At 34.8% G+C, this 72,089-nt stretch overlaps 4 protein-coding genes across 6 annotated transcripts in view; all 4 read left to right on the top strand.

The window, feature by feature from the left end:
* Window positions 1–5,449, top strand: part of LOC149804868 (uncharacterized) — a 5,466-nt gene extending 17 nt beyond the window's left edge. The window contains exons 1-5 of one of the 3 annotated variants that reach the window (XM_089945434.1): window positions 1–133; window positions 1,555–1,743; window positions 1,936–2,411; window positions 2,633–2,740; window positions 3,209–5,449. The exon at window positions 1–133 is cut by the window's left edge and continues 17 nt beyond it. In XM_089945434.1, the coding sequence (XP_089801560.1) occupies window positions 1,560–1,743; window positions 1,936–2,411; window positions 2,633–2,740; window positions 3,209–3,352 (912 nt within the window). In that variant the 5' untranslated portion in view covers window positions 1–133; window positions 1,555–1,559 and the 3' untranslated portion in view covers window positions 3,353–5,449. Of the gene's footprint in view, window positions 301–1,554; window positions 1,744–1,935; window positions 2,412–2,632; window positions 2,741–3,208 lie in introns of all 3 variants that reach the window. The other 2 variants (XM_089945442.1, XM_089945449.1) reach the window with 2 other exon arrangements.
* A 21,694-nt stretch (window positions 5,450–27,143) lies between these two features.
* On the top strand, window positions 27,144–31,808 carry LOC149804867 (uncharacterized). Its single transcript, XM_089945424.1, has 3 exons — window positions 27,144–27,567; window positions 30,460–30,570; window positions 31,106–31,808. Exons 1-3 carry the CDS (start codon window positions 27,280–27,282, stop codon window positions 31,346–31,348), a joined length of 642 nt encoding a protein of 213 aa, XP_089801550.1. The 5' UTR covers window positions 27,144–27,279; the 3' UTR covers window positions 31,349–31,808.
* Window positions 31,809–46,503: 14,695 nt separating this feature from the next.
* Window positions 46,504–62,829, top strand: LOC149804866 (uncharacterized). Its single transcript, XM_089945403.1, has 4 exons — window positions 46,504–46,597; window positions 59,807–60,003; window positions 60,829–60,936; window positions 61,911–62,829. The coding sequence occupies exons 2-4, from the start codon at window positions 59,809–59,811 to the stop codon at window positions 62,388–62,390; spliced, it is 783 nt and encodes a 260-aa protein (XP_089801529.1). The 5' UTR covers window positions 46,504–46,597; window positions 59,807–59,808; the 3' UTR covers window positions 62,391–62,829.
* Window positions 62,830–70,479: 7,650 nt separating this feature from the next.
* Window positions 70,480–72,089, top strand: part of LOC149804865 (uncharacterized) — a 7,544-nt gene continuing 5,934 nt past the window's right edge. The window contains exons 1-2 of the mRNA XM_089945412.1: window positions 70,480–70,744; window positions 71,511–71,627. Of these exons, the coding sequence (XP_089801538.1) occupies window positions 70,556–70,744; window positions 71,511–71,627 (306 nt within the window). The 5' untranslated portion in view covers window positions 70,480–70,555. The remainder of the gene's footprint in view (window positions 70,745–71,510; window positions 71,628–72,089) is intronic.

Genomic DNA, 72,089 nt, shown 5'->3' with positions numbered 1-72,089 from the left:
GAGTCGTCGTTTCACCATCATCAAGATAGGATCAAAACAAAAACAAACGTGGTGCTTATTCACGATATTCCAGAATCTTACTGATTCAACCAAATTTTGGAATTATTCACGGGAGCCTGGCTTATCATACGAGGTAGGAGAAAATCATATATATGATATAGGGCTATGCTCCTTGGGAGGGATCGTCCACAAAGTCCTACATGAGGGACGGGCACGGTGGAGTTGTGTGTTGCCAAAGTCCGGTAGATGCGTGTGAATGTCTGTGGAACGAGGCAGTGTGAAATACAAGGGAAAGTGTGAGTTAGTAGTTTAGTTTAGTCTTTGACTTGGTTTCAAAATAAATAAACAAAAAAAAAATAAAATTTGACGGGTTGTATTGAATAGTTAGTATATGACAAAACAAATGAATTTACTTTTGTACCGAAGTTCAATTTAATTTCGATTATCTTGCAGTCTGGTGTTTTATGTTGTTGTTTTTGTGATTATAAGCATTTGTACTGACACACGTTTTTGTTTGTTGTTTTGTTACGTTTTATTCTACTTTACCGGCTTTTAACCGCCACAGTGCTGTCTTGTCCTCTCATTACCCTAAATAATCTATGTTCATAATCACATAATACATTAAAACAAAATAGTATAAATTAACATGTTTTGACTTTTTGATTGGTACATAGTTGTACATTTTAAAACAAGTGTTTCCTACGTTACTGAAGCTTCGAGATTAATGTGTAGTACAAGATAGAAGAATCAAGCGTTAAGGAATGTTTTCAACACGCATGGCTACAATTTTGGGGAATCCCCTGATCAACTCAGCGCATGCGTCTTAGCCATGGGTGTGTCTCGTCTTTAGCTTAGCGCGCATTGCGAGTATATAAAGGTAACACAAGTAAGTTAGTCTCAAATAGTTGTAAACTCGATAGGATATACAGACTGGTTGTGAAGTAGAAGAGAACGATTGCAAAATAATTGATTGATGTTTATCATGTGTCCGGAAACTCAACTTGTCAGTGGTACGTTAATAAAATAATAAAACCATTAAACGTTACTGCGCCCCCCCCCCCCAAAAAGCAGCACGTTAAGCCTTCTAATAGTATTCGATTTTACCGAGCATATAAGCAAAATTATTTAAAAAAGAGGCTGTTTTTAATTTTCTTTTTATGACCATTTTGTGTTTATTTGAAGTCTCGCTTTTCAGCTACTGGTATTCTGTTGCATTATCATTATTATTATTATTATTAGTAGTAGTAGTAGTAGTAGTAGTATCGCTCCTGTGGCCTAGTGGTTAGAGCGTCCGACTTATAAAAACGGTACTAACAGCTGCCTCGCTTGGCGCTCAGCATTAAGAGGTTAATGTTAGGACTGGTCGGCCTGGTGTCAGGATAATGTGACTGGGTGGGACATCATGCTACACGCCTCGGCATGATGTCCCAGTGCTAGACATCACTATAAACTGCCACACTGCAGGCATCGTAGCGATATGACTGAATTTTTTTTTAAAGCTGCGTTAAAATCCAAATCACACACACATTATTACTTTTATTATTTTTATTATAGGAACTATGATTATGCACGGAAAAAACGACTTCTTGGAAATGTTGCTACAAGGTGAGGGGATTTCCGATATGTTAACTCCAGACGGAGAAGTTCATCCCTTAGGTCAAGCAGACCGTGTTGTAGAAACGGAGCCGAACACCTTGGATTTTTTGGAGATTCCTACGGGATTACTGGAGAATATGTTTAGTGGTAAGTTATATTATTTTGTCCAGCTTTTTAACTCAGTCTTACCTATAGCTGTCTATATAACTATATATTTTATTTTTGTTCGTCATGGTAGTTTTCTTATTGTTGATCTAGATTTTAAAAGAAGAAAAAAATAACGTTTGAGTTTTTTCGTTTTAACAACCTACTAATGGTTTGATGTTATCCTTTTTGTAGGTGATCAAATGCTCGATGAATTAACATCTACCGCACCTGCCGATCTAAACTACACCAGTGAAGAAATGTACACAACCGGCAATGAATACTGTGTTCAGGAGGATTCGACCTCATCCTCCGTCCCTCTCAACCTCATCCCTACAACCGTGGACTTTCAGATACTTGATACTTCTGATACTACTTTCACAGAGCAAGAAGATTTCCTTGGTAACCATGATGACACAATGACAACAGTTGCTTGTGATGATGACCTGGAGACCTCCAATGAATTTGGCTCGATCTCCGAAGTTGCATCTGAAATTACGATTGAGTCAGACATTTCTGATCCGTTTTCTCCTGATCTGACTGACCATGAGGTGGAGACACGTATCAATACCAAAGTCAAAGAGGAGCTGAGGAGTTGCATCAGGATAAGGCGCCTGACTGAGGGAAAGGAATTGCCTAAAGTTGAGTTTAAGGAGCCAGAACCTGAGCAGGTAAGAAAACTAGAAGTTTAATTCTTTCTTTCTTTTTAAATCATATTTATTCCTCATTTTTTATCGATATCATTTCTCAGACTGCCCTTTTTCATTTTTATAAAGATTAAAAAATTAATTTCATATTTTTTATATCCTTGACAAATTAGTGATCTTGATTAAGATTAGTGCGCAATGTAACTAAATTTTCGAGGTTGGGTTAATATGTGTTCCTATTTCAGTTGACTGAAGAGGAAGAAGAGAGAAGACGTATGCGCCGCGAAAAGAACAAACTTGCAGCCCAAAAATGCAGAAATAGAAAAAGAGAAACGGCCGAATATCTCGAAGGGGTAAGTATCATTAAGTACCAACGATAGATACTGCTGTTTTAGTAAGACATATGTAACTGAATGAAAAGCAGTGAGAGCAAGAAGCGCTCTCTAGCAGATAGTGACAATAAAACATACCAATATTTTCCTATTTACCTACTTTCAAATGCTTTTTATATTGTAATTATTCTTTTCATTAACCAGAATACTATACAGATAGAAATTTAGGCTAAACAGGTGCTCTGAATGTGGCAAGTATTGTTCTTAGATCCCTGATACTATTTTGCTTTTTCCTTCTGAGATGTGTTCGCGTAAATCAGAAAAGGGGTAGGTGAGGTAAATATTTTATTCCCAAAATAGGAAATGTATCCGAAATGAGAATGTTAAATGAAACTTTATTGACTTCTGACATTATGTGCATGCTTCTTTGGTAATTTTCCAATTTACTGATGATTAAAACATGTTTTTGTGGGTTTATTTTAATTTCAGGAGATACGGAAAATGGAGATGAAGAACCAGGCGATCAGATTAGACCTGAAGAAGCTAATACAGGAAAGGGATGAATTGAGAGACACGGTTTCCGTTCACCGAGAGGTGTGTCCAAGACTGCAGACAACGTCCGCCAACGTTTGACAAATTAGCCGTGATCGGAAATGAAAACCGTGAACCTCCATATCGGTTTAACATGTTGCATTGCAAAGTGACAAAGTTCAGATCGAACTCTGTTATTTCAGGGGCGCTTTTTCAGCGCAAGGGCTTGATAGTCTGGTCTTCTATCTCATGTCCTTAAAGGGTCAATATTAGAATATGCACTGTTTTGACCGAGCTGTGGCAGGGTTGTTAAGAGTACACACCTATGTTAGCCACGTGACTTGTTTGTGAATGGATTTTTTTTACTGCCCTTGAATACTTGAATGAAATCCAGGTTGGTCACGTGGTTGCATTCCTCTCTCTCCTTGCAAGTTGAACTAAATGTTTACGTTGCTACCATGCAGTTAGGAATAAACGTAGATAAGCTGGGTATAGAATTTTGCTGATGAAGCATGTTATTGTCATACACTTGAACGTAGCATACACGATTGGTCGGTTGTGTAGGCGTGTAGTTGTATTCAGTTATTGGTCAGCCCCACTTACGAAATTGTTCAAAGTGAAATGTCGTAAGCCATTACATATCAACCGTTTGCGCAGTATTTTGCCAGTTTCAGCAAGTCTCGATTAATTTTATTTTTACTGACAACAAGATGATTTTCAGAATACAAAAATAACTGGTTTAGAGCAGAGTTGGACTGACCCATCTTGGTAATCTACCCAAAGCTGGTTTGTGGCGGTATATTGAGTAGTATTATAAGGAAAAGGCGGCCATTGTGATGGTTAACCAAAGTTTTGTGCCAGTCTGACAATAATTTAGAGTTATGTCGTGGAATCGTTTAATAATAAAGAGATCCAAAAACTGGTAGCTGTTTGAGTATCATGAATACAAACCAACAGCAATTATGGTTACAACTGTTTGCTTTTAAGTTGAACTTCCGTCTTTACTCGCTTATAAGATGAGTCCAACTGCAAACTACACAGACCCAGATCTTCCGACGCATTATGCGCCGTTAAATCTGGGTTAGTGCGGCTTGGTAATAGTAATCCGTTGAATAAACAAGATAGTAGTAATCAGTAGAATAAATAAGATAATAGTAATCAGTAGAATAAGCAAGATAGACCCTGATCAGCAGGCGCATGATGCCTCAACAGGGCATGATCTTTGTTGTTTGTAGTTTGACTCGACTTATAAGTGAGTACAGACGGTATGAGATATCTGTGCGCCCTTGATTAAATAATGAATCAGTTATTAAATTATAGATATAACCAGTTCAAAGGCCAGAACTTTGAATCGGTGTTTTTAATATTTATGACGTGCCACTGTTACATGGTTTTCAAGAATTCTAAGATTCACGACAACACTACACTTGCTCATCGTGATAAGAATTGTAAAACAAAATGAGTTTCCACAATAATATTAAATATATATAAAAGGTTCTTTTGAACACGTTTTGTTAGTAGTGCGTTTAATTTACTTGCATCAAATAACCAGTGGCTAAAACGAAGGCATGTTAAATTATCTTCGTCTCAAATTAACACGGACAGAAGAACAAATGGTCTTTAACATTTATCTTTTACAAAGGCCGTTTATTCTTGCTATTGTATTGTCAAGAACAGAAAAAATATCAATCATTTCTTGTTTTACAATCTATCTAGGAACTGGATCGCCGTTGCGATCCTTATATATTGTTTTATAGCAAATATCTAGCATTTTTTAAAATGCACGTTGTGTTTAAAGTTATTTGTCGTGATGCTGGATGCATCTTAAGGCTGTGTTGAAATTGCTGATAATCAGCTCTGAAATTCAGCATATACGGCTGAAGATGTAAACCGCTGAAAAACCTTAGTCTTTTGATACAATATATTTGTTTTATATTGATCTTTTCATGTCTATTTTTATGGCAGCGTTTTGTTTGTAATTTGACAAGATTATCAAAATCTAATACGGATTGTACATATGATATGTATTTAATAAATACATATTTTTGTTTTAGTAGCACCAGATTGTTTATATTTACGATTTACGATATAATGTGGAAAAAAAACAACATATTCTGATAAGTTCGTCAGATGTACATGTACCTTACGAATCTTTTGTTAGTTTGAAAGAAAAATAATAATAAAAAGTGGCAATGAAAACATGCTTTGTGTTTTATTGTATCTAGTAAATGCAGTTATTATTGCTTTAAACATATTTTATTTTTAGTGTTTTTTGACAAAAAGTTGGCTAATTCATTTACTTCTTTTATATTAGACAAGCAAAATGAGAGATGCAAGTAACTATTTACAAAAGATTTTTAAAAATGAATGAAAACTTCAGCTTAATTTCAATAGTAAAATGGTTTAGGTCCAACAGTTATTTCAATATATAAAAATATATGAAAAAGACGAGACAATTCGATCGATCGATAGATGCGGGAGGTCGCGGGTTCTTACCCCGGCCGAGTCATACCAAAGACTAACAGCTTGGACGCTAGGCGCCCATCATTAAGAGGTCAGTGTTAGGACTCGTTGGCCCGATGTCAGGATAATGTGACTGGGTGGGATATGATTGCTACATGTCTGCAGCATAATGCCCCATTGCTAGACATCACTATAAATTACCACACTGCATACATCGTAGCGATGAGACTGAAAAACTGTTAACGCAACATTAAAAATCCAAATCACACACACATACACACACACACTAAAAGAGTCTGTAAAATGTTGAAAATCTCAGCCACCTCATATGCGTGGAACTGTTTCATCGGATCATCCAAGTAATATATTTACAAAGTGTGATCACGATCAGATACACAATATTACTTAAAGAGTGGTAAGACGTTATCGAACTCATCCAAGTTTCTGATGATATAGAATGGTGTTCCAAATTTAATCAAAATCGGTTCACAAATATGGCCCTTACAGAGCGGTACCAAGTTCAGCCACTCGGATGCAAGATCGCCTCATTAGTATGCGTGGATTTCGCTAACATCTTTTTTGGCGCTTAGCATAAAGAGGTTAATTTTAAGATTGGTCGGTCTGGTGTCGGGATAATGAGACATTGGATGTAGGAGGTCGTGGGTTCTAACCCCGACAGAGTCAATCCAAAGTCATATAAAAATGGTACTAGCAAATGCCTCGCTTGGCGCTCAGCATTAAGAGGCTAGGGTTAGGACTAGTTGGCCTGGCGTCAAGAATAATGCGACTGGGTGGGACAAGATTGCTACATGTCTATGGCATGATACCCCAGCGCTAGACATCACTATAAACTGCCACAATACATACATCGTAGCAAAAGGACTGAAGGCTTGTTAAAATTATGTTAAAATCCAAATCTCTCTCTCTCTCTCTCTCTCTCTCTCTCTCTCTTCCGATAGAAAAATAATATACTCCCTGATTCCTTGTTTGAACGCTTGATCAAATTTGAATCAGATATACGACATCTAAATTGATAGTCAGCAATTGTTGACGGACGGACGGACGCACTTAGGTCAAAATAAGCTCACAAGGCCTTACAGCAAGGTGAGCGAAAATGTAATGCACTACACGTTTGTCCTAATCTACGACTATAATTTCTCTTCTTGCGGGTGGTACTCGTACGGAAAGGACGTTCCATGTGGTAAAGTACACGTAGCTCATTGCTTTATGTTTTCTTTACAAATGGAAGGATTTGTATTGAAAAGTAGTATTGTATGTCACCTGAAAATTAAGCTATTTTGCAATATTTAAGCTTTTACAATGAAATGGAACTAGCACCTCATCGTCACTATATATATATATATATATATATATATATATATATATATATATATATATATATATATATATATATATATATATATATATATATATATATCGTGGTCATGGCCTACATACACAAAAATCAAAAGTCCAGCCTGGAGGGAAAAATAATACAAAGAATGATATACGATATCTTAGTGGACATAGAGCTATGATTTAAAGTTAGAGTGAGTAAATTGTCATATTTTTCATTAAACAAAATGTCATAATCTCTCTCTCTCACACACACACACACACACACACACACACACACACACACACACCTTGTGCGATTTTACAGTCGTTTTGCCCATTGCGTATATTTTATCATCACGAATTACTAGAAAATGGCTGTTTGACAGTTAAATTTATAAAATAACATAATCGTCTGTGAAGTAAATGCAAACTTCGTTTGTAGCAATTCGACATGCTTTTGATCGGAATCTTTCTCACATTTAATATGCAGCATTCTTTGACATAACTATTATCGGTTAAATATTTCAGATTTCTCATGTCTCGTGCTTGTAAGTTCGACGTTTATAAACATAATGAAGAATACAAATGTTGATGTGCTTTTCAACTGTGAGATAAATTCATATATTCATCCGTACACTAAACAATATTAAGGAAAAAAAATTACTAAAAAGAGAATCGACACACGCTTGAAAATATACGAGTTATTTGCCCTAATTTCCTACGTCATTGGAAATTCCCAAATCGATCAAAAGATTGCTGGCGCATGCGCAAAGCCTGGTCACAAGACTGTGAATCACTCAAGCACACGCGAGCAAAGGCGTGCCGACTGAGAAAACCAATATTAGCTGACGTACACCTGACCGGAATAAAATTTTACAGTCTCCCTAGCAACAAGATGAATGCAGTCATGTTTTTGTCACATAAATATTTTGATGTATGCAGTTGGCATATGTAGTAATGTAGTGGACATAGTCATACGTTCTTGTCCACCTGTATCCCGCTTCATGGTCAGCTGAGATTTTGAAGTTGATAACCGGTATTGTAATTGTCATTTAAGAGCTCTAACTCACGTGTCTTGTTAATCGGTATCATCAATATCTGCAACTGCTGAATAATAATAATAATAATAATAATAATAATAATAATAATAATATATCTGCAACTGCTGAATAATAATAATAGTAAAATTAATAATAATCATGATAATAATAATAATAATAATAATAATAATAATAATAATAATAATAATAATATATCTGCAACTGCTGAATAATAATGATAATAACAATAATAATAGTAAAATTAATAATAATAATAATCATAATAATATAATAATAATAATAATAATATATCTGCAACTGCTGAATAATAATAATAATAATAATAATAATAGAAATAATAATAATAATAATAATAATAATAATATATCTGCAACTGCTGAATAATAATAATATATCTGCAACTGCTGAATAATAATAATAATAATAATAATAATAAAAATAATAATAATAATAATAGAAATAATAATAATAATAATAATAATAATAATAATAATAATAATAATAAAAACAAGAACAACAAAATATTAGTGGCAGTTTCTACACCGTACTTCTCTAGTTTACATATCGTTTAACAGTCAACAAGTAAAAGCATTTTTTTTAAATCAATTGGTCGCATTATTTTTTATTTATATATTTAAGATTTGTTGTCAATACAACACAATCACATGCCATGCAATCCAGCCTTACAACCAAAGTATCGTGATGAATTTCTTCTGTCATCAAACGTGGCATTTAAGCGAGAATTGGAGTGGATGTCTTTATGCATTTCAGTACTAATCTAACCATACAAATTTCACTACCTCATCGTTTTTTCTACAAGCACTTGCAATGAGCTTTTAGCAAATCACTATCAAATTTTTTCCATGCACATCGATATAAGAATTGCTCGGATTAATCCTTTAATATTTTTTTTGTTAAAAGCGCTAAGAAGTATTCTTATGTTACAGTTATTGTTATGCAGAACTGACATAATATTGATAAATCCAATTCCAGTTCGAGACAGACAGAGCTTACTTTTTTCTCTTTTATTTTTCTTCTCTGTTGGTGGTTGACACTCGGGATTCCGATTTTAAATAAAATTTTATCAAACTTGGTTAATTGGCATAAGTCCTTAATTTATCAGTCGAGTATCACTTGGGTGGGGTGGGTCATTGCATATTTAGATATACGCTTTATTCCAATAATGGTCTCTGTCTATGAAAGGCAAGGAAGAAATTTGATTTGAATACTGGACGTAACCTACACTTTACAAAGTAACAACTCCATGTCAATATTTGTGGTTTCGTCGACGAGTGACGTTTGGTCTCCCATGGGATATAATTAAGGAGAATATATGCAGGCCCGGCTCTAAGATGTGCAAGGCACAAGGCAGCAAGCGATGAGCGCTCCCCAACCCCTCAGCAAAAAAAGCCATTTGGTCATTGTTATCTAATTGCCACAACAGGGTCTGTGTGATTTGGATTTTAACGTAGCTTTAACAATATTTCAGTCATATTGATACGATGTCTGCAGTGTGAGTGTGACAGTTTACCAAAGACTTACAAAAGTGGCACTAACAGCTGCTCGCTAGGCGCTCAGCGTTAAAAGGTTAGTGTTAAGGACTGGTCGGCCTGGTGTCAGGATTATGTGACTGGGTGGGACATCATGCTACATGTCTGCGGCATGATGCCCCAGTGCTAGACATCACTATAAACTGCCACACTGCAGACATCGTAGCGATATGACTAAAAAATTGTTAAAAGCTACGTTAAAAATCCTAATCACACACACACACACACACACACACACACATTAAATCCAACGGGGGGGGGGCGGTCGGGTCTTTGTTTATCTTTCTTTTTCAGGTGATTGTGGTTAACACAACGGATTATGTATGTTTGCTTGGATTTTATCAAACTTTGTAAGTGGGCCTGTCGTCATTATTTCAACAGAGCATCACCGTGAACAAGGACCACGCATATTAATGACATGATGGTACATCTGATCGGCCGAGTTTTTCGACACCAGCCTCTATAGTCTTACCGTCATATAATCCTGTTATGTGTTTGGCTGAGCAGGTTAGCATTTAGGGAGATAGCTGTGGGAGTTGTGTGTGGTAATTGTATATTTAGTACCACCATTTTATTCCAACAACAGTATTGTGAAGTGTGGTGTCAGAGCGAGATATCATTGGGACTACGCGATCACTGAGACTACGCGACTCACAATAACAGACATACACGTGGTCCTTGTGTATCGAGAACGCCATCAACAAACGAGAAAATTTGTTGTGAGCACTTGCGAATACCACATCAAGTAGTGACGTTAAAGAGTGTCACGCAGTCACATTTTTAAAAATATTTGTGAGGAATAAAGTGTTATTCGAATTTGTTCTCCAAATCATATACATTCCTGCGAAACTCTTAATATTCGCAACTTTCATTCTTCCTAGTGTTTTAAAGATGACCGCTGATGCACATTTGTTTTGGTCAATAACCTTAAATCCGAGCGTAATGCTAATGGAATGTAATACTTTCCTTGTGAATTAGACGTTTTAATGCATGTCACTGAAACACTTTTGGTGTTTATTGTGCTTAGTTGCCACTTGATTGGTTTATTGGCTTTAAAGGCAAATGCGTTTTTGATATTTTCGAACTTTACTTGTAGTTGGCACCGCATAACCCATATAGTTGGCCTCGTACAGTCCCTACCCTGTTGGGGTGTTGAGGAAGGCTATCACATATACATATTAACATTTATTTTCGGGTCTCTGCATTGGGATTCATGAGTTCTGAAAATTCCGTTTTAATAGTAACATGCTACGTTAGATCCCTGTCTACTCGAAAAGACATTGTACTGTCTTATGTCAGAACTTATTTCAGGAGTGTCTAAATCAAATGTCAGAAATGGATTACATTAATTCAACGACTGACACACCGTTTAATTATTTTTTTGGGGGAGGGGGTATTACTAAGGTTTGGATTTAAAAGAAATATCTCCGATTCTCCAATAGTATGAAAAATTATTTTGCTCTAATATTGCAAAAAGAAACCCCTAGAATATCCATTGTATTTGTTGAAAGAAAATAATTATTTTGAACTAAAAGAAAAATAAAATATCCCGGCTCTAAAGAAAATTCTCAGTGTTTCTCTGACGTAACCCTTACCATTCTCGAAAATGAAATGCTGGGCTCCTAACAGCTTCCTAGTCTACTCAACTCATGCACGTATACATGGTAACATAGTTAGATATACATGCATTCTGGGTGTTTTCCTTTATATCAATAATCTCACACATATAATATGGTTCCTTTTAAATTACAACATTGATTGGATCATAAAATGCATTACGCGCTTTGTAAAAACGTTTGCGAAAACGATCACTAAATGATCACCGCGAGTAATTCTTATGCAAGTCTTCCGTTGGATAAATTCTGATTTGCACCGGTAAGACCTCGTGCTGTAGAACAACCAGCTAAAATGCGGAATTTGTACAGTACGGTGTAGGTGGTAATGTTGATTGTTGCGATAAAGTAAAATACATAATTTAAAAACTAATTGATCGACACCACAAAATCAAGCAAATGCGTTATTTAACTATGTTAAAATGACCACCTAGATTGTTATACCTATCTAACCAACCTTGACAGTTCGACTAATACCAATACGACACGTCAGGCTCTGTGAAGATTTTTCTGATGCAATAATCCTGGCGCTTGACCTCTACGCAGGTTGAATCGTCAAGTCAAGGTATAGAGCAATTGCCCTGAATAACACGTCAGATTAAACGTCAGCCCTTAGAGTGCCAGAAAAAAAAAACCTTTCTCGTGAATTCATGTGTATGATAGAGATTGGAAAGCTTCATTTATTATCAAAGTAAATTGGTAGGAATGAAGTCAGAGATATAAAACACTCAAAATATAAGCATGCGCTTGTTCGAGTCAAACGTTTGAGAAAAAGAAATGTCAAGTAGATACAGCACAGAGTCGTATCGAATTACTGAGATAGTTCACAATTAGCCTAAACTTACAAATAGAAATTTCTATTCTTCTTTGGCCAGAGTCCAAGAATAAAGTTGTTCACATTCAGTAATACATTGCGATGAAACAAAGTAAAATGTATTTATTGAATTATTTATTTCAAGAATGATGTTTGATATCATAAGGTTGCCATTTGTTTCTAAACTGCGAATGACGTTCTCTTGGACCGTTTTTGAAAGATATTTTTTTTCTCCCTAGTTTTTGTGTTCTAATTTTAGAAGCAGTGAAATTCCGCACATAAGGGGGCAGGGGACAAATTTTATGTACGAATTTAATGCCGCAATCAGCTTCCTAATATAAAAAAAATCATAAAAAATCAAATACACAAGTGAGGTTTAAAAAAATCCATATTTTTGGATACCTATATTAAAACAATGCATAAGAATATTATCCAGTTGACTAGAGTAGTCAATGGCAGTTCATAGCAGAAGAAGTTTATGCACCCCACCCCGAAATATATACCTGCAATTTTCATGTCCGAATGTCATTTTTGACACCATGTGATGCTCACATTGCAAACACAAGCCCTTTTCCTAGATGACAATTCTGCAAAACAGTGTGTACTAAACAGGCTGAAGCAACTGAAAATAGTTGTCATCCAAACCGTTTCTGAGATATTCTACTTGTCCTAAGCCCATGTGTTTACTGCTATGGGAGGCTAGCTCTTCTTTCTAGTCAACTATTGATGTTTCACTATCAACATGCTGCAGAGTAACTATGGAAGGTGTACATGCCCGAGATCAATTTCAAGAACAACACAAGCCCGAAACACCAATTCACAAATATATCCACATATCTTTAAATAGTGAACAATAATAGCTGAAAAAGTCACACCATAGCCCTAAGTTAAAAAGTTTGCCAGGGGCCGATTTACGAAATTGGCCCCTGCCACCTAACAAAAGTGGGAAAGAGAGATAACTCGTACAATGTGGGACGAAAAATCATGCACCATTATAATACCGAGATCCATCATTGAATGAACGACGTGAAATTAAAAGATTTGTACACTATATAAACAACGCATGCCTCAATCAAGCTAATAAATTATAACAAATAAGATATTTGTATGGTTTTTTTTTAAATATTCAACAATGTCACAGATCAAATATTCACAGGCATGATTTCTTCATCTTGAAAAATGAAATGTTGCAGTGGACGATTGTGTATGTCTTCCTTCTACATTGTGCATGCATGTGCTATAATTATAACTTTTGTACTGCTGGGAATTCACTGACTGTTGTAGACATATTTCGGTAGCCTTGTAAAATCTTACTTTCATTTTCCTTTCTATTTTCTTACTTTTATAACTCATTTACCGGCGTGTGTGTGTGTGTGTGTGTGTGTGTGTGATTGTGTAAGATGCAGGACATAAGGGGAACCAGTCGGGCGGCAAGGCCGTGGGCGCCATTTCGCGAAGTTTGCGACATATTTATTTCGGATTGGGAAGCGCTGAAGGCGACGCTCGCTCGATGTGCTGTTTCTACCCGTACGAACTTGTGACTGCCCTGTTAACAAGCTAGATTTCGATTCCAGATGATTTTCGCACCATATGCTTATTTAGACCTCCGGTACCACATTGGACGATTAAAAGAATGTTGCTTTCGAGGAAATGCAAAAATATTGCTTGTCATGTTTGATATCGTCTACATGTTATTCTCACAATGAAACTTGTAAAACATAATGTCATGTATTTTATTTATATTAATATGTTCATTTTTATATTCTCATTAAGCGTTTTATATTTAGTTTTGATATATGTGGTTTTATTGGATCGTAATGGCAGGATGTATATCGCAGGTGGTTATTATATTTCTAGGAGCGTCATACTTGCAGTTAATTTTATGATCATTATGTACCGTGAATGAATTCACTTATACACAGTAAAACCTTGTTGGCTGGAAAATTGTTAACATTAATAAACTTGATGGCTCAACTTTGTTTATTAAGACATGACAGTAGAACGACAAATCTCACACCCATTATCCAAGGTATTACTTCATCCAGTGTTGATGTTAAACAGTGATGCACATTTTCATCCTTCATAATCTCGAGAAACAAGGAGAACTCAACGTTTTCTCCAAATCTATGATTATTAATATTCGCCACTCTAACAGCTACTTTCTTTCACTCGTTCCTCAGAATGTTTTCAAGGAGAGTGTTGATGCACATTGGTTCTGTCAGTCACCATGGAAATACGATCCGAGCTTACCTAACACTGAGTCAATTAGACGCTTTTATCCGTCTCATTGAAAAGCATTTTTGTATTTTGTTGGATTTAGTCGCCATTTGATTGGCTTGTTGGTTGGGGCACTTTCATTATTGGCCGTGTAATACTGAATATGACCCCGCCCTTTGATAGGTCTTGAATGTTTAGTCAGTGCAGAGGCACAGTAAAACAATCCTCTGAAGACTGTACATTTTGCTTCCTTGAACATAATTTTTTGTAATTTGAATAGATGGAATGCAAAAATACCCCTCCCTAACCCCCAACCCCCTTTAGGTATTAAGTACGTTTGTGTACAGACAACCTTAAATTATACGAGTGTTAAAGTGATTTGACAAAAAATGGTGGTCTTCTGTATTGATAGACACATTCAGCTTTGGTCAATCATTTCTTTTTCTTCCACCTTAAATGTTTTCTTATTCTGAGCGTCTTACAAAAGAATCTAGTGACACGCATGTTCACATTTTCCGAACTTTAGCTGCAGTCGGGACCTTTTGTCCACTACTATGATGGGGTGTCGTCAAACACTATCTCATAAAAGCGCTATCATGCATTTTCATGTCTGTATATAGGGAGTCAAGAGTTCCGAAAATTTCGCTGAAAAAGTAGCATGCTATGATAGATCCATGTCTGTTCGAAATGACACCATTTTCTTAAAACTGAACTTTTTAAAGAGTGTCTAAATAATACTTCAGAAATGGATGCAACGACTTTTACGAGGGACAGATCATTTAATCAGGGGTGGGGGTGGTGGACTCCCCCTTTCAAATAGCTTGAAAAAATTATTGAAGCTAATTTATTGCCGTTATTCAAAATCATATCCATTATAATAGTTTATAAAATAAATTATCTTAAGTCAAAGATAACAAAGTTGCCTTATGGAAATAAAAATCCTAGTTTCCTCTAGTCCCACCACCTCCTTCCTTCAGATACTGAAATGGTCGATCCTTACAAAGTTTTTTATTTTTAACTCGGCGCATAGAAATGGTAAGAGAGCTAGATATAAATGGATTTTTAGTGTGTTTATCCATATCAGTAATATGACACTGATATTATCAGTTTTTATTTATAACATTGACCAGGTCACAAAAAGTACAAGAGCTTTGTAAAGCTCTTAAAAACGATAATGAACCGATCTCAGAGTACCTCTTAACATTTCTTCTGTTAGATAATGTATGATTTGCACAGTGGTAAGAGCACAACTGTAGTAGAAGAAAAGGCAATAATTTGCAATGTGTCCGATGTGGGGTGTGAGTTGTGGAAGTGGTAGTGGTGGTGCTTGTGGTAAAGTTACATGGATCATTTTCGTTATTTAATTTTTTCATCACCCAAATGTCAAGAAAAATCATTATTTAAGTCCTGCTAAAAGGTCCCCTCGATTTGTCCACGTATCCAACCAACGTTGACAGTTCGACTAATACCGATGAAACACGTCAGGCTCTTTTCTGATGCAATACTTCTAGAGCTTGCTTGACCTCTGCGCAGGTCGAATCGTCGAGGCGGTATATGGTGCAATTGCAGCGAATAACACGTCAGACTGAACGGCGACCTTTACAGTGCCATTAGGTTGTATTGCACATAAACACCTTTTTATGACAAAGAGAAACTGGAAAGCTGTACTAAAGTCAATGAATAAATTAAATAAGAGGAATACAAACAACACTCAAAATGTACGTATGCGCAAGTTCGGCCAAACGTTTGAGAAAAATATTCTCAAGTAGATATAGTATGACTTAAAAAAATAATTTACACTGAAGTACTCAGCGATTTCACAATAAAACGCAACTTACATATATAAACTCCTTTTGGCCAGAGTCCAAGAAAGAAAGACATTCATTCATTCAATGGTGCATTCAAACAGAATTAAGTGAAATGTGATTATTGAATTAAATATTTCAAAGAAGATATTTTATATTATCGAGTTTCCATCTGTTTCTAGATTGTTAAATATCTTGTACTGAACAGCGTTTGACAGACATTTATTTTCGGGTGTCCTTGATCGTGTTTGTATTCTAATTTTAGATCAGTGGGATTCCCCTCAGAATAGCAGTGGGAAAAAAAGAGAGATAACTCTTTCAGCCTGAGATAAAAATTATCGCACCAATATTTTCAGTACAAGTAATGTTCAGATATGTAAGTGAAAGGAAAGGACATTTACACGGAGAAAACCAAAGTTAATCTCAGAAATAAAAAAAAAATGGAATACTTACATTGGCTAATGTGGATATGTAAGTAAATCTACCAGTAGCTTACCGTGGGTCGTTGATTCTTATCGGGGTTTTCCCGGGTTCTTCCTCCGGTAGTTAAACTTGCGCTAAGAAAAGGCGTTAAACCCAAAACAACAAATTAAATAGTCCTTAATGTAAGAAATGCAAATGCGTGATTTCTTCATTTTGTTAAATAAACAGGTACAGTGCTAGAGCACATATGTTTTGATTCTACTGTGTGCAATCATATACTAGTATTATAACGTTTGTAATGTTGGGAATTCATTTGCCATTGTAGATGTTTCTTCCGTATCTTTGTTTTCGCATCTAACTCTTTATTTTCCCTTTTGTTTCCTTACTTACCTTTTCAATTTTGTCTCTGTCCATTCAGGTGCAATTATCTCTCGACATATTAATGTAAGAAAACCTTAATGCACCTCCAATTAATGCTGCTCGGAAAAAAAAAATAGAGCACGCTTATACAAAGTGTGCATACTAATTCCATTGTAAGCATGTGTATGTCTATGTGTGGCTGTGTGTGTGTGTGTGTGTGTGTGTGTGTGTGTGTGTGTGTGTGTGTGAGAGAGAGAGAGAGAGAGAGAGAGAGAGAGAGAGAGAGAGATAGAGAGAGAGAGAGAGAGGGAGAGAGAAACACACCTATATGCATACAAAAACTAATACACACGAAATAGTTGAGCACGTTGAGCACGAGAAAGGTTCGAATCCAACAATTGAAATAGCGAGGGTTGGTAGTTTGTTCCTGGGCAAAGATTGTACTTCAACTTCCTGGCACAAAATAACCTTTCATGTACTGACATACCCTAAAGCATCAAACCAACCCAAAATCTAATAAATGAAAATATGACCGCAAACACTGTCGAAAACTCGTCACGGACGATCAGCTTAAGGTCAAAGCACTACCACAATCGCTTAACTTCTCTCATTCTCGGGGGCCCTGAGTGGCCGAGTGGTCTAAAGCGCTCTCCGTTACGGATCACTGCCATCTCACCTCTGTCTGCGGCGGTTCGAGTCTAGGATTCAGCCAATGTGGGTATGTGAGAAAGCTTGCCAGTAGCTTCTCGTGGGTCGGTGGTTCTTTCCGGGGTTTTCCCGGGTTCTTCCTCTACCATTAATACTGGCCGCCATGTATAGCCTATCGTGTGCTGACAAATGGCGTTAAGCCCCAAAACAACAAAAAAAAACAACTCTCATTCTCGTACGGACCTAGGGTCAGTTTTATGCCCGCTATGTATATGTCTTGCATGTCCAAAGGGCTGGCCTTATAGTTTGCGAGGTCCAAGGCGTGATGCTGGAAGCGGGGCCTGGCCGGTGGAGTTACTGTAGTATGCCTGATTTTATGTCAATTAGAGCGCGAGGTCACGAAGGCGGGGAATCTAAGACAATCACCTTGCTCGCTTTGCCCTAAAGATGGTCTTGCGTGCGTGCTTATTTAATTTGTGAACGCACTATAGTTATCCCTGTGTTCAGTCGGATTAAAATCAGCTCTCCACTGCCCTACGTAAAGATCTGACAGCGACCGCGATCTCAGCAAAATGGCCAAAATCACCGAGAACCAGGGAATCAGAGATTGTTGTGTCGGTGGGTTTCATCAAACACTACATCGACGTTCATACAGAACTAAAAGTTAGGAAATTCAGCAAGAAATGAGCGCAGACCTTATTTGGAACGGAAATTGAAGCCGATGGATGCAGGAGCCCATTGACGATGATGGTGCTGCAACCAGACAATAAGTGGTTGTAAAGGTTGTGCTATTATCTCTACACACACGGATGCGAGTAGTATCTTTATTTACAGTAATACACAACTATGCGGGGCAGTGGAAGAGATACACAAATGACGACATGTCACGTTTGCTCAGCCCCAGTTAGTAAGTCGTTTATAAAAAATGTTATTATTACAAGCCATGGTTTGATGTCTGAACATAGCCGTTGGCTAGAGTTAATCTCTTACGCAAGGTTACCGTGATCAGAGAGAAGATCCGGCATCTTGAATCGGCACAGACGATACATCAAGCGACTTCCCTCCTATGTTTTACAGCTTTGTCCAAAGATCAGAGGAACCCGCGAGGAACGGGCCGTGTTCTAAATCCACCCCCACGTGGACAGACAGCGAGAAGGACACTGTCCGCTAAGTTTGATTGGATCGGGTCAAACCGACATCCAATCGAAATTGAAACAAAGGGCACGATAACAATTTCGAGCCGAATCATAATTTCTAACTAGCAAGCGAAAATTTAGTCTCGCATAGGAAGATTGATGAGCAATATAGGGTTACTCTGAGACATCTAATTTGTAATTTGGCGGTAACACTTACAGAGGAGATTATAAGGAAAGACAAGGCTTCGTAAAGGTCAGTAAGTTATTTGTTCGATTTTTGCAGAATATCACGGCATTGTAATTGTAATTATGTTAAGTACGTATACTTAATTACTAGGTTCGTTTAGTACGTAGAATTACCTTTGCAGTGTTTAATTTACATGCGTATTTGAGAAATGAGCATGGGTATTATGTAAAGAATTCTGTAGATTGTTGGCTTGTAGTCAGACTTAATTTTGTAATTCGTTATTATGTTACTTGGTAGTAAACTAGTGCATTTATTAGTGTGATATGTTAGATTTTACACATGCTTGAATTGTCAATTTGGAAAATAATTGAAGTGTGTAAGATTATTTAATATGGGCGTTTGAATATTTGTGTACTTTGTAATGTAAATAAATGTGTCTTATTGCTGTGATATTATTTAGTATTGTTACAAGCCAGGGGTCTTTACTTGACCAAGCGGTGTCAAAACCTGGAGCGATTCCCGCTAGAAGTCATAAGTTTACGCCAAATTTCCCAAGACTTCCATAAAACTTCATTTGTAAATTAGAAAGCCCGATGTGTCCGTTCTATACATAAATTTTACTCTAATTAATGCAAGACGACATATCTCACAACCTGCCAAATATCTATCAACGGCACATCTGCATGGTTTCTCTTCGTGAGGTTTTCGTACCGACAGCAGTTCACGCTGTGGAAACTATACAACTAACCCTTAACATAAGGAACTATTTTAACTACGCCACTTTTGGTGGGACTTCTATAATAATTTAAATAAAACATTGGAAGCACCCCACCCCTCACGTACCAAAGTGACGCCATAACAAACCGTCACGTCACACGGCATAATTAATGGTCAGCTTCTTTTCCCTGACGAGGTTGGCTTCGAAAAAAATGTAACTAACATCTCAAAGATGTGCGAGTCCCGATCGCATTTAATCATCGTATCCGATCATTTTGGTGTGACGGGTCAGTTGAAAACAATAGTGAACACTCGACCTGGTCATCCAATACTAATACTAATACTTTTAACCTCAACTAAAGACGATCTTCAAAAATGTTTCACATATACAATAGCGGGGTCGCCAGAAATGAAATTCATTTTGAAGGACCCGACATCTTTCGATTCGGGTACTTAATCTTCTTTGGCACTTGTGCTAAAGATTACATTTACAAGATGGATCATGAAAAGCCGCGCGATGTCTATATGACGGGATGATGGATCAGCTGGTAAAGCGCGCCAACATGAATGGTTCCAATCGACGATAAAAATCTGCGTGAGTTTTGTGTTAACCAACCCTCGCATACACTGAAATATAATCTTGCTAAGGGCCAAATAGAAACTGACCTTTGAGACCAGCCTGATGTACCAATACCAACTCGGGACCAGCTTGGAATCATTTCACATGCACACGAAAAATCCCCAGTCGCTGAGTACTTATCCATCGGACGCCTAACGATCCAGGGATTATTTCTACGACGAAATAGTGACAACTCCACGTCGGTTACATTCCCCATATATTCTATCGGACCAGCATTAACTGAACTAAGAAGAGAAAGATCTCGACTGTTAGCCAACAAAGACGCATGTGTTCGTGTGACAGTTCTTGGGCGAAAACGAGAACTATCATTGACGACACCGAGCAGTGGTGTAATCTGTGTATTGCTAGGTAAACCTCGAAGTGTGCAAATAGTCGTCGAAGATATAATATTTCATTTGGTAAATGTTTTTTATCCACTGCATGGCAGTTGTACCGTTTATATTTAACAGGCGCATGCGGCAAAAAACAGTTTCACTGTTGGGTTCTCCAGCTAGTTCTTTGAAAACATATTCGATGAATAATACGTTAGTACGCATGTCTATACCTTGTTGCTGTAATCGCATCCAGATCCATTCTCATTTCAGGCTCTATATGCAGCACATGCCATCCGATACGCAGACACAATATCATATCGCATGTTTTTTAACGCAAAAATGTCAATATATATCATTACTTCAAACTCCCAGATCCGGTTATAAATCGCTTAAATCACTTCTCTGTAACCGATGTAAGAACCTCCCAGGAACTTCAAATTTGAATCAACTACCTTTGATCATGGCAGCAGCAGTAAAGAAAGTAAAACAAAATGTCACTGTGCGGTTAATCGAGGATAAAGGAACTTCCGAAGAAGTGGTTCACAGTACTTTCAGATACTAACTTATTTCAATCTCCTACCACCACCACCACCGCCACCATCAAAAAAGATGTCTTTGTGAATTTAATAATGTTTATGAATTTTGATTAACATAGAGAACCAATACAATAATACTGAAATGAAATACTAGTATCTGTTTTGTTAAGGAAATTATATGTGGTCGAGTAAATATTGTTAGAAGTGACAAAAATTTTTGGTTGTTTTCATTATCGATGTAAATGAGTGGTTGCGTTGTCTATACAGTTTTATTTTCATGGAATGCGGTAAGTGACAGTCACGTAAGCATCATACTCTGATCTGCGTCATGGCGCGAAATATATTAAGTTCAGAAGTTATTTTCAGACATTTTGAAACACTAAGTTACCGTCAAGCCTTCATTTTTGTCAGAACTCACATTACTAATTACATGTACATGGAAAAGTGGGAACCAGTCTAGTAATGGATGAACATAAAATAGAGTATAAACTGGATTTGATGACAATGATTGGTTGGTAATGCGAAATAAAGTTTTAGTAAAAAGAATCTTTTGACAGTTTATCCTATTTTTAGGTGAAAAAATAGAAAAAGACAACGTTTTATTGATCAATTTAGGTCCTTTTACAGACTTGACTTTTTATATTATTCAGTACTGAAATTTGCACCTGATTCTTTATGTGCAATTGAAAACATGTTTCAAGCACGTAGATAAAAAGAAGGCGTAGCTCATGTGGTTTTTTCCACGCAAGAACTTGCATCAAGGATGTTTCGAACCTGACATATATAGGTTAGATCACGAGTGTCTAGAAGTTAATTTTCTTTAATATGACAGTGTTTACATAGATTTATTGTGGGAGTTGAATTAGTACAACGAGCACTACAATCAGTTGTGCAAAACGGTGAATAATTAAGTTGGTGCACGTGTATTTTTTATCCACATCAGTAAGGCTTATATACTGACATGTATATGTCCGAGTCCATACGACGTCAGCTTTAAAATTAGGATTCTTAATCGTATTAAACTGAGTGGCGTCAGAATAATTTTGGTAATAATTCTGGCATGCAAGATTTACTTCGAGCCCAACCCGAGTCGGCAGCCTCAGTGTATCCTTGGGGAAGGCACTTGGCTCTAATTTCATCGGCATTATATAAAAGTGCTCTTAACAACCAATCAACAGCTGTAGACGTATAAAGGAGGCAAATAGCGGAATTACTAACCTGTCCAGCGTGTGTATGAAAACGATTCTACAACGAATACAAGCGGTTACTATCTCCTTATTTTGACAGCAGTGGGTATTTTTTTAAAAAGCGAAAACCATTGCTACTCAATAAATAAGTATACAATTGCTTTCAACAGAATACCAAACGTACTTTTCCTGTCCCCTGCCACTTATTTACAAACTTTGTTTTAACAAAAATTCTCCTTCAAAACCAAACATTAAATTAAACATAGTGACGCCTTCAGGCTTATTAGAACATTCATGATTGTCGGTTTTAACTTAATACTAAACATAAATTTCCCGGTGCATATTTACTTATTTCTTTTAGTTCCATGCTTGCTCAGGTGTTTTGTACAAGCCCAGATTAAGGTGGTAGAAGGCCCTGAACAAATGTCAAAAAAAACAACAAAAAAACGCCCCACCCTCACCATTACACTTCGTTGCGACCCCAACCTGGGGGCGCCCGCACAATTATTTTTCGGTGGGGGTGGGCAAACATGTTGTGGTAAGCTATGAAGTTTTACGTATGTAATTCAAAACATGTTTAGAGGTGAAATCCGGGGTGGTTGTGGGGCAAGTTTCCTCCCCTTGCCCCTATGTGCAGGCGCCCATTCCCTCCCCAACCAACCCATATCGCCACCAGGTGGGGACCACGGAATATCTGTTCGAATTGCTCCGCAATTAATACGTCCTTAGTTTTATGTTACATAAGCTGGGCCATCATAATGGGTGGGCGATTGGGGGGGGGGGGGTTAGATCTCGGTATTTTTTCAGAGCTGGGACGCCTAAGGCAATGCTCGCTCGGGACATCGCTTCGTCCAGCGCAGGCATGCGACGACCCGGCATACAAGCGTAAGAATCAATCTGTTCAAGCATGTATAACTTAGGAAACTGACATAGATTTGTTGCATCTTTCTGACAGTCAGCAACATAATGTTCCCGTTTATAAAACAGCATGCATTCTATAACAGGGTTAGGGGTGACACGTTTTTATTCAAGAAGCGCTATAGCGGCGTACGAAATTTTTTATTGATATCCGTTAACTTCTTTTAAACTACCAGTTAGGCATTTAAAATATTTCGCTAAAAGGGGACCTGAGTGGTCTAATGTGCCCATGTTGATAGATCATTCACACTTTTGGTCTCCATTTGCGCAAGTACGATTCTCGGCTCGACTAAGATGGATATGTGAGAAAGCTTGCAAATAGCTCTCCGGAGGTCATTAGTTCTTCCCGGGGTCATCCGTGGTTCTTCCTCCACGAAATATACTTACCCCAATGTATAGCCTAACATGTGCTAAAAATGGCATTACAACCACAAAGCCAAACCAAAATCATTCGCTAACTAAAGTGAGTAAACCTACAGTAATATATTTTCAAGCAGTTACCCGATACATGTAATTTTAATATTGTTTTACACCCTGCTCTAGCGTGACAGAGTACCGAACTCAGAGCTTTAGCGTTGAGTAGCACCTGCTTTCTTCTCTCTTTCTCCAACCCAGTCCTTGCTTGGTCCTATTTACAGTCTGCAAAACGGTGATGAAAACTACGAAATAATTGCCTCATCTATACATGAGGATAGGAACTGGATTGCCGGTCTAATATCATACCATGTGTTTCCAGTGTTAGTCCTATTCTTACTTCTTTCTATATGTATGTTTCGTTGCTTGCTAATGACGTGGTATTAAAGAAAATCGTTCTATTAAGAAAGCAAGCAACACCATCCAATGTGTATTCTTATTTAGTCCCATGATATATTTAAAAAGTATAAAAGAGAAACTACCTTCTTGAGAAAACAATCGTCACAATTTAGAGGCAGATTTACAAAACCGAATTGCATCAGATTTCACATGTACATACTATCTCCGTGTGCACAACCCATCTGTAGCAATGACGGTAGGTGGCTGTCATTTAGGTTTCAAATGGTGTAAGACAGTAAGACCGCCATACGTAAGTATACTTTTCAATTTATCACGCTCATATATTGCATTCTCTCCTAATATATTCACAACTGGCATCCTCTATTATACGCGGGACGAAGAAGCTCTCCTTTTACTGATCACTGATATCTCACCTCCGATCAGCGCTGGTTCGAGTCTCGACTTTGACCAAGATGTGAGAAAGCCTGCCAGTGGCTTCCCATGTTTTCGGTGGTTGTTACCGGAGTCTTTCCGGGGTCTTCCTCCTCTATATATATTGGACGTACTATATAGTCTATCACGTGCTGAAATATGGCGATAAACCCACAAAACCACCGTTTTATACGACGTCATATGTCATGTAATAGTGATTGATGTGGTAATAATTCCAACACGCATCACACGAACTTTTCTCCAATTTAAACAAATTAAGCAACTTTTACGTCCGAGTCAGTTCCTTTGGAAATCATGGAAACCGCCAGGTTGAATTCCTAAAAGGTCACGAAACGAGTTCTCTAACTGGTTGATTGATTTCGCTTGGTATCAGTATGGTCTCTTATTCGCAAACGGGCACTTGTGCAAAACACCGTTTTAGCCATTTGGATGACGTCAGCTTTTTCTGAGAGACACAATTATGCCTAATGTACCTGTCGGCGCAATAATTTAGAGAAAATAAAAAAGCACATTTTGTGCGTCTGATATTTCTCAGTAAAAAATTAACAGAAATCTATTCTGACCACCTCAGCTATTTAAGCGATTTGATTGACTTAAACCGAAAACTAACGATTGAAAAGGGAAAAGAAAAATATCTCAACGCACACGCAGCTTCTCGGTCAAACATTACGTCGTAGATAGCCGAGGTCGTTCGAATGGTAGCTATCGGCATGCATTCGATTTGTGACCCGTAGGGTTTACCTAGAAAGCACAAATGCGTTTCGAGTGGCTAAACATGTCAAGGGTTGATGTGGACAGAAGTGGATCGACTACCCTTGACTATCGAAGACACACATGATCTAGTGGTTTTGTAGACATTGCCTTGAGTTGCGTCAACCATAATTCGCCACTAATTCCACGTGGTTACATCTAGTTTGGATTGGTTGTTGTTTGACGGCACATCAACACAAACAGGTTTTATTTAGTGCCAATGAAATTTAAGTAAAGTGCCTTGCTCATGGACAGTCGACCAGAGCTGATCCACTGATAGGTTTCGAATTCCCACCAATTTAGTCTGGAGTCTGGAACGCTAACCATTGAAACACAGCGGCTCCTGTCTCCTTGTTTCGCCTCTTATGACATGAAGGAATGCGAATCGGATCTATTCTACATCACAACCAGCAGGGAGTGGTTACATATGTCGACCTTTACTAATAAATTGTATGGCTAACAGTGTCAGACGAAGATACCCACGAGTAACTAAAGAAAATTTAAAAAGTATAAGCATTGGGGGTAGGGTGGTGTTGATACTCACAAAAGTCGCACTTTTAAACAGAAAAAGTAACCAGCTACATTTTATACCTGCGAAATTGATGGATGTAACTATTATTTTTTAATATATCCCACTTTTACCACAGGGAGCCATTATGACTCGAGGTTAGCACGCTGAACTCGTAAACAGTAGGTTGTGGATTCGATTTCTGCCCTGACCAGCCCTAGTCGGATGCCTTGGAGTGTCCATGCGCAAGGCACTTTTCTCATACAATCTTTCGTGTACTTATTTGTCATTTAGACAAATCGAAATAACCAATTTTTTCAAGTAGCGGATGACAGTACAAGTTAGTTCTTTTATGACAGTATGCTCTGTACGCTTTGATCCGAGATGAAAGTGGGCCTCAGCCTCTTAGTGTACATAGTGGTTGTAAGAATGATACTGCCAATGATGATTTAAAAAATATATGAAAGAGAGACAGACAGACAGAGATATGTAATAGACCGATAAAACAGGCAGTTAGATAATAGTTTGATAATTAATAACAGTGTATATATACATATATATATATATATATATATATATATATATATATATATATATATATATATATCCACTGAGAGAGAGAGAGAGAGAGAGAGAGAGAGAGAGAGTGAGTGAGAGTTCATAGTGCATCGGTCTTCATGTTCCATTGTCTAAGTGAAACTCCGGATCTAAATTACTTGCAGGTTTAAAGCAGTATTGACTTCTACACATTTAAAGGAAGGTTTGAATTTACACAAAACACACACACACACAAACGGTTATATCATTTCTCCTTATGCAATTATTTTCTATGACATTCCAAATGACACAATTGAAAGATTGAACCCATTTTCATTGTTATTCTCTTCCTGCTGTTTTTTTTCTTCTAATATTCTTTCAAAATTCATTTAGGGGGCCCCGGGTGGTCTAGTGGTTTAAACGCTCGCCTTTACCGATTACTGCCATCTCACATCTGTCCTCGTGGGCTCGAGTCTCGGGTTCCGTCAATTTGGGTAGGCGAGAAAGCTTGCCAGTAGTTTCGAATGTGTCGGTGGTTCTTATCGGGTTCCCTGGGTTCTTCCTCCACCTGTTATACTGTCCGCCATGTATAACCTATTGTGTGCTGAAATATGCGTTAAACCCACAACATAAACAACATATAAATTCAGTTGACAGCTTTTACAATTTGGGAATTCCTTTTCTTCTACGTTAAAGGTAACATAAAAAAAACAACTTATTTGCAATTCGAACTCAAGGTCATATGAAATGATTTGAAATAAATATGTTCTCTTTACATATACTTATATAAATTCATTGTCCTTTTTTTCCTTCACTTTCGTCATTCATCCAGAATCTGAGAAAAACCATTCGTAATGTATATTCTTGTAGTAGATATTGACCGATTGTTGCTATATTTAGCACGGTGACCTTGATTTTCGCTACAGTCTGATGCAAGGGCTATTGGCGCTTTCAAATCAGTGTATAAAATACACTCGGCTTGGAGCTGATCACGCACTCGTCACAAGAAAACAGCTGATCGAGAAACCGACACTGACATACTCAACTTCGCAGTATTCGAGATCGGAGTGTTGTATAGCCACAAAATCTGAAAATTTGAAAATGGTTCGCGTTATAAGTAATTCATTCACGACACCACGAAGCCGACACAGTTCGGGAGAGGTTTTAGTGGACCAAATGACTGCCGAGAAAGCGGTGACCGCATTAAACTACACAGGACACAGATCAAGGTTTTCTCCGTATCCTACGGATCGCGATGAAATGCATATGGAAGTGAACTGTGACACCGATTCCAGTACTAATGATTCGTTTAGTGGAGGAGAATCTGATTTGGAGAAGAGAGGAGATGCCAACTTGAGCGAAGAAGCTTTGGAAATGGTAATGACCGAGGTAGGCATACACTTGTTCAGATCTGCATTGAATACATTGACCGAATTTCAGTTGTTTTCTTGTGTTGGGTGTATATATACGTACCACATCTTCTTTAGATCAAATTTTTAGACATTTGGATGTCATTTTATGATTTTTTACCTTTGTTTCATTGAGCGTTAACTCAAAATTGTTCCATTATTGGTCTAAAATACAGGCGTAATGGCTTAGGTGATCAGCTGTGTATCAGCTGTTTTACCGGCGGTTCATCAAGTCGCGCCCTCTAGTGGGAAAACCCCTAGTAGAATAATCTGGAACCAATTAACCGACTTGTAAAGTTTCAGTGCGCTCAGTACCATAACTAATTCATAATAACAGTTACAACAACAATAACAACAGCAACAACAAAGCAAGGATAATTTCCTATTATATCTAATTGTTAGGTCAAATTGTACACAACTTTTAAATTTAGCCAAGAATCTACGTTCCACATTAGATTTTAGCTAGAAAACTTGGACCCAGCAAACTGCATTGGGTTGGTATTTGTTAGAAGAAGAAAAAAAATCACTTGGTAATGATTTCGAACATTTTCAAACAAAAAAAAATGTGTATCATATTTAGAATTTGTAGCAGAGCTTAGAAACGCACGAAAAAAAATAAATGCGCACAGAAAATCTGTTTCTTTTTGTTAAGTAAATTTTCTAAAATATTTTTTTGGGACTTGAAATAATGCGGATGCTAAGAGAACATCTCAGAAACCTGGGTTAGAACGAATTAAATCACCAGAAATGTGTATACACTTTGTTTGTTTTATTACGGTACTTAGTGAATATTTAGATATATCGTGATGTATTTTACGGTTTTTATGTATAGTTCGTTTCATGCAGAGACTAGTACTAATATTAGTACCCCTACTCCTACCTCGTGGACGGGCCTCAACCACAACAAATCAAGTTGAGGCTACGACATCGTAGCTAGCACAGGACTAGCCCTGAAACTGGCAGAAACCCCCTCCCCCTTTTATATTTTTTTCTCGCCAGCATGCGTAAAAGTAGAACATTGGCGAAAAATTGAGGGGTGGTGCGTGAAATTGAGTTTCGTCAGTGTTTTCTCAACGAACCAACAAAGTAAGAAAGTAAAAAAAAAAAATAGGCGACCAGTGACGAAATGGGAGGGGGGAGTCAAAAAAGTCAACTGAACACTATGATTCATTTGCAAACGTTTCACAGTTGATCATTGATGATATTTCATGTGAAAAATGATTCAGTTTTATGCACACGGCATATTCAGTGGTTATATTATTTGACAGTTAAAAGCAAGTAGGTATTACGCATGACACTTAAATGAGTCGTAAGAAAGAATTAAAAAAAAAACATACGTTTTATGTTTTTGTTTTGCATGTCATTTTCATGTCTCATTCTTCTATGTTTTTATGAATATATCGTAATATTTAGTATTTGATGACCGAATGTATATAAATCAACATCTGTTTACGAAACTGAAAATGTATACACCTCTTTTGCATACTGTGTTTATCAATAGACAGATACATTTCACATGTGGACTTTGTGACATCAGAGACATATAACCCAATTCATAACACGTAAAATATAATAGGAAAGAAGATAAAGTGAAGGGTCGATAATGTTTTCTTTCCGTTGAAACTAGATTTAGTCAATATAAATTTGCATTTCCAAATACTTCTCGCACACGTCACGTGTTAGGTGTTTAGGCTCGAATAAACAGTAACACAAGAAAGAGTAAAAACAACAAGCTTTCAAAAATACAATAATTTATTTCCCTGGAAAAATTCTGTAAAAAAATGAAAAATATGAACAGAGGGTTTTAAGAATCAAATCAAAAAATAATCCAAGAATAATCCACGAATAAAATTTTAGCAGGCCTAATAATAAAATGTTTTAATGGTTCCAAGTTCAGTGTGGCCCTGACGAAAACCAATCATTTTACTCCGAGAAATACAATTTAAAAAAATTGTTTACATCTGAAACACGTAGTCCCATCATGACCTCGACAACAACCAATGATTTAAAAATAAAAATAGAACTTATTTACATGGTTGCTACTAATTTTGAATCAAGGTCAGGATCTAGATCAACACCTTGTGTTTACAAAACGAACAGTCAAGGTCAAACTATTTTCTGAAAAGGTTTCATCTCTAGTGAAGAAATTTACATTACAATAGCATGTAATAAAAATAAAATACAAATTTTAACTGACAAACAATTAAATTGAAATAAATATATAATTAGATCAGATATAATTAAATCAAATATACATAAACACGCATCGTGACAAGAATTGCATCATAAATGTTATATTTTCGCGTGAGACTTTTTCATCGGAAAATACAGAGTGCACATAGTCCAACAAGTTGTTCTCTGCAGGCCGTGGACAGGATTTGTGGGACCTCGATAAAAAATTATCCAGTAGGTCCCAATGAATTACAAATTTTGACGGCCTTGGGCCGTTGTGGGCCCCCGGAATTTCGTCCCAGTTGTTCGACTCTGTCCGCGGCCCTGGTTCTCTGCCTTTTTTTCTGACATTACTTGTGGCCCCCACCAGTTATGTCTGAAAAAAAAGAATATCTTGTTGGTCTAAGAGGGTACACTGTGTTGGAAATCGTCCGTGCTAGTTATTGATTATTTTCTTTCTTTTTCTTCTGACTACCCATGTATTCAAGGACGACAGTTGCTCTTTATTCAAGTTTGAAAAGTACATATATATTTTGATTGTTCACAATTAACAATATGTTGAATAGGTTTTTTTTTGCTGTGAAAGAAACCAGAGTGAATAAAAGGTCAATGTCATACTAATTATCTTTAAAAAAATGTTTTTATTTACTTCATACATATCTAACCTAGTATTAACATGACTATAATTTTGGCTTTTCAGGGTGATGCAATGAAAGAAAAGATAAGGAAGATGAGAAGAAGGGAAAGAAACAAAGTGTCTGCCCAGGCATACAGACAGAGACGCAGAGAGCAGAATAACATCGCGCAGAAGGTATGCAGTGATTAGAAGAATGTCTACATATTTCTTTGGCAGTTGAATATAACACTTAATTAGCTTGTATTAATAGTAGAAAGAATTTAATATTCATTCATAGTAGAAAGAAGTTCATATCCATGCACTTGCCGCGGATGACGAAATGACAAATTAACCAATATTAATGTTATAAATAAAATGTTCTGATATCTGTGAATATACGCCTATGGTCAGTTAAATACAACACTCAACTTTTTTTGTGGAATCCTGTTCCAAGTACAAAATTAAATGATAGCTGTTCTCTTAAAGGAAGTACATATATAATGAAAAGGTGTCATAATTCTTTTGATGTGTAGAATATTTCACTTTTTCTTCTTCTCTAATGAAAATTGTTTCATTGGAATTTTCAGTAATTTCTTTCTCCAGATAGTATTAATTGTGTATATTGTTGACATGCATTTTTTTTGCGGTCGTTTCAACATTTATGACCTCCTATTTTTCAGTTCTGTGACATTTAGTCAAGTGTTTATTTTTATCCTTTTTTTTATTTTAGATGCTTGATGCACTGGAAGCTAATCACAAAATGCTTCTTGAGAAGGTCCGCCATCTTGAAGCTGAGAAACACATTGTTGAGGAATACCTGAAGACATGCGTGAAGATTCCCTGGTGTCCTCATCATATTTCTTGTCCTCCCAGTACTTTTACAGGGACCCCCACCGGAAAGACAGTTACAGGGAACATCACTTCCTGTAGAGGCCTATCAGGCGCCATGGAGACTGGAAGTAGTGCCTCATGAAAGGGGCGTCAACTCTGATCTGCTTCCAGTTCTCATGTGGTGTAAAATCCTCTAACGATGAGTTGTGTTCTCTGTGGGGATGGAGTGAGCTGGTCCGGCGTAACCTACCTCTAGGGCACGAGACGTTACCGTGTCACCATACGTGCAACTGACGTTATTATTTTGATACAGTCTTTACAGTTTATCCAGCTGCACTTTTTCTTTTCAGAGGAGAAGCACCAACATGAACAATTAGTCTATTTGTGTCCCCATTTTAAATTATGGGACACGTAAGAATGTTTAACTTGAATGAGAAATGTTGTTCATGGCTTGAGATATGAATGTACCAGAATATTTCTGCAAATAGATTTTGTATAACAGATTATATAGGCGTGATAAAAGATCTGTTATAGTTTTTCAATTTTGTACTTTTTCACCTATTCCATCAAGATAATCATTAATAAAATGTTCATTAAGTATACTTTATTGTCTTTGTTGGTGTTGAATTTGTGACTACTATAGCAAATGCCTCGCTGAATCCTTACCCTCTACCCGTCATCTTACGCACATTCGCATTCACTTCTTCCGGATGGAGCAGCGCAGTGGTCCGCATGTCTAACTCGCGACCGAAAGGGGGCTGGTTAGAATCCTGCCATCCGATCGTCCTGGCTCGGCTACCGTAGTGTGACATTGGGCAATGTACTTTTCTCCAATTTCCTTGGCACTAAATAACCCATGTATCTCGTTGCTCCGTAAAACACCAAACAAAACCAAACACGCTTGAAAGCTAGCTTAAAGATCCATGGTTCTTTAAATATCCACAATTCTAGCCAAACACGCATGAAAGCTAGCTTAAAGATCCACGATTCTGAAAATATCCATAATTCTAACCAAACATGCTTGAAGGCTAACTTAAGGATCCACCATTCTATAAATATCCGTAATTCTAACCAAACATGCTTGAAGGCTAACTTAAGGATCCACTATTCTGTAAATATCCACAATTCTAACCAAACACGCTTGAAAACTAACTTAAAGATCCACGATTCTATAAATATCCACAATTCTAACCAAACACGCTTGAAAACTAGCTTAAAGATCCACGATTCTATAAATATCCAGAATTCTAACCAAACACGCGCTAAAGCTAGCTTAAAGATCCACGGTTCTATAAATATCCACAATTCTAACCGAACACGCTTGAAAGCTAACTTAAAGATCCACGATTCTATAAATATCCACAATTCTAACCAAACGCGCTTGAAAACTAGCTTAAAGATCCACGATTCTATAAATATCCAGAATTCTAACCAAACACGCGTTAAAGCTAGCTTAAAGATCCACTATTCTATAAATATCCACAATTCTAACCGAACATGCTTGAAAGCTAACTTAAAGATCCACGATTCTATAAATATCCACAATTCTAACCAAACACGCTTGAAAGCTAACTTAAAGATCCACGATTCTATAAATATCCACAATTCTAACCGAACACGCTTGAAAGCTAATTTAAAGATCCACGATTCTGTAAATATCTACAATTCTAACCAAACACGCTTGAAAGCTAACTTAAAGATCCACGATTCTATAAATATCCACAATTCTAACCAAACACGCTTGAAAACTAGCTTAAAGATCCACGATTCTATAAATATTCACAATTCGAACCAAACACGCTTGAAAGCTAACTTAAAGATCCACTATTCTAAACATATCCACAATTCTAACCAAACACGCTTGAAAACTAGCTTAAAGATCCACGATTCTATAAATATTCACAATTCGAACCAAACGCGCTTGAAAGCTAACTTAAAGATCAACGATTCTGTAAATATCCACAATTCTCGCCAAACACGCTTGAAAGCTAATTTAAAGATCCACGATTCTATAAATATAAACAATTCTAACCAAACGCGCTTGAAAGCTAGCTTAAAGATCCACGATTCTATAAATATTCAGAATTCTAACCAAACACGCTTGAAAGCTAATTTAAAGATCCACGATTCTATAAATATCCACAATTCTAACCAAACGCGCTTGAAAGCTAGCTTAAAGATCAACGATTCTATAAATATCCACAATTCTAACCAAACACGTTTGAAAACTAGCTTAAAGATCCACGATTCTATAAATATCCAGAATTCTAACCAAACACGCGTTAAAGCTAGCTTAAAGATCCACTATTGTATAAATATCCACAATTCTAACCGAACACGCTTGAAAGCTAACTTAAGGATCCACGATTCTATAAATATCCACAATTCTAACCAAACGCGCTTGAAAGCTAGCTTAAAGATCCACGATTCTATAAATATTCACAATTCTAACCAAACACGCTTGAAAGCTAATTTAAAGACCCACGATTCTATAAATATCCACAATTCTAACCAAACGCGCTTGAAAGCTAACTTAAAGATCCACGATTCTATAAATATCCACAATTCTAACCAAACACGTTTGAAAACTAGCTTAAAGATCCACGATTCTATAAATATCCAGAATTCTAACCAAACACGCGTTAAAGCTAGCTTAAAGATCCACGGTTCTATAAATATCCACAATTCTAACCGAACACGCTTGAAAGCTAACTTAAAGATCCACGATTCTATAAATATCCACAATTCTAACCAAACGCGCTTGAAAACTAGCTTAAAGATCCACGATTCTATAAATATCCAGAATTCTAACCAAACACGCGTTAAAGCTAGCTTAAAGATCCACTATTCTATAAATATCCACAATTCTAACCGAACATGCTTGAAAGCTAACTTAAAGATCCACGATTCTATAAATATCCACAATTCTAACCAAACACGCTTGAAAGCTAACTTAAAGATCCACGATTCTATAAATATCCACAATTCTAACCGAACATGCTTGAAAGCTAATTTAAAGATCCACGATTCTATAAATATCCACAATTCTAACCAAACGCGCTTGAAAGCTAACTTAAAGATCCACGATTCTATAAATATCCACAATTCTAACCAAACACGCTTGAAAACTAGCTTAAAGATCCACGATTCTATAAATATCCAGAATTCTAACCAAACACGCGTTAAAGCTAGCTTAAAGATCCACGATTCTATAAATATTCAGAATTCTAACCAAACACGCTTGAAAGCTAATTTAAAGATCCACGATTCTATAAATATCCACAATTCTAACCAAACGCGCTTGAAAGCTAGCTTAAAGATCCACGATTCTATAAATATCCACAATTCTAACCAAACACGCTTGAAAACTAGCTTAAAGATCCACGATTCTATAAATATCCAGAATTCTAACCAAACACGCGTTAAAGCTAGCTTAAAGATCCACTATTGTATAAATATCCACAATTCTAACCGAACACGCTTGAAAGCTAACTTAAGGATCCACGATTCTATAAATATCCACAATTCTAACCAAACGCGCTTGAAAGCTAGCTTAAAGATCCACGATTCTATAAATATTCACAATTCTAACCAAACACGCTTGAAAGCTAATTTAAAGACCCACGATTCTATAAATATCCACAATTCTAACCAAACGCGCTTGAAAGCTAACTTAAAGATCCACGATTATATAAATATCCACAATTCTAACCAAACACGCTTGAAAACTAGCTTAAAGATCCACGATTCTATAAATATCCAGAATTCTAACCAAACACGCGTTAAAGCTAGCTTAAAGATCCACTATTGTATAAATATCCACAATTCTAACCGAACACGCTTGAAAGCTAACTTAAGGATCCACGATTCTATAAATATCCACAATTCTAACCAAACGCGCTTGAAAGCTAGCTTAAAGATCCACGATTCTATAAATATTCACAATTCTAACCAAACACGCTTGAAAGCTAATTTAAAGACCCACGATTCTATAAATATCCACAATTCTAACCAAACGCGCTTGAAAGCTAACTTAAAGATCCACGATTATATAAATATCCACAATTCTAACCAAACACGCTTGAAAACTAGCTTAAAGATCCACGATTCTATAAATATCCAGAATTCTAACCAAACACGCGTTAAGCTAGCTTAAAGATCCACGGTTCTATAAATATCCACAATTCTAACCGAACACGCTTGAAAGCTAACTTAAAGATCCACGATTCTATAAATATCCACAATTCTAACCAAACGCGCTTGAAAACTAGCTTAAAGATCCACGATTCTATAAATATCCAGAATTCTAACCAAACACGCGTTAAAGCTAGCTTAAAGATCCACTATTCTATAAATATCCACAATTCTAACCGAACATGCTTGAAAGCTAACTTAAAGATCCACGATTCTATAAATATCCACAATTCTAACCAAACGCGCTTGAAAACTAGCTTAAAGATCCACGATTCTATAAATATCCAGAATTCTAACCAAAACGCGTTAAAGCTAACTTAAAGATCCACTATTCTATAAATATCCACAATTCTAACCGAACATGCTTGAAAGCTAACTTAAAGATCCACGATTCTATAAATATCCACAATTCTAACCAAACACGCTTGAAAGCTAACTTAAAGATCCACGATTCTATAAATATCCACAATTCTAACCGAACACGCTTGAAAGCTAATTTAAAGATCCACGATTCTATAAATATCCACAATTCTAACCAAACGCGCTTGAAAGCTAACTTAAAGATCCACGATTCTATAAATATCCACAATTCTAACCAAACACGCTTGAAAACTAGCTTAAAGATCCACGATTCTATAAATATCCACAATTCTAACCAAACGCGCTTGAAAGCTAGCTTAAAGATCCACGATTCTATAAATATCCACAATTCTAACCAAACACGCTTGAAAACTAGCTTAAAGATCCACGATTCTATAAATATCCAGAATTCTAACCAAACACGCGTTAAAGCTAGCTTAAAGATCCACTATTGTATAAATATCCACAATTCTAACCGAACACGCTTGAAAGCTAACTTAAGGATCCACGATTCTATAAATATCCACAATTCTAACCAAACGCGCTTGAAAGCTAGCTTAAAGATCCACGATTCTATAAATATTCACAATTCTAACCAAACACGCTTGAAAGCTAATTTAAAGACCCACGATTCTATAAATATCCACAATTCTAACCAAACGCGCTTGAAAACTAACTTAAAGATCCACGATTCTATAAATATCCACAATTCTAACCAAACACGCTTGAAAACTAGCTTAAAGATCCACGATTCTATAAATATCCAGAATTCTAACCAAACACGCGTTAAAGCTAGCTTAAAGATCCACTATTCTATAAATATCCACAATTCTAACCGAACACGCTTGAAAGCTAACTTAAAGATCCACGATTCTATATATATCCACAATTCTAACCAAACACGCTTGAAAGCTAGCTTAAAGATCCACTATTCTAAACATATCCACAATTCTAACCAAACACGCTTGAAAGCTAGCTTAAAGATCCACGATTCTGCAAATATCCACAATTATAACCAAAGACGCTTGAAAGCTAGCTTAAAGATCCACTATTATATAAATATCCATAATTCTAACCAAACACGCTTGAAAGGTAGCTTAACGATCCACGATTCTATAAATATCCACAATTCTAGCCAAACACGCTTGAAAACTAGCTTTAAGATCCGCCATTCTATAAATATTCACAATTCTACACCTTTTCGAAACTGGTGAAGGCGAATATTTGTTGCTATTTCTTATTAGTCCCCTTATCCCTTTATGTAGGAAGCAGTAGGTAGTAGAACCATCCCACTGACTACCTCACAGTTCATTGTAAGTATACACATACAATTATACACATATACATAGGTACGCAGACTTGCGTACATATATATTTGAAAACAATTACCTGCTACTTTCTCCATTTTTAAATGTTCTTTACTCAGTAAAATGGAACTTTGCTCTCCAAAAGTAAATTATTAACGGGACAGTCGCAATTGAAGTTACTGGTATGACAGTAATGGATACGTTCTATTTGCACATAGTAAGATTAATTTGTAATCCGAATATCGGCATAAATGTACCCATGGAGAAAACCCAGTTGGTTAGTCTTTTATTTATTCATTTATATGAAAAGTTATTACTCGCTTATCTGTTCAGCCATGTATTTATCCTTTCACCCTTCCACTCTGCATGTTACACACGGGCTAATTTATCTTTTAACCCATCCATTTATTTATTATTTTACCTGTCGTTGGGACTGATTCAGTGTTCAAACGGTTGAATGCTATAAATTTATTTGCTTCTCTTCGACCAAAATGTATTACTGTATGCCTATAATTTGAGTTTGTACCGGTCGAATGTAGAATAATATTCTGTCACCATAAAGGTTTTTACATTAGCAACGTGTAACCCTTGTTTTTATATTATCTTACCCATATTGGAAGGAAGACGTACTTAATACGTAGCTGAAACTCTTATACTATTCCTATTTTTCCCATATGTTTTAAACTATCTACACATCTTTCTCTGTACTTATCTATGTCTGTATATATTAGTATATTTATATCTTCGTCCGTCCATAAATTGACCTCTTTATATATATATATATATATATATATATATATATATATATATATATATATATATATATATATATATATATATATATATATATGTCTGACTATATTTGTATCCATCCATCCATCCATTCATCTATCTATCTATCTATCTATCTGTCTGTACATAGCTTCCATGTAGTTTGCGTACAAGGAAAGACAACAGACTTGCTAATCTTGCATAAAAATGAATGGAAATTGATATACGGTTTTCCACAGTCATCCTAATGAGATTTAATTATTTATATGTTGTCTTTCATTCCTCTATTGCCTGACGATTTTCACTTTTGATGATACTCCAAGTTGAGAAAAAAAATTAACAATGACGCAAAAGTTACATATATGCAAGAAAGCTAATTTTTCAGTCAGTGAGGAAATGCCTTATCAAATGTATACCAGCTATCTGCATTTGTTTTTGAACTAGCTTACTTTTGATTTGGATTCTCAATAGTTGTACTGACTATAGTATCAAATAACTGAAAGTTAATGTTTACCTTCAAATGGAGTTTATATTCAGTAATTAAGAGTAGCAATAATTTTGTACTGATGTTGTGTATACATCGGTTTTAGGGCTCGCTTTCTTTACCTGATTTAAGTTTTCGTGTCTGTTTATTGGACTAGTTACCTTCGTCAGTCTGTCTGTTCGGATAGTGAATAGGCTAATAGTGTGTGCCCCTGGCAAGGCACCTTACTCCATTGACTTCGACGCTAAATCTACTTATGTCGATGAGCCGTAAAAGCCCTGCCAAACCAAAAACAATACATTCGATGGTATGAAAATTTGTTGGAAAATTTTAGCTTTTAATGCTTGTAAGCTGGCACATTAATAATTGCATAGTTTCTGTACAAGATTTTTCCTATACATAAATATAAAATGGCGAACATAAAGTTAGTTTTTATTTCTATTATACTGACAAGTCTGAAGTATAGTGATGGCTAAAAAAAAAAATCTGTGGCCAGGGACCACACTTCATACATTAAGAAATTTCCCAAGAGTAAAATTACAGTACCTATGACTCTAAATGTAATGATGTAGTCAGACGCAATGGTATTATTCTAAAAATTAAAAATTACGAGACCAGTCAGACCATAAAGTTAATTAGCGAACGCAAAATAACTGTTGAAAAAAATTACACAGTATTAATAATGGCACAAAACTACCTCAGACTGAATTTAACAATTTTCATTGAGGTGATATTTGATGAGTTTAGCCTGAAAGCAGAAGTGTCGGTATGTAAAGTTGATGTTCGTTTGCTTACAAATTCTGATATAATAAACGTGCAGTCAAAGCGAGTTTCCTGAAGGAATAACATTAAACTACAGCGCTCAGAGAGATGTATTTATATATCCCTGTTTGGATGTGTGGTGTGGGCAGGGACCGTTTTCTTTTTACACATAAATGCCCCCCCCCCCCCACTCCCTTGTTAACAACTGATACAAAAATACATCAGTAAATGTACTACACTGGCTTTTGTGAATAGTTTTCTCAAAGTAAAAATACATCGTTTACCCAATATGCCCAAACTACAATTATTTCACTTGGGCTGATGGTAGCAACCTTAACAATTATGTCATGGAAAAAATAAGGTTTTTTTTCAAAGGCAGAACGCTGAAGGAAATAGAATATATTTTGGGTTTTATACGGGCAATAAAAGTTGAATATATTATGCAAAATGTACTTTAAAAAAATAAGGCATTAACATACACGAGACTGGATTTATTTAACCTAAGACACAATATTATCCGGCATCAATCCATGTAGAATTAAGAAGTTGAGTGCAATGACCCACGCCATATACTGACCCATATAGACAGTGCATTAAATAATACTTTTTCCGTCTTTATTTCTGTCTTGTCAATCTCTTTTTCAATTCCTTCTATATTTGTGCAAGATCGGCATAAATTTCTTACATTGGTTTAGATTTTTAGCTTTGATTTAGGTTTTATATAAGTCGAGAATCCATTCGAACTTTAGTCTATGTCCTGTAGGTTTTGTAACAAATTATCTGATTTCTCTCTGGAGGTTTAATTCGTTTTGCAACTCGCTTGTTTGACTCTTCCGCATTTAGATTTGTGTGTGTATACATGTATGTGCGTGTGCGTGCGCGCGCCCGTGTGTGTGTGTGTGTTCGGTAACCAGGGTTTTCTTCAATGCTGTTTTTCAACTAAAGTTGTTTCCTATCCTCTTTCTATCTTCCTACGAGTTTCTTGCTGCATTGAATGTGTCCAAATCAACTATCTAAAGAGTTTGTTGTAACATAATGCGTTAAATTCATCATGTGCCTTGTTCAGTGAGGATAGTAGATATACTGATTTGGCATACCTAGTTAAATAGTACTAAAAATTACGAAGATCCCCGAATGTTACTAATTGTCATGAATTGTTATTAATTGTTATCAAATGTCAGTTAATGTCTATGAGTTACGTAAAGGCGGAAACTGTAAACAGACAAAGTACCTGTATAGCCTAAAATCAACTATCTAATGCCTTGTACGTGTATTAATTTTGTACGTTTATAGTTAATTAAACTCGCGGTCGCTTAGTTAAACTAATGGAACACTAGAACAAATTGGAAATGATGGTGTTAAAGCAAACAGTTACCGATTTCGAAATAGTTGTAACAAAAAGCAAGATAATGATAAACATCAAAGACTTATATCTGTACAGAATCTGCAATGACTACTCTGTTTACCATCCCATTGCAAACAATACACATATATCGCCAAATATTACTTCTTAATCCCTAATTATTTCCTGATATCACAAACATTTCTTTGCTTTGCCTTCGTTAGTGTCATTCTAACCCTATCTAGTTTAAGCCTTCGCAAAACTGTAGTCTTAATGTGTCTCATAATTTGCAATTAGCTTTCAATTTCAATATGACAAAAGTTCTAAAATTGCTATACAAGTCTCTTTCATTTACAGCTATTATGACTGTATCATCTGCATACTGCGCAACATTTATTCCAATATATCTGGCAATATCTTTGTCAGTGGGTTCCAAATTAAATTCCGCAAATTTTTCTGAGAACAACAAATTTTCAAACTCATTTAAAGCAATGTTGAAGATCTTTCCCATATTGAGTAGCTCATTTATTGCATAAGACATCTCCAGTCATTCCTTAATTATTTTTTTTTATTATTGCACATCTTGTATATTAAGCCATTAAAACATGTAATACGTATATTTTATGAGATAGATCGTATCCTTTGCGAAACCATGTTTATCTTTTCTTGAATTAGAGTATTAGCATTAAGAAATGTTAATTTTTAATATGAAACACATGTAAATAACGTCTAAAGAAAGACGTGGAGTGTAATTGGATTATAATTTAATGGCAGAGAGTATTGGCTTATGCATTGTATGTTCGTTGTTTGCTTACCTTTGTATGTTCATTGTATACCATTTTGCCCAAGATTCTGGTAACAATTCATGTTCAAATACAAAACTGAAAAGAAACATATATATATATATATATATATATATATATATATATATATATATATATATATATATATATATATATATATATATATATATATATATATATATATATATTTAAATAGAATAAAGACCAACAAAATAGTGTTTATAACGATGATTCATGTTTAAAACTATCTTTTGAAACGACGAAATTCAAACAGTTCTTCTAGTAATATCGGTGAAGGTATGCATTCCTATTCAGAATATTTTAAGATCTCTCATTATCTTTGTTGTTTTTGATTTGCACATATGTGGTAATTTATTTCAAAATTTATGTTTAAGTTGATTACATTTATCCGCTGGTAAAACTATATTTTTCTCAATACTTTCAGCCGTTTGCATTCTACTATTTTCTCTGTGTGTATAACACAAAAAGCCGTTTCTGAAACAACTGATGCTTCTCTTCTTTTTACGTAAATGGTTGCATCTTGGGCCATACCATGGCTATTAGTTTACATTTTTAACTCCTTGATTTGCAATAGCTGTTTCTAAAGCTGTTTTCGAAAGTCTTCGTAATTCTGTCAGTTTTAGCTTTATCACCTCTATTACCCGAAAATAATATATTTTGTATTGTATCTATATATCATCTTTCAGTTTTCCTTTGTCAAAGTTCTTGTGTCTAGGCTATCTCAAACATCCAGAATATGTGTCCCTATATGTTTCTTTACAACCTGGAGTGTTAATTAACCGACCAGTATATTTCTAATTTTAAAGAGACAACCTTCCTAAAACCAGCTGATGGAGTCTATTCTTTTTATATTGTTTTCTTTATTAACGAACTGCTATTTTTTGTTGCGCTGTGTGAAAATTTATGAAACAAATATGTGGCTTGCCTAGGTTTATAAGAAAAATATCTTCTTTATCCATAAACATAAACAATTATGTCCTGGACGACCTCATAAGGGGGTCAAATAATGTCTTCTGCGTCTACGCTAAATCCGTTTGGAACATCGGCTGTGATTTTACGAATGTAATATCCCGGACCATTCAAAGGTATTGGTCTTTTAATCTTAACGCAATGTCATTTCAAATCAAAATCGCCAATAAATCAGTGACTCAGTCCACGAGTTTCTTCTTTAAATGTTACCTGTTGCCCGTTAATACTCAACTTGGTTTTATATAAAATATGTAAAAACCAACATGTAAGACAAAGGGTTTTGTAATAGTAATATGTTCTTGGTGATTTCTTCTGATCCTGCTCAGTAATATTCGCTACATGTATTCATCTCAAGGATGTTGTCACTGGTATGTTCGATAAGTAAATATAAACCATAGTTGTGTTCCGAGGTTTTCCGAATTTAATGCAATATTTGACAATTTAGATTCATTATACGTCCTTCTATAATCTAGGATCTCTTTATTTCTATTTTGTTTAAAACTTAAGTTATGTCCATTCACTGATGATGAAAAACATGGGTTTTGTTGGTGCAGTTTTCAGCAGCAGATAAAAAGTAGATCTATAATCCCATCCACTCTCCTGACCTAGTATCTTAAAATCTTGACAGATGTGGATAATATGATTGAAACATTCATGCAAATCTGTATTGATGGCATTATAAAATGTACATTGATATACATTTCATTTAAATCATACTTTAAAACTTTTGTTATGAAGCTGCTTAAAATCATATCTATTCGACCTCCCTAATTATGGTCTAGTCGGAAAGCGTATCACAAAGATTGTAATATTTTCTTCACATGTTTTGGTATTACTCCATCAAGTATTGAGGTATTCGTTTTGATTTACCTATTAGTATTTGAGTATATATATTGCTAAATTATACATATGTGAAGTAGCGTCAGTATTTTAACTTCTGAATTCCATCACTGTTTTAATCAACGATATAGTCCACACTACATAATATTATCACCGTACCACGTCCCCCAAGTAATAAATAAATAACATTCACCAAGTGATGTAATTCATAATAATATAATTGCACCTCGTGCACATGTATAGAGTACGGTACACACTGTATATGTTTATCTCCTTTGGCCATTTATCTCGTTGTATTTGTGTCACTGTTTCTTGTTTGTTCGCTAATGGCTTCACAGTCTGACTGGTTTAGTAATTGTTATTGTTGATATAATAGCATGTATCTGACTCATCCAATAAGTGTATATCAGAATTTTGACAGTAATGGAATCGAAAAAAATGCGAAAATACGCAGTTTACTTATTTATTTATTTATTTATTTATTCATTGGCAAAGTCAACAACGAAATTTAATGGCATTGTTTTTAAATTTCACAATAGTCAAGACAAATACTAGTAACAAAGTAACTTGAAATCCAAATTGTATTTTTAGATATAAACAACATCTTGAAAATAAACAGTCCAGCTGTGATCATGCCTGACAACCAATATTAATATCTGAGATTTACAACCAAATTCTCATTTCGTTCTAACAGACAAGCAATCAAAAATATATAGACAGATATGGCACACACAAAATAAAAATGTGTTCTCATCTGCTGACCGTCCCTGTTTTTCGTTGCCGACCCTAACACTTTTCCCCCAGGGCAGAAAAAAAAGAAATTTAAAAATAAATATATCTAAGTGTGCCGGTTTAGCCCAGTTACTTTAAGCCCTTAGTACATTCTCTCTCTCTCTCTCTCTCTCTCTCTCTCTCTCTCTCTCTGTATATATATATATATATATATATATATATATATATATATATATATATATATATATATATATATATATATATATATATATATATATATATATATATGTGCGTATATATATATATGTGTGTATATATATATATATATATATATATATATATATATATATATATATATATATATATATATATATATATATATATATATATAATGTTTTTAAGAATATTAAAAAGACACCTACCTCTCATTTCAATAGGAAACACAGATATTTTGTTTGCCTAAACATATACTTTTTATATTTTTTATATTTTAAAAATAAAAAGTGATTTCCATTGTAATATATACTGTAATACATGGGTAAATAATCCGCTTGTGATATTTGATTATTTCCTTTGAATGTTAAAATGTTTAAGTGGAAAACTTACCAAAACAATTACTAATTAAAAGTAAAAACTAGGGTTTTAGAAGTACACTGCAATAATGGAGCATATACTTTACTGAATTAAGCAACAAGCAACTGACGTTTTACACGGTATTATTTATAGTATTTAAGCTCTGTATTTAAGAAGATAGATTCCAGTTTGCACTGAGGAAGCTGTGTCGTTTTCTCTCCTTTCTGTTCTGCATCAGTCGAGAATAATATCGGAGGTTGAGGGTTGGGGAAGTAGAACAAGAAGATACAGAGAAAAAAAAAGTAACTTAAAAAGAGACAGAAAAAGTATATATACATAAACTGAAACATACATGTATATAAATATGAGGAAAAACTAAACGTAAAGTTGAAATATACAGGCAAACATTTATTCAAGTGCGTATGTAGATTACTTACTTAATTACTTATTTATTTAGGAACTGAACAAATTAAATATATCAAAGAAATCATGAGTCACAACGTTTGAAACACGCACACATACACACACACACGCGCCCGCGCGCACACAGATAGATAGATAGATAGATAGATAGATAGATAGATAGATAGATAGATAGATAGACAGATGTGCTTGACTATTTGTACTCGAATTGTTTAGGGGACTATTTTGCCTATAAAATATATTTATAAACTTTAAAGACCCACAAAACAATCTGGGCCAGAAAGTTAACATTCAAATATGTTTTGAAACTTCTGATCTGTTGATAAAATACTTTTACTCAGGCCCGGCCCTAGTATGTGTGGGGCCCAAGGCAGCATGCGAGTCCAAGGCAGCATGCGGGGCCCAAGGCAGCATTCGGGTCCAAGGCAGCAAGCGCTGAGCGCGGGGCTCCAAGCAAGAAACATTGCACTGCGAGTTAGCGCGGGGCCCAAGGCGGTTGCCTCGTTAGCCTTGTCCTAGGGCCGGGCCTGCTTTTACGAATCCCCTCAAGGACTTCAGAACTGGCAATAGGAGCACAATTGTTGCTTCCAATAATGAATTTTTTTCTCCAGTAAATGGTTCAGACATCTGCTGATCCAAGATTAAATATCTTAAGCTGTTTGCCAATTGAATAAAGGAGAACCATCAGGGACAGATGGACTAACAACAGAATTTAACAAACAATTTAAAATGAAAATGATGCCACTATTACAGACACTATAACATAATACCTTCGTTGATGAAACTGTGTTAATTTTGCTATCCAAATGTACAATGTTAAGAAAATCCTATGTAAAAGAAGAAAACAACAACGTACCGAATAAATCAGTATGAATCCAATTGTGGGAGAAGTGAAGAGACATAGTAAAGAATTCACTAGGAACTAATTATATCAGTGATAGAACAACTAGACTCAAAAGAGGCTATATAAGCATGATAGAACAGGATGAAGGTTTGCAATAACTGAATAAAACTATGCTAACAAAATTCTCGAAATAATATGGGTTAGGGGACAATTGGGTCGATAGCTTGGAAAATGCTATATATTTCTTCGTACAAAAAGTAGTGGACCCTAAGCAATAAAATCATCCTTATATCTTTCTTATACTCTCCCCTTGCAATTTCGTGATTTTCAATATGAGTAAAAAAAAAAAATACTTGGAATACTACTACTACTACTACTACTAATAATAATAATTTATTTGACCGTCAATTTCTGTTTGTTATTTCAATTCTCCCATACAGGGCCTCTAAACTTGTGGGTACAGCGATTTAGTTTTAATGCCGCCAATATAAGCAAACACACACACACACACACACACACACACACGTTTCTTCTAACTTCGTTCATCACTATTGATTCTTTTGGTAAGCATGATAAACCGAACCTTTGTGGGGCCCCAATTCCAAGGACATCGACAGACAGCGGCCATAATGAAAATGCAAAGTTTCGACCTGGGAAGTCCCTTGTTTCCAAATTTAGATTTCGTTGACCCAGATTCTACTGCCTAGCGTCATTCTTGATGACGTGGAAGAAATTCATTTGAGATACTTTATCTTTTCCCCAAAACTTTGTCCAGCCCGCATGACAGCACCGGTTACCTCCCTTAATTTAAATGTTCAAAACGAACATGTGCTTCCTAGACAGGTCCAAACATGTTATCGGAATCCCCAGTCTTAACAATAGAAAATCATACCGCGTGTTCTTAACGGCCGGATTTTGCTTACCTTGTTGATTTAGGGTTCTTGGATCGATATTTCACAAACAGAGGTCAGTCCACATTCTTTATTCGATTTTCTATCGGTTTAGTTAATCAATAAGCAAGTAGCGTAACTGTCAATCACTGACAATGTTTGTAAACATAGCAGGTCGTAACATGGTTTAGACAGTGGCAAACGTCAAGGTTTTCGACTGTCTTATCTCGATTAGTTATCACAGTAATTAGATACATTTAGCCACTCTTCACTTTCAGGATGCGGAATTTAACGGCAAAATGCCACATTGATATCAATATTGTGTCGATACAAAATTATGGAATTATGCATGAGAGAGCAGAGAGCCAGTTAACTATGTACGGAAATAATAGTTTATATGATTATAACTAAATATGATTCTTTCAGCCTACTGCAGCCAACTGTAAACGATAATGAGCCTTATCAGGGATAGGTTACGTTTTACATTTTTTTTTTTTGGTTTTAAAGCTGCAATTGTACCGTGGTGGAGTAACGAAATTATTGTATCTTTAGGCTACTTGTACACAATCTGACCGTACCGATGGCTTTAGCAGGGAAAAACATATGTGCAAGGTCATTACAAATTGATAACAAAAGTGACGAAGTCTTCATGGCAGTTACAAAATAATTCTTAAATACCTAAACATAACAATTTATCGCCTTGATGTGAAATTTGTATACTTTTATTTTGTTATGTTTTTTATTTTTTTTTTTTTTTAAGCGTGATATACTAGAGGCGCCACAATTAATTTTATAATCCTAATTTTAATTTTTTTAAAAATAATCAGTAAATGATCTACCACAAAGTGCAATGTTACAAGAAGTTGGAAGCAGATTTTGAATGTTAAGACCTTGTGAATAGTCATATTGCTTGGATATGTTATGAGCAGTTCCGAATGTAACCGACATTTTGATTTGATGTGTCAGCAGTTTTGACTAGAACGTTTTCAAAACGTTGCATGATCTCGCATACATAGCGTGACTTTTATATCAATGAAATTATATTTAAAAAAATAAACTTTACAGCATCAAAGTTATTCCGCACTTTCTCATCATCAATTGATTTTAACAATTAGTATATATTTTCTTCCAATTTTCTTTTTATGCGACTTAATTAGCGCCGCATAATTATAGTTTCACGTGATTCAGTAAAGCTCTGAGGCATGGTTTCGACGGAATAAGTAAGTTTATTTGTTTTTTTGACAATCACCATTGCACTAAAACCAAGAGCACATAAACACGTTGTGCAGATGCATATATATTCAAAGTCTCAATGCCCCTGACACAGATGTTCAAAGTAATGTGAACCTCATTAGACACACCAACAACAACAACAACAACAACAACAACAAATCGCTGTTCGGAGTTTGAATTTGACGTTCGCATCACTAAAGTCCTACACAGTGAAATATTAATTTGGCATATGCACAATCATTCAAAATTTGACATTTTGATAAATACAATAATAATTTCATATAGCAGTTTATTTATTTATTTATTTATTTATTTATTTATTTACTTATTTATTTATTTATTTATTTATCTTTAATTTTGGAAAAGACGGGGATAGGAATGGCATCTGCTGTCTAATAGTCAACAATTTTTGTTAGCTATGAAAATATGTATATATTTTGAAGAGAATATTTATTTATACGTAAAATGAAATTCTTAACAATTCAGTTGCAACCTTGCAGAAGACGTTTTTAAAATGTATAATTTGTCTGCAGGTTTTAATAACATCTTCTGCAACCTTGCTTCTGAATTTTTAAGAATTTCATTGTACTGGTTTTTGATAATTTCATCATCTCAACATTTACTCTACTCAAACATTGGACTAGGTCACCCCACCCCCACACTCCACTGTTTACCCGAGACTTTTCTTTTCGTTAATTTGCTCCTCTTCCTAAATAGTTTTGTACTTAGTTCTCCATTTTGTGACTATAAATTTGCCTGAATTCGAATTTCGTTACACTTTTTAACGTTCAGAGTTACGTTATGTCTTTTATAAATGTTCGTTGGTACCATAAAATCGCTACACATGTAAATCACAACTGTCTTGCTTTTCTAAATTTAGTAACTGACAGGTAGTTGTTTCAACCGATGCCCATTTTCGCCGTCATCCCGTAACAAAGAAAGGTAATATATATATATATATATATATATATATATATATATATATATATATATATATATATATATATATATATGCAAATTTTAAAACGTTTTTTAATTAATGACATGTAATCATTCAGAAAATAAATGTATACAGTATGGACAGTCCAAAGTTTGCAAATTATGATGAGAAAATATGACTATTTGAATGCAATTTTAAAGTGGCATTATTTGTTTACAGTGTATTGATGGCAGCCATTTTGTTTTGAACTGTATCTTCTACATTGCGAGTACTTATGATATGTATTCGGTACAATGTGTTGTATGTTATTATTACTAATACAGGTCTTATCCCAATTTCTTTACACATCTAAAAAAAAAATCTTAGATTAATATATCTGAATAAATTTCTTGTTACTTTGTTGGTAACTTATTTCATCAAAGAAAAGTCAGCAGACACCCAGAATTAAAATAAATTAATTAAATCTTAAATTTTCGTTAAAGAAGTCTTGCCTTATCTCAGAGGAAATTTTGAAAGCAAGACTGAATAGGTTTCATTGTCTTAAATTTTAAAATTATAATGTGAGTTTGCACCATTTCAGCTGTCTCTTCCTCTGAGAAAAATATCGATATTGTAACATAAGTAAGTTAATGTAAAATCATACTTTGAGAAGAAATTTGAGATTGCTTTTTGAAATAAGGCTCAGTCATTACAAGAAATTAAAATTCTAGTTTACTTTTAATTTATACCTCCAATGTGGAAAATATTTTGGATGTATTTTACTGTTCCTAGAAGAGTAAGACTTGCAGGTCTTTGACGACAATGCATTTTATAAATTAAGATAAAAGTAAAACAAACTCAAATGTACCAATTTGTACAGAGCAAATCGTCATTTCCTCTTCGTTTAATAAAGAGACTACAATTATTTACAACAATTTCTACCATACAAAAATGATTGAAAACAGTAAATACATTACTGATAAGCAGTTATACTGTATATGGAAACATGAGATTTTCAAGTGAGTTATTTTAGATGAAAATGATCAGGTGTCATAATTTAAACTTGATCCGTATTGGTGAAATTCATTCAAATTTATATAAAGCGTTTTGAGTTTTTTTCAAGCTTTAAATAGAATACAGCATTAACTAGCTTCACTGTTAAAATACACTAATACAATAAAAAAGATTTATCTGAAAATACTTGGAGAGAGAGAGAGAGAGAGAGAGAGAGAGTTTATTAAACAAACAGTTAGTTAAAATTTTAAATTAACAGACATGAGTTCTGTAGGTGGAATAATTATTTTGCTTAAATATAAAGTAAATAAAATAGTTTTATTAAAGGAATATTTTCCATATTCAAAATATTTTGAAATAATAACAAACATAACAAAAAAATAGATAAAGCATAGATTACAAAAGGTCTTCTTACGACAAAATATTAAAACCATACAAAGTGAAATATCAGAAAGTATCAGCTATTTTTTAACTTGTATTTTGAGATAGATTAGTAATCAATCTTCTTTCAGGTGAGACAAAATGTATACAATATCTCTTTGAAGAATGCATTGCTATAATTAAATAAATAAAAAAATAAAATAATAAGTAAGTAAGTAAACAAATACTGAATTTAACAAACGTATGCTAGGAAGTCTACAGGATTTTACACATCGTCAGATAAGGCAATAATGCTACGATGGCTCACATAATTTGACTTTATTTTTAAACGACTGTAAATTTATCAAACACATTAAACTGTTAATCATATCTAAAATCATGTCACAAATAAGTAAAAATTTGTTTTCAGATAACCACTTTGTAAAAATAGTACGAGTAAAAAAATCATTCTTTATGGAGATATTTCAGATTAATTTGTTTCTTTTCAAAGACCCATGAGTAAAAATGCCATTTTCAGTACCATATTACATGTTGTTTTTTTTTCTTCTCTGCATGTCAAAAGGAGGATCTTCTAACCATTCAAAACTACAGCCAATTTGTACATTTGTTTATTGTCTTTTTGATTCTCTTCATTTAATTCACCACGATCTTTCTCCTCGTTAAATGTGCTTCTCTATTCATTCATCGGTAATAAGTATGGCCGTTTAATCTGCAATATAAAGCACTTTTTTTTTCATTTTAAACACCTATCCATATAACTGTGTTGTAAACAGTATTATCTCGAGATGCGTTGTTAGGATTTTAGGTTAATTTTATAAAACTGTATAATTAGAGCAACAGGATAACAGAACGATCAAATAAAGCGTGATTAACTGCTGATTTTATATATATATATATATATATATATATATATATATATATATATATATATATATATATATATATATATATATATATATATATATATATGTATGTATGTATGTATGTATGTATGTATGTATGTATGCATGCATGCATGCATGTCTGTCTGTGTGTGTATGTCTGTCTGTCTGTCTGTCTGTGTATGTATGTATGTATGTATGCATGTATGTATATATATATATATATATATATATATATATATATATATATATATATATATATATATATATATATATATATATATATATATTCAGATTGAGAGCTAATACTGGTACTTTGTCAAGGTAGTATTCTGCATGCGAAACAAAAGTTTATCATTTTTAACTGACTAATGTTATAGTGCATGTAGATACATTAGGACATTAACGACTTCAGTAACGGAATCCTGATTATAAAAAGACAAATGTATTATGCAATATGCATATAAAACAGATTGCAGATATTGCATTAACTATAAAAATAACATCCACACATAAAAACGCATCAAAGTTGGAAGTTATCCAACAAATGTCTTGTGAAATATCAATAATCCTAACGTTGCTAGCATTTTTGTTTAATTTCTAAACCCGTACCTGAATTAGAAGCTTGTTCGGAAAAAAGCCAACCCTAAATAGCAGCCAGAAAAAAAAAACAAAGGAAAGAAACACCGATCATTGCTATAAAAGAAAATCTTTGCTTGCTTCCCACCATATTTGTTATCGTTTTTGGACTAATGATAATATTTTTTTCCTGATAAGACTGTTCCAAGTAAAAAAAAAAAGACGTGAATTTAAATCGTCGATGTGCAACCTACGGCCTGTGACATGGTTTTGTCTGCTAATTTACATCGTAGGATGTGACTTTAAAATCGCTGATCTGGCCCGCGCCTTGGAGAAAGTCGCACACGCCTAATGTTTATATTTGGTTTCGTTTGGTGTATAGAATTGAAATTATTTTTAAAAACTCGTGCACCGAATAAATTTTGCGACTTTTAAAGCCTTTACTGTATGGTTATATGTACATACATATGAACTGAAATTAACTTTATTCCCACGATTCTTGCAACTTTTTTGTTCTCTCTTTTTCTCTCTAGTTTTAGAACGTCGCTCAAAGTGCAAATAATATCAGAAGAAATGCTATGATTCATCGAATTACCAGGTGTACATTCGTTTGACATAAGATATCACCTGTAGGGTTGGGTGTGGTCCCCACTGTTTTTTTTTTTTTCGTAAGAGTATCATATCATAATCTGATCATCGTGAACATCTGACAGGAACTTGTACCTGTCAATGTTTTAGATTTTCTTTCTCGATTTCTCTATTTCTTTCATTCGTTCTTTTTGTAATGGTGAATTGGGAAACACGTTCTGCATCCAGCCACCGCTTAATAAAATGCATGCGTTCATCACTTATTTGATCTATATTTGGCAAATAGATACATTCATAACAGCTTAATAATGAAAACAATATTGAATTATGTATTGTTGGCAGAAGCATTGTGGAAGTAAAGTCTATATCCGTCGCCCATTATTACAACCTTACACATTTTGACCTATGTTTATGTAACAGTTTTCATCTCGGGAGAGAGAGAGATAACAATAGATTATCCTTTGGTAAACAAACAAATCTTTTCGCTATTTCAACTTAAAGGACAACAAAATGAAAAATAAAAAAATAAGAAAACCAGCAACAACAACTGATAGCAACAAACGTACAACAGCATAACTTTGTTATCTGATTATTGCTTCCTTATTTTAATAGCAACTATTGCCCACAATATGCAACTGTACATTAATTTAATGACGGGATTAATTAACTAATTGATTGATTTATTGAAATTCAGCACGAAGATTCACGCCGGATTTCAATATATATTGCCTGCCAGATTGCTCTGTTGCTTTCTTGCTGGAATCTCATTCATACATTCAAAACAGAACATTTGCACAGACAACTGTTTCAAAACAGTCCGTCCTTACTATGCGTGTTTCTTGATGCAAAACGGTAAGTGAGTCAGACATCGCGACCTTTTGACCTCTTTATTAGGCCACCAAGTGACATGATGACTCATGAGCTTCGATCACGCCCCTATGTTCCTGAGCTAGTCTGATTCAGTTCAGATGGAAGATTCGGAACATTTATTTTAAAACAGTAACTAGTATTTTCATCTGAATTCAAATTGGAGACATTTGAAACTATTCGTATCTGCTGCACAAGAAATTATACACACGGTGTGGAAAAGATTGCCATAACATTATTATGTAAATGAAAACATTTGTCTTCCGCTGCCAACATTAAAATTAGGATAATGAACAATAAATAAAAAGCATGCATTTGAATATGGGAGAGTATTTAGGAAAGTCGTGTATTTCTAAAGTTTTGAAGTGTGATCCTACGAATGAGATGCTATATGCATTTGTTAGTATTACTACTTCTGTTGCAGTATCGGTTGCTGCTAAATGTACTTCTGCTACTGTCTTTTGCTTCTCCTCCTCGTACTACTACTCTGTGTGTGTGTGTGTGTGTGTGTGTGTGTGTGTGTGTGTGTGTGTGTGTGTGTGATTAGGATTTTTAACGTAGCTTTAAAAAAATTCAGTAATATCGCTACGATGTCTGCAGTGTGGCATTTTATAGGCAGACATGTAGCATGATGTCCCACCCAGTCACATTATCCTGACACAAGGTAGACCAGTCCCAACACTAACCTCTTAATGCTGAGCGCCTAGCGAGGCAGCTGTTATTTCCATTTTTGTAAGTCTTTGGTATGACTGGGTGATCGAACCCAGGACCTCCCGCTACCGAGGCGGACGCTCTAACCACTTGGCCACCGGAGCGGTCCGTACTACTACTAATACAATAACCTGGAAAATTGCGGGCGTATACTCGTAAATGCTCAATTTGGACGATTCGCAGTTTGACACAGGTACATTTAAAGTACGCGAGGCCGCCCTATAATAAAGATATCTCTCTTCTCTCTCTCTCTCTCTCTCTCAACTGAGTTAGAACGAAGATGTATTCTGAACGTCCAAATAATGCTTGGTCTAAAAAGCTTCGTCCATGCCTTACACAGCCTTGAGAAATCGCAGTTTATGGACTACTTTCTTCCAGTTGCTAAAAAGTTTAACCGGACTGACGCTGAGTATTTTAATTTCTAACGGTATTTCAGCCATTTTGATGAAATGTTTACGAAAAATCGAATTCCATGTAGAAAAGGACATCTGATTGCTTGAAGTGACACAATAGCGTTACATTCGTAAATTACATGTAAATCCCATGGATTATTCAGTCGAGCATTATTTTTGTCTCACAGAAATAGCAGAGGTGGTCTGAATGACTGACGTTTAAGGGCAAAACTAGGGGGCGCTCTACATATATTACATATTTCTGAGAGAGTGACAGGTCTAAGGTTGATTGCATTTGCAACATGTGCAGTGGAGATAATGTTTACAAACGTCTATGCGACTTTCATGTAGCGTGGCTGAAATTTCTTCGCATATCGTTCTTGTGGAAAATGTACATCAAATAAGCGCACAGCTGACCAGAAATAGATACTGCCATGCACTCGAAAAATGAGCCTGAATTAGTCTAAAGTACACAATCTTTAGCAATTAAAAAAAAATAGGCAAAACGAATTTTGCCAGAGTAGGCATTAACAGTTTCTGAAAATGCAATGAATGAATTACAAACTATATAAAATGTAATTAAAGAAACGGTTATCGTTTCGTTTTTAACAATTTACCTTCGAGGCCTAGGAAGTGAATTTGACCTATAGCAGGGGTGGGCAAACTACGGCCCGCGGGCCGCATGCGGCTCGTTAAGTGTTTTCAGGTGGGCTAGGAACAAGTCATCATTCGCACTGACTCTGTTTATGTTGCTGTGTTTATCAAATACATGTGCTTGTTTTGAAGTTTAAGTTTAAGTTTTCAAATATTAACAACATATTAACAACTGAAAATGAATTATGATATTATTTAGAAAAACCTTTTGTTTTTGCTATTTCAAATATTAATTATTTTACTTAATGAACTATGCGGCCCGCGACAAGGTGTAAATTTGTGTATGCGGCATTTGCACTGGAAAGTTTAGCAATTTTTGTTAAAAGAATTTTTATGCACAGCTGATGCAAAGCTAAGATGTATACATTATAAACCAAATTACATCCATCAGTCGTTCATCGAATTATGAAATGTCTCTTTTAAATAGACGGGATAACCAGTGAGAAAATCCTAAGAGACTCTTTTTCATTAAAAATCTAAACGTATGCAGACTATGAAACTGCAGAGCGCCACCTAAATTAATGTCTAATGCTGGTGTTGGCGGAGCATGCGGTTTTTATGTTACAACAGTTTCAGTTGGTTAAGAAGTTGTCAATCATGCTCTCGTCCAGTATCACATCGTTACATATTTGTTGAACACGAAAACAGTACGTATGTGCTGGCGTACATATTTACTAGACCATGTAATGTAAATTATTGTTTCATTTGGAAATTTCAAAAAGTCTTTTGCATCCTGATTTTTGATTCTTTTATATTCGCATGATTTGCATTGTGGAAATTTTGGCAATAACTGTTATCTAGAGTCATTGGACATGTTGCGTTAAGGTACACGTATAAGGGAGGCAACTCGTAATAGCACCAACCTGTCCAATTGCAGGTCTCGCGCAACACTTATTTTGAATTTAATACACGCCATCGTATAAGTTAATAAAAAGAATGAAACTTTATAATTGACAAACTCTTTATAAATAAAAATTTCTGTATAACACTTTGCAGACAGACAATAGCATAGAGGGAAAAGAAACGTGTTGCAACACGGGAATGCAGTTCTTGTCTCGCAATGGTGAACTGTCTTAAAACACGCAAGAATGGTATTAAAAGTGATTTTGTGTATCTCGCATTAAAATATTATTATGCATTATTTGTATAGTCTATCAGTTGCTAGTGCCAAGGTAAAGTAATGTAAATACCTGTCAATGCAAGAATAAATCTGAAAGCACTTGACATCGTTTTAGGTTTGTGGAAAGCTGAAACAAAGAAAATAGACTAGGTAGATACCATTTTTTTCTGCCAGCCATGTTTTAAGATCCAAAATTATATCGTAAGTTATTAGTTTTTTTACGATATTGCACACCTTCATATTGCACTCACGCGTAGGACAAGTGTGCCCAATATTGTATTAGGAACTACTTTGTAAACAAATCAGCTACTCTCGTGTAGCAGACGATTTACGTTTTTATTGATTAAATTTGTATCTGAATGAACTAAAGCAGATGTTTCGTGGACTGCCACATACCAGCTACTTTGCTACATTCCGCGTTAACTTTTTTGATACAATGTTTCGGATTTCGGCGATAGACGCCAGAATTCATAAAATTGCTTGGTACCTTTAAAAAGCATGCAAGTTATAAATTCATAAACTGTCTCCTTTAGCTGGTAATAAGAATGGCAAAAATATACTTACAGTTTTACATTCTGAATTGCCTCAAAATGTACTTTCTTAGTTCAGCAAATCCGAATTACATGATCCATGTCAAGAGTTCTCAAGCTTGATTACACATTTCGAAATTGTACTGTAATTTCGACTATATTCCAAGTGTAATTACATCCTCCTTACTGCACCCAAAATGAAATAAACATTAAATGCAATAGCGTCTTTTTGATAATTGCAATTGCAACACTTCATATTTTTCCCACATTATGATTTCAAATAGTCAATGACAGAACAAACACACTTGCAGATGTAAACACGCTTCTCCCGCGCTGCTTAAATCCGATGTATTTCATGTACAATTTGCACAGATAAATCCAGTCCATAATCACGAAAAATCGTAGAATCGACAAAAATACCAAAATCTATTCATTCCAGATCAAATGGAAAAGTTGTTGCAATGCGCAAATTAATTTCCTAAGCACGATGAATGTGAAACAAAACAAAACCAAGCAATAGAAAAGATATTCAAAACTCTCAATTTCTAGCAGGGGCCAGAACTCCTGAAAATGGAAAATACAATTTGTTCATTTTATTTTGTAATGTTTTACGGAACATTTCAAGGAATAGTCCAATTAAAACTTGTGGATAAACCATTTCCTGCTTTATCCATAGCAAAAATAACAAAAAGAAACAAGAAATTAGTAAAATCGCAGAAATTATATAATTTGCAAGAAGCTTTGCTTTTCGAACAACATCGGCATGCAAGCCGCAGCCAATGAACATGTAAGCTAAGAAGTTCGAACAACGATTTTATTATTCCTTGCAGTAAGATTGTTTATAACAATGCAATAATTTCTAAGAATTTCTGATATTTACATTGTAAATATTGTGATACCGTAACTATTCACGTGCTCTCTATATTCTTGAGAGAGCTGGAAAGGCAAGATGTGGATGTGCCAGGGTATTGCCAAAAAAGAAGAAATCTCTAGTTATATCAAATAGCATTTCTTAGTGAGCGTCTTCAACATATATAGATCAAAATTGTTAATGGACCAAATATATGGTTTGATAGTTTCGCGTTTGTTTTCAGGGGGCGTAGACAAGTTAATGCTTTAGACAAGGACCGACAGAGTCCTTCGAGTAATGATGAATGTTAAAGTGATTAATATTTGAGTTATGGAAGTTTTGCTTTATTATAAAGCAGGTAAAAATATTGGTGTATTAAAACTATACGCAATCAGTGGCGTACTACAGGTAAATGGCGCCCGGGGCGACGATGATGGTCCCTCCAACGATTTTCCTGCAATTTATTTTATATCAGCTGTTTTGGCACCCAAGATCTCTGGCGCCCAGGGCAACCACCCCTCCTCCCTCCGTTTCTACGCTACTGTATGCAATACCCGTCTTAGTGTTCAATATTGCTGTTATAATTTTAATTATGTCATAATTATATCAGACCTCAGACAGATAATAAATCTTACACGTGGATACAAAAGTTTCCTTGTCTGGTTCTCGTTGACATCTTTTGTGACGGTTTCGTTGTCTGTTAGGCATTCTATAGTTGCTCGCTTCTCGGTGTAGCTATGCGCACGCCAAAATTCGCCTGTAAGAGATAACCCTTAATGTGGTATCATTTCGATTATTGCTACTCATTTCCAGAGGGAAAAGCTTCCGTAACGTTATCTTGCTATACTGAGGGCCCGGAAGTGTCGTTTTGTTTTAGCAGTCAGACCTTCACTTCAGCACAGTGAAAAGACTACACACTCTCTCTAGGATTTCAATGTATATCTGAGCTTTAATTAAGCTTGCCGTGAGTTTTAAAACCACTTACAAAACGGATAAACCTTTCTCTAATGAGCTGAAATCTGTCTGTGGTGCTGAGTCAGGTAGTCATAACAAGTCACTGAGACTGCTTGGTAGTTCATCGAGTACGTTCCTGGCAGCTTTATAGGAGTCTAGAAACAGTTTCCCATTTGTCTGAGTTGATAAAAACGTCCATATATTACATGCGGACTTAATGCGATATAAATCAGGTAACACAGTTCTCCACGCTCTAATATGAATACCAGTGTCGTGTGACAGATACTAAATCGAGAGTCATTTGCTCCATATCCTATTTCATATGTACGGGGAGGCTTTAGAGGTTATACAAACTAGGCTGTTTTTTTTTTTTTTTTTTTAATTATAACTCATTAGCATGGTGACGTATGTCCGTTATGCCGACAAGGCAGCTGCCGGGGGGGGGGGGGGGGCAAAATTATAGGAGCGCAGATTTTAAGCAGGAAATTCTGACTTTGTAAAACAAATTTATTTAGTTTTTTTTTTTAAATTATATTTAATAATTATGAACCAATTTTTAAAGGCGTATATGAGTTTGAAATCATTTTTTTTTAACTTCTATTTTGTTCTGAGGGTGAGGCTGAACTCCAACAGTGCCTAGGAGGCAAATTAATAAATTCGTCACAGTTTTAGCACGTTCTTATGCAACATTCAATTAATAGCTTCATGAATGGTAATGGAAGCGGACTGTTGTCTCGGTCCTATAAGTAATCATTATAAAACGGACTTGTTTTACATCCTTAAAAATTATTCATCCGCTTGTGAATAAGGAGGCGAATATATCTGGATATTGGTCGGTAAGAGTTATCACGCATTACGGTAGGTTATGACAAATACTCCTAAATGCTAGAAAATGTCCCCGAATAATCTCAAGCACTGCGACGTTTCTTATTTAACTACATTAAAATATTTGCAATAATGCTAGTTACATGTTCTCGTCCCAAACACATCTGACTATTCATATGTTCTAAGTTTAAACGTTGCATTTTTTAAAAAAAACTGCAAGCAAACAAAAAATCCTAAAATCACATTGAAGTCTAGCTTATTAAGGACTTTCCTCTCAGACTAAAAATAGGCCTTTCTGCTCAAAAACAGAAAGGTTATATGCCTACTTTTGCCGACGGGTCTCCACAAAAACAAGGTATTGTTGCGAAATGTCACTGGAACCATTTCGGGACCAAGTAAAGTAGTTGGTCACGAAACTACCCAGTGCAGTTCCACAATCAGGAAAATTAGCGAACCGAGTAGGGACCATTTCTGGACCAGTGAGTAAAGTGAAATATGACTAGGTAATGTCGAAGATGTTATTATTATTATTATTATTATTATTATTATTATTCAATTGTAAGGAGGTCAATTATTTTATCTGGTATATATTATGATGTTTAATTTGTGAATATTTTATTATGCCAAGCATTTGCAATACAATTTATAAGTTTGTTGGCGATGTCCATTTTATATATATATATATATATATATATATATATATATATATATATATATATATATATATATATATATATATATATATATATATATATATATATATATATATATATATTACGTTTTCCAGATATGGATATATGCTCAAGTTTGGTCGACTTCTCTGACATGGATAATAGTTTGGTAGGAGCTACAGTCGAGTCCCTAAAGTCGGGAACCTTAATGCCTCTCATAAAGGAGGAACTCCGGCTGAAGATCCAATCAAGAAGACTCGGAGAAGGGAAGGATGAACTGGAGGTGAAGTTTGACCAACCCATAAAACCTGCGGTAAATTTAGGCACTTTTAAATCCAAAGTATCATTTAAGATTTAATTCAAAGCTTTTTTTCCTGAAATTTGCAACATTGCAAATTAGGACTGTTATTTGAAAAAAATAAAATTAAAATATTGTCATTTTGTGTTTCATAATGATGTCGAAGACAACATCCTCCTTATCCTACTAGTACAATTACTAATGTTAAATAATAATAATAATAATAATAATAATAATAATAATAATAATAATAATAATAAAATTATAACAATAATAATCATCATTATTATTATTATTATTATTATTATTATTATTATTATTATTATTATTATCATAATAAAAACAAAAAGTACTATTATTATTATTATTATTATTCAAATGTAAGGAGGTAAATTATTTTATCTGGTATACATTATTATGTTTAATTTGTGACTATTTTATTATGCACAGCATTTGCAATAATATTATATAATTCAGATTTTGAAGTAATTAAAAAGAATCACCTACTCAGTAAATGTCATGAATTACAGTTTATAAGTTTGTTGGCGATGTCAATAAATGGAAATAAACTAAGGTACAAACTGTACGTAAGGGACCATTCCATTGGCCTGGTTGATTTGGAAGTCTTGATACAAGGCATTTGAATAATCCATGCTTAAGTGACCACTCCATTGTCCTGGTAGACTTTGAAGTCAGGATACACGTCATTTCAATAATCGAATTGTTTATATACCTTGCAGAGAGAGAGAGAGAGAGAGAGAGAGAGAGAGAGAGATCGAGAGATCTGTGAATGTAGTTTTAGATGTTAAACTGTTATTATGTATTACAACTGACTTACAGCTTACTGACGAAGAAAAAAGACGAAAGGAAGAACGAAAAATCAAAAACAGAGAGGCCGCCAACAGATGTCGTGCCAGGAAGAAAACGCAAAAGGAACAAACTTTGCAGGTAACGGTCACTAAATGAAAATGTGGACGATTGTAGATGAAATTATTTCAGCAATTATAAAAGCTTTTAATAATTATTACAAAACAAAAAGAATACGTAAAAAATAAACTTACACTTCCAGCTGTTACCCAAACATTCTGTTCAACGTACTAAGTTAAGCAACACATACCATATATAATCGCTTATAAGATTAGTCCAACTGCAAATTGCATAAACCCAGATCTGCATGCGCATCATGCTGGGTCTATGCAGTTTGTTTGGAGTACAGTACAACAACAGTACAATCAGTACAACACCAATAACGTTGACCCTGATGTGCTGACACATTATGAGACGACATTTCAGGGCCTGTGTTTTGCAGTTAGACGGTATGTATCTAAGGGTTGTAATAGAACTGGTTTAGGTTTAAACGTGTGGAGAACTTCAAAGGTTCCCAATAATGCACGTGATGTATGAATCACATTTCAAGGAGATTTATAATTACGATGAAACTTACTTTTCAGTGACAAAAAAAAAAACAAATCGGGTTTATACGAGACACAAACTAGTTATTGTAATATAAAACCAGTCTATAGTCACAAACATGGAGTTAAATATGTCGGTTTGGAAAGCTATTTATAAAACGTGCATTAACTTTTACTTTACTTTCTTTGCACCATGTAATGCTTTTAATAGTCATATTATTATATTGGCAAAAGTATTGGCCTCTTAAAAATTTAGTAAATGATCACGAGCATTAGTTTTAAACGTCTACGCTGAATTATTTTGAATCCCAAATCGCGCCTGATGGAATAGGAGCAAACCAATGCCAACATATAGTTTGTCTTTACTCGACGAGGAACGATTTTAAGATCTTACGAACATTACATATAAGAAGAACATTGCGTTTTCTCCTTGAGAGCTACAAACAATTTCCAGACATGGATATATTTTAAAATACTGAGATGATACTGTCTTTTTATCCTTAATAACAGGACATGCGGAAACTTCAAGAAAGAAACAAGGAGTTAAAAGCAACGGTCCAAAAACTAGAGTGCGAGAAATCGAGTTTGCAGAAATTGCTGCAGAATTCGAGCAGATTCTACCTTCCATCTAACAAAGACATGAAAACTAGTTGGGACAGCTCACCAGACAGCAATCGCGACTCATTATTCAGCAAATATTACCCCATGTCGGACATTCCATCTAGTACCAACTATCCCTGTTCACCATTAGACTCTTCCTCAGACCCTAGTAGCAGTCGGCCATGCTCACCTGAGGACGGTATAGTTCCCGGTTCCCAGCCTCTTACCTACCTTTACAACAGTCCCGGTTTCCTCAGTCCGTGTTCACCCGACGAGCCAATCCCCGGGCCGTCAAGTTGTGAATCTGGTTTTGCACCCAGCCCTTCTCCAACCATAGAAGAAGATAAGAACATTACTTGGTGGCTTCAAAACATTCAAAAGCAGTTGTAATGATCTTGTACGTAAAAAATGCTTTTTAAAAACAAAATCATGGCTTTATATATTTTCTTCTTCTGATTTTATTATGGGTAATGATATACGGCTTAAGTTGAATTTATTACGGAATGTGAATGTATTCATTGTTTGCATTGAATTTTCTACCTCATACAATAAACGTTTTATGCAAACAACAATTCAGATTACAGGCCATGAGAAACCTTTTAGGGTATCAAAGATTGTATTGTGTACAAAATATACGTAAGATTGTACGAGTTGTAGGAGTATCAAACGCGTTTTTGTGTACTAAAAGTATTTCACTAAAGATCTTTTTAGCGTTACTGTAAGCAAATGAAAATGTTCGTTATTAAACGCATAAACATTTACAAATTGCAAACTGCAAATTAAAGTAGTTTCTCGCTTTGTGAAGTTTTTTAAAGGGCAACCGAAATTAACAAAGTAAGAATGTTTTATGTTATGTTATGTTATATATATATATATATATATATATATATATATATATATATATATATATATATATATATATATATATATATATATATAGTTAAAATAACTGTAATTAATGTAACACGTACCGTCTGCACTCAGTTATATGTCGAATCCAACTGCCAACAACATAAACTCTATCTTGTTACTCTTTGCAAACTGGATAGACCCAGATTTCCCGGCGACCTTTGCTACAGTAGCTCTGGGTCTGTGTAGTCTGCAGTTGGACTTGATTTATAAAGGAGTATATACGGTAATAATAGAAACTGTACAGATGTTCGAATATAAAAGGAGGAATTTTACAAAGATTTGCTGATTAGATTCGTAATGACTAGTCGTTACAGCATTGTATTTAATGCTAATCATGCAAAACTCGGTAACTGAGTAAAAAAGATTATTGTCTCAAAGACATTTTTTTTATTAGTCTTGGTTATGAACACAAAACGAAATCATGTTAGCATGGATAAAATGTCTGTTTCCTGGTGGGATTTGAAAGCTCGGATGAGAGAGAGAGAGAGAGAGAGAGAGAGAGAGAGAGAGTGTACCTTTTTAGTTTGTTAGTAAGCATTGCAAATGACAATTTTTTTATACAGGGCATTAAAAGTATTAACATTTTTTTTACATTTTGTTGCTGCTCCTACTTTCTAGACTCTACCCAGAAATTGTATTCCATAATTCTTTCACCTGGTAATTTTCGTTGTGACAAAGGTTTACCTGTATTTCAGTTGTTCTTTTTGTTCTTCTGTTTCTATTGTGAGTAGTATCATATTTTTCTTTAAAAACAAGAGAAGAGATTTTTGTTATCAATTTCGAGATCATTGAAGCTTGTTTTAAGAATTTCTAAAACATTTTGTTCAACATTAACAATTCGGAACACGACTGTCAATATTTAGCATGTTGAATTTGTATATTCATTCACAAAGCCTTTCCTCCTTTTTACTGACCAGCACTTGTGTAAATAAGTTTGATGTCCATTTTCATAAATGTACGTGCCATATTTGTATACAGGAAAATACATGTTGATGACTGGTGACGGATATACACTTTGTGCATATAATGTAGAAGCAGCATTACAGAAACTATTGTGGGATATGTTGTAAATAATTTTAAAAGGAGTGTGTATATTTTTTAAAAGTTTACCTAGAGTGACTTGTAGCGTTTGAGTTAGATAGTTAACACTATATAGCCCTTTCTTAATATTTACATACCGAATGTACATTTTTATGTCACTAGATTCGTGGCGTTGTTAAGCAATTTCCCCTGTCTGTCTGTATGTCTCATGTGCTGCATGAACACGTTACACATCCACGCCGAGAATAACGAGTTGGATACAGAGGTCTTTCCTGTTACAAAAGCCAGTAACTTCACCAACACCAGCATGTGTTCAATTTATACATTTTCTATGTTCAGATCTGCTGAATATGTCAACTGATTTTCACCCATTGGACCTCAGCAGCAGAGAGTCTCTCTGCTGCTACCTCTCACACTCTAGCATCTTGTCTGTTATCCTGTCATCCATTCACGTAGCTGGCGAGTGATCTGGATATCTTGGTAGCGCTAATTGTAGACTAACCATACACGCACACACACACACACACACACACACACACACACACACACACACACACACACACACACACACACACATATGCGACAAAGCAAAATGTAAAGACATGTTTTCAAAACGTATTTCTTTCTATGGCCATTCATTGGAAAGATAAAAAGAGAGAAACCATGGATGAAAACCTTTTTGTGATTCATCTGCTTTAAGATATGCCCGGGCCCCGGGTGGCTGAGTGGTCTAAGGCGCTCGCCTTTACACTGAAATCTCACCTCTCTCAGGTTGGGCCCGAGTCTCGGCTCTGCTAAGGTAGGTGTGTGAGAAAGCTTGCCAGGAGCTTCCTGTGGGTCTGTGTTTTTCCCTTGGATTGTTCCTCCACCAAATATACTGGCCGCCATGTAGCCTATCAATTGCTGAACAAAATGATATTAAACACATATAATCCTCAGAAAAAAGCATAATATATGCTCTACTCATTTTGTCATTTATTGCATGTCAGATAATTGGTTTAGTTTTCCAACTTTTGAACTTACATCACAAATAATACATTTCATAAAGAAGAGACAGGGACCCATCACTCACAGTCTCTAATACATCACTGCACACTTACATTATCATCGCTCATAATTTCTAATACATCGCTACACATCTACTTTATCATCGCTCATAATCTCTAATACATCGCTACACAGCTATGTTCCCATCAATATTACAGAACCAATAATTTGTCAGTCACATTTATTAAAATGAATGTAGCTGGACACTATCTTGGTCAGTTTCTTTCTCTGTCTGTCTGTCTGTCTGTCTGTCTCTATCTCTGTGAGAGGTTTCAGTCTTTGTCGTTTATCTTCGTTTCTTCTATAAAATCATAACCGCTCCGGTGGCCTAGTGGGACATCATGATACATGTCTGCGACATGATGCCCCAGTGCTAGACATCACTATAAACTGCCAGACATCGTAGCGATATGACTGAAAATTGTTAAAGCTACGTTAAAATTCCAAAACTCTCTCTCTCTCTCTCTTCTATAAAATCAAAGCATTGTGAAATCTACTGGAAGAAGCATCACGCCGAATTACTTACCGTGAAAAGGCTAAATACACAACATTTTACATACTTTTTTAATAACTCGATTTTAGACCACCTTTAGTCCAATTTGTGTCGTGTTAGCAAAATAATAGCTTTTAAAAGCGGTGGAATGATGTTCTTACATTTTTAAATTTTGTCTTGCCATTTAATTTCATGTTTTATTCACCTGTTTATCAAATTTACAAAGTGCCACCATTACGTTATGTTGTTCTAGTCTTAAGCGTTTATGGTGCCTCCATGTTAAATGATTTGTTCTCAAATTTATGTTTTGTTACATTTTTTTGCTTAAAGTTTAGAAAAAGGAAGAATATAATAGCATCATGTTCCAAGTGTGAGTTAGTACATGATTTTTAGCATGCAGGTATATAGCATTTTACTTGTTGTACATGTTTTATATTTCGGATTACAATTTCATGTTTAATGGCTTCGTCTATCAATGTTTTGGAAAGACTACCTCTTAAAAGACATGGTTTTACATTCATTGTGGTCACAAAGTTGTTTTGGTGTCGGTCAATACCTGAATGTAAAATGTCATGTAAATTTTTATCTAATAACTGTGTTCCATTTTGCTGTTGTTCACATTTTGTATCTTTGCATCTTTGTTACTTTAAATTTTTTTGGGACAAAAGGTACTCCATCAGATATATGTATATATAATATGTTAAATAACATGAGAGAAAAGTTATAGTAAAACAATGATGTTTTTATCTGGTGCTAATGAGGAAAAGATAAATAATTTTGTTTTGTAAAGTAAAATTGTTTATCTGTAGCCTAGAAATCTTGAAACGATATTTTGCTACAGTTGTTTATACTTTTGTAGTCTCTACTTGAATAAAGTCCGTGTAACGGCAAAATGTTGTTTTGTTTTAAATGCTTTATAGCCCTAATGGTCATATACTAGAAGAGCTTATGGGATGGCCTGTTGTCCATCATCCATATACCGTCGTCCGCGTTTAGCATCAGTTTGTTAAAATTCCTCCACCTAAACTACTTGTAGGATTAGTATAAACCGGACACACATATTCATCCCAAAGTGCTGCTCAGACATCCAATATGGCCGCCAAAGCAGCGATCTTGACAATCGTGTTATTGTTATTTCTCCTAAACGGAATGTCATATCGATATTGGTTTATCACCACAAAACTTCTTATAAAATCTAATTGGTCCTAAATGAAAACAGTTATGCGTAGACATCTAATATGACCACCACAGCGGCAACGTTGAAATCTAATTATCAATGTTAGTCCTTAATGGACGGTCATATCAACATTGGAGTCTCACTGAGAGACTTCTTACGAGCTTCAGTTAGTCCTAAATGAAAATGGTGCTGGTCTGAAGTCCAATATGGTAACCACAGCGCCACAGCAACCATCTATAAAATATTATCATACTTTCCCTACCTGAACGGAAAGCGTATCGAAATGGGGCTTCGGCCACAAGAGCTCTTATGATGCCTAGTTGTAACTAAATAAAAATGGTTCCGCTCTGGTATTGCACATGGTTGACACAGAGGATAATTTGGAAATCTTGTCGCTCAAGAATATCAGTTATGATTTCAACACTCAGCAGTTAAAAAGAAGAAATGATCTTATCTTGAATTCTTGGCAAAAAATTCGGACATTGAAGCGTCGGTACCTTCGGATGACTCTTCTTTGTGTTTCTTCTTCTTCTTTTCTTGGTGGACTAAGCATCAATGCTTCAGACAGATGTCATTGTCCCCTTACTGTTTTTCCTTACCGTTTTTAAATCCCTTTCTAATCAATAAAAAGAAGGATATATCAACGGTAGTTTGACATGTTAGACTTCGCGTGTTTTTTGTTTTGTTTTGCTGTTAATGTATTCTTTTAATCCAAATTATTACGAATGTATGTTGAATTTAGTATGGTTCAGACAATACACATAGATTACATGAGGATTTTGTATCTTATTTGTTGGAAAAGTATACGAAAGTTTAAACAATACTGATTCAGCCGTAATAGAGTCTCATGCATGTAAAAGGTTTATCCATCTGTCCGTCCTCTTACATATCCATCTGTCTGTCCTCTTACATATCCATCTGTCTGTTATCTGACATATCCATCTGTGTGGATGTCTTTAAGTCTTTTGTGTTCCCACGAGGTAGAATACTTCCGCGCCGTCTATCCTATACTATTAAGGTCCACAAAATACATCCTCGCCATCAATCCTATGTTACAAATATTTACACAGAATACCTCATCGCCATCAATCCTATAGTATAAATATCCACAAAATACTTCCTTGCCATCAATCCTATAGTATAAATATCCACAAAATACTTCCTCGCCATCAATCCTATAGTACAAATATCCACAAAATACGTCCTCGCCATCAATCCTATAGTATAAATTTCCACAGAATACCTACTCGCCGTAAATTCTATAGTATAAATATCCATACTTCATCTCTATCAATCCTATAACATAAATATCCACAAAATACTTCCTTGCCATCAATCCTATAGTATAAATTTCCGCAGAATACCTACTCGCCATCAATCCTACAGTATAAATGTCCAACAATTCACATATTGTTCCTTTACCTTGAAAAGAACAAAAGAGTCATTAAGCATTAATCTGTAACAATCATACATAAAAACAACAAAATCGTCAGTCATTAAGTATTAATTTCTTTAGTAACTTACATTAAAAAAATCCCTTGCGTAACTAAAGGCGTTGAGATGAGCATAAATTTGGATTGAGACTTTAAATTATATTTTAAGGAGCCTGGTTAGTCCCTTAACTATGATATTGTTAAATAGCTCTACTTGATTTGTATTTTCACCGATGAGGGTGATGGATGATTTAAAACGAGTTCGGTGTACATGAACGAGTAAATTAGTGAATAAAATAATTACAAACACACGCGCGCACACACACGCACGCACGCACGCACACACACACACACACACACACACACACACATATATATATATATATATATATATATATATATATATATATATATATATATATATATATATATATATATGTGTGTGTGTGTGTGTGTGTGTATATGTGTATATATATATGTATGTATATATATATATATATATATATATATATATATATATATATATATATATATATATATAACATTACGTGTATTATTTCCCTAGTGATTAATTTATTATATATTTTGAACATATTTTGTCCTAATTTTGTTCGTTTGTTTATAAATGCGATATTAGCACCTGCATGCAATCAAACACAACGTATTTATTATTTAACTCACATTACATTCCTCTTGTGTGAAATATAATCGTTGAGACGAAGTGTACTTGTAAGTTGTCTTTTTAGGAGGGGCTAATTTTGGCCTTGACTTCTGTTATTATTATATTTAACCCCTCTTGATTATATTTTCAGCGAAAAGCGTGAATTCAATAAAGTAAACAAACGAATAAAGGAATGAATGAGTGAATGCTTGATTAATATTTATTATCATGCTACTTCTCTTGTTTATTTATTTATTTATCTAGCATGTACAATATATTCGTTACTGATATTTTTTCTCATTTCAATTCTTTTAAAATTTCAATAAAAGAACTAAGGTCCAAGACAATGCATTTAAATAAACTTATTGAGTATATTCTGGATTTTTTTTACCAGAAACATACAAAAAAGTAGAATGAGGTAATATCTGAAACTTGTTTTCTCTAATTGATATCTAATCATAAAAAATTTTATGACAATGTTAGGGACTATTATAAATGAAGTTGAACGATGAAGATGCATAATAAATACTTTATGTGGTGTTTAGACATATAACCTGCTAACTGGTCACTTTCTTTCATGTTAAAAATTTATCTCATAGGAATTGACCTGAGATATGGTCACTTTCTGTCATGTTAAAATTTATCTCATAGGACTTCGCCTGAGATATGGTCACTTTCTTTCGTTTAAAAATGCATCTCATGATCAAAAACCTGAGAGATGGCCGCTTTCTTTCGTATTTAGTATATATTTTCTGTGTTCAGTACAATATAACATTTGATTTTGTATTCCTGTCTAACAATCGATATACATTTTCTAGACACGGGAAGAAAAAACTGAATCAGATCTCCTCTCTGTCAAAATAGTATTATTAAAAAACTACCTTCTTCCGTCCGTTTTTTTTTTAATACATACCACCTGAGCCATCAATGAACGATAATATTTAGTCGTGTTGGGGTTATGTTTCTTACCTACATGCTATGACAAGCATACGTTTCTCTTGCCTATTTATATCGCTTACATAGAGGTCATAACCTTGCTACATTTCAACACACATTTACTATTTCGCTTAGTTAAATGAGGGAACCTCATATTAAATGTAAATGGATACATTAACACACTCTTTACAAACAAATATCACAACACTGCAAAGGAATATAATGCGTTGATTAACTAATCGGCTTCCATTTAACGATTTGCAACGTCAAGTCTACGTCTATATGTACATGTAAATGGACTATATACATAGTTAAAACATGCCTATTTATAGACGTGTGTTGTATGTATCTGGTGAAATGTCTAATCAAGAAAACGTACTATTTATGCATTGAAAAATTACGAAATAAAGTTATATTTCATATTAAATGAAAATACGTGTATTCTATAGTCATTGGAAAGTATCTCTATTTCTTTCTTGTTATTTCTCTCATGAAGCAGTTTTTTCACTCATTGTGACTGTGTATTTTAAATTTCACTCCATATAATATCATTATCACTGATATTTCATGAAGAAAAGAAAATATGGACTGGTAACAAGCAAACAAATAACTAATCAATTTAATAAATTAATTAATAAAAAATACGCTACAAAAAAAGGTTCAGTCTGATTACAGTCAATCTTTTAAACGTGCACACTGGCCTGTGATTTCCACTAGACTAAATATAGACCGTAACGTGGTTAAAGACGAGATTATATGTGATTCACGTGACGGAAAATTGCTGACACAATCACCGTTGGATCTTTCGCGCACAACTAACGTGGTCTAGCGCATCAGAAAGACCCGAGACACAGCATGGACGTACAGACGGTACAAGAGGAAAGTAAGCTTTTCCTAGCGGCGTTAGAATCGTACAGAACAGGGAAAATGACACCCTTATTGAAGCAGGAGCTCAAATACCGGATACTAAGTCGTAGATTGTCCGAAGGCCGTGATGAGTTGACGCTGGATCGACAAGCAAACATGTCCAGACAGGACGTACATGTGAGTAAGAATGTAGTCTGCGATAGAGGAGTCCTATTTTAAACAAAATCTATGTAGCAATGCTTCAATGATAAAAATAAAGACACGGCAAAATGACTTAAATATAAAAATAGGACACGAGTCAAACGGGGTAGAAAACATTATTATGTATTTTGACAATGGAGACACTAATTGAAATAAACCAATAAATAAATGAACTTTTTCTAATACAATTTTTATGACACGTTGAAAAGACGGATACACGTAGATAAATTAGGTTTCAACACTTTTCAAATGTTAATTACTGTCCAGTATATTACGCCGTTGACTAGCATTAATCATTGTTTCCCTATACCCTCATTTGTCGACGCAAATGTTTAACCCGACTCCCAGTTTCTCTACTGTTTCTTTTACACTCAATCTGAATGCCCAGTTTCTAACACTAAAGGGGATTTTGACTCTCAATCTTACATCTTTTTGGGAAACACTGAAATTTAGTCTTGTTTTACAACCGTATATCATAAACAACATAAACACACACCGAGGCACGCACACACACATATTCGTCTGTATTCGTTGATGTATGCTAACTCATAGTGATGTATAATAATTATAAAAAAAAACGTAAAATTATAATTTCTACGAAGGAGTTGGAGACACACAAAGTCAGACTGACATGAAGTTACCATTAATATTTATAATATTTGCAGAATATGAAAGATAAAAATGATGGAATTTATGTATTTTGTGTTGTTAGTTTTAAATATGTATCTTATTTTTTCTCAAGCAACACCAGTTACGGCCAGAAGAAATAAAAAGAATTCAAAGAAGAAAAGAACAAAATAGAAAAGCAGCCCAGAAATTCAGGTTGAAAAAGAAACTGGAGAAAGAAGATGTTTTCAAGGTAGGAATAAATGATCTAATTTTACTAATTTTCAATAAACAGTTACCACAAGCGTAACATTGTATAGTTACATTCTCCATCGTCATGCTTTCCAAATGAAAGTATGTAACTGACACGAAACACCATATAGAATATGATATTATTATATTCGTCTTTCATTTACTTATGCGAAATATTGGTAAATAATATAAAAATATATTATGAATTCAATACACTGTCAATTAATGATTACTAATCTTGTTATAATTCAATCGGTACACCTGTATGACCAGGAGAATATTATTTATATAAATATAATTTAATTATTATTTCTTTTTGGAATATACATGGACAAATATGGTAAATTAAATATACATCACAAAAAGAAGATAACTGAATAAAATTGCATCCATTTCTATTATTCGGACTTAAGTAAAATAATAATACAAATATATTTGGGAGCATTATGTCAAGACGTAAGGA

The sequence above is a fragment of the Sinohyriopsis cumingii genome, chromosome 2, assembly GCF_028554795.1.
Source record: "Sinohyriopsis cumingii isolate HCF-2022 chromosome 2, ASM2855479v2, whole genome shotgun sequence".
Lineage (NCBI taxonomy): Eukaryota > Metazoa > Mollusca > Bivalvia > Unionida > Unionidae > Sinohyriopsis > Sinohyriopsis cumingii.
The sequence above is the reverse complement of the archived record's forward strand: the minus strand, read 5'-3'. Positions and strand labels throughout refer to the sequence as shown.

Bases quoted from the DNA above. Each gene is read 5' to 3' on its own strand.
- LOC149804867 (XM_089945424.1), top strand. From the start codon at position 27,280: ATGGTTCGCGTTATAAGTAATTCATTCACGACACCACGAAGCCGACAC. The intron at 27,568-30,459 runs GTAGGCATACAC...TTGGCTTTTCAG, and splicing joins TGGAAATGGTAATGACCGAG to GGTGATGCAATGAAAGAAAA. The intron at 30,571-31,105 runs GTATGCAGTGAT...TTTTTATTTTAG, and splicing joins AGAATAACATCGCGCAGAAG to ATGCTTGATGCACTGGAAGC.
- LOC149804866 (XM_089945403.1), top strand. From the start codon at position 59,809: ATGGATATATGCTCAAGTTTGGTCGACTTCTCTGACATGGATAATAGT. The intron at 60,004-60,828 runs GTAAATTTAGGC...ACTGACTTACAG, and splicing joins ACCAACCCATAAAACCTGCG to CTTACTGACGAAGAAAAAAG. The intron at 60,937-61,910 runs GTAACGGTCACT...CCTTAATAACAG, and splicing joins AAAAGGAACAAACTTTGCAG to GACATGCGGAAACTTCAAGA.